Source organism: Giraffa tippelskirchi, chromosome 7 (assembly GCF_054371585.1).
Source record: "Giraffa tippelskirchi isolate mGirTip1 chromosome 7, T2T-mGirTip1v1.2.pri, whole genome shotgun sequence".
Taxonomy (NCBI): domain Eukaryota; kingdom Metazoa; phylum Chordata; class Mammalia; order Artiodactyla; family Giraffidae; genus Giraffa; species Giraffa tippelskirchi.
This window is the reverse complement of record NC_137281.1, coordinates 1,095,184-1,156,096: the sequence shown is the minus strand read 5'-3', so window position 1 is coordinate 1,156,096 and position 60,913 is coordinate 1,095,184. Positions and strand designations below refer to the sequence as shown.

At 45.6% G+C, this 60,913-nt stretch overlaps 3 protein-coding genes and 1 long non-coding RNA gene across 16 annotated transcripts; 2 read left to right on the top strand and 2 right to left on the bottom strand.

Moving 5' to 3' along the window:
* Positions 1–8,114: 8,114 nt before the first annotated feature.
* On the top strand, positions 8,115–17,759 carry LOC145514478 (uncharacterized). Its single transcript, XR_014060174.1, has 3 exons — positions 8,115–8,310; positions 8,426–8,663; positions 9,114–17,759. It is a non-coding gene; the product is annotated as an uncharacterized LOC145514478 (long non-coding RNA).
* On the bottom strand, positions 13,423–35,107 carry LOC145514451 (uncharacterized). 6 transcript variants are annotated; one of them, XM_081512272.1, is made up of 5 exons: positions 34,907–35,107; positions 22,664–22,849; positions 19,253–19,291; positions 18,298–18,424; positions 13,423–15,701 (listed from the first exon to the last, which is right to left on the bottom strand). In XM_081512272.1, exons 2-5 carry the CDS (start codon positions 22,703–22,705, stop codon positions 14,482–14,484), a joined length of 1,428 nt encoding a protein of 475 aa, XP_081368398.1. In that variant the 5' UTR covers positions 22,706–22,849; positions 34,907–35,107; the 3' UTR covers positions 13,423–14,481. The 6 variants fall into 6 exon arrangements, with proteins under 6 accessions (XP_081368398.1, XP_081368399.1, XP_081368400.1 ...); XM_081512273.1 differs by lacking the exons at positions 22,664–22,849; positions 34,907–35,107 and adding an exon at positions 21,971–22,479; XM_081512274.1 differs by lacking the exons at positions 22,664–22,849; positions 34,907–35,107 and adding an exon at positions 22,033–22,479.
* On the bottom strand, positions 30,065–39,676 carry LOC145514457 (zinc finger protein 550-like). Its single transcript, XM_081512292.1, has 4 exons — positions 39,474–39,676; positions 36,561–36,687; positions 35,698–35,793; positions 30,065–31,163 (listed from the first exon to the last, which is right to left on the bottom strand). Exons 1-4 carry the CDS (start codon positions 39,498–39,500, stop codon positions 30,163–30,165), a joined length of 1,251 nt encoding a protein of 416 aa, XP_081368418.1. The 5' UTR covers positions 39,501–39,676; the 3' UTR covers positions 30,065–30,162.
* An 87-nt stretch (positions 39,677–39,763) lies between these two features.
* Positions 39,764–59,685, top strand: LOC145514440 (uncharacterized). 8 transcript variants are annotated; one of them, XM_081512235.1, is made up of 5 exons: positions 51,909–52,211; positions 52,296–52,474; positions 54,295–54,333; positions 55,188–55,314; positions 56,556–59,685. In XM_081512235.1, exons 2-5 carry the CDS (start codon positions 52,400–52,402, stop codon positions 58,028–58,030), a joined length of 1,716 nt encoding a protein of 571 aa, XP_081368361.1. In that variant the 5' UTR covers positions 51,909–52,211; positions 52,296–52,399; the 3' UTR covers positions 58,031–59,685. The 8 variants fall into 8 exon arrangements, with proteins under 8 accessions (XP_081368366.1, XP_081368362.1, XP_081368368.1 ...); XM_081512241.1 differs by lacking the exon at positions 52,296–52,474 and adding an exon at positions 52,547–52,754 and having other exon boundaries at positions 51,936–52,099; XM_081512240.1 differs by lacking the exons at positions 51,909–52,211; positions 52,296–52,474 and adding an exon at positions 39,764–40,983.
* Positions 59,686–60,913: the final 1,228 nt, after the last annotated feature.

The window sequence follows — 60,913 nt, the reverse complement described above, 5'->3', positions numbered from 1 at the left end:
TAAATAAGCAAGGTGACAATATACAGCCTTGACGTACTCCTTTCCTGATTTAGAACCAGTCTGTTGTTCTGTATCCAGTTCTACCTGTTGCTTCCTAACCTGCATACAGATTTCTCAAGAGGCAGGTCAGGAGGTCTGGTATTCCCATCTCTAAGAATTTTCCAGAGTTTATTGTGATCCACACAATCAAAGGCTTTGGCATAGTCAATAAAGAAGTAGATATTTTTCTGGAGCTCTCTTGCTCTTTCAATGATCCAACGGATGTTGGCAATTTGATCTCTGGTTCCTCTGCCTTTTCTAAATCCAGCTTGAACATATAGAAGTTCAGAGTTCACATACTATTGAAGCCTGGCTTGGAGAATTTTGAGCATTACTATACTTGCATGTGAGATGAGTACAATTGTGTGGTAGTTTGTGCATTCTTTGGCATTTCCTTTCTTTGGGACTGGAACGAAAACTGACGTTTTCCAGTCCTGTGGCCACTGCTGAGTTTTCCAAATTTGATGGCATATTGAGTGCAGCACTTTCACAGCATCATCTTTTAGGATTTGAAATAGCTCAACTGGAATTCCATCACCTCCACTAGCTTTGTTTCTACTAATACTCCCTAAGGCCCACTTGACTTCACATTCCAGGATGTCTGGCTCTAGGTGAGTGATCATACCATCGTCATTATCTGGGTCGTGAGGATCTTTTTTGCACAGTTCTTCTGTGTACTCTTGCCACCTCTTCTTAATATCTTCTGCTTCTGTCAGGTCCATACCATTTCTGTCCTTTATTGAGCCCATCTTTGCGTGAAATGTTCCCTTGGTATCTCTAATTTTCTTGAAGGGATCTCTAGTCTTTCCCATTCTATTGTTTTCCTCTATTTCTTTGCACTGATCACTGAGGAAGGCTTTATCTTTCTTGCTATTCTTTGGAACTCTGCATTCAAATGGGTCTATCTTTCCTTTTCTCCTTTGCTTTTCACTTCCCTTCTTTTCACAGTTATTTGTAAGGCCTCCTCAGACAATCATTTTGCTTTTTTGCATTTCTTTTTCTTGGGAATGTTCTTGATTCTTGTCTCCTGTACAATGTCACAAACTTCCGTCCGTAGTTCTTCAGGCACTCTATCAGATCTAATTCCTTGAATCTATTTGTCACTTCCACTGTATAATCATAAGGGATTTGATTTAGGTCATACCTGAATGGCCTAGTGGTTTTCCCTACTTTCTTCATTTAGAGTCTGAATTTGTCAATAAGGAGTTCTTGATCTGAGCCACAGTCTGCTTCCAGTCTTGTTTTTGCTGACTGTATAGAGCTTCTCCATCTTTGGCTGCAAAGAATATAATCAATCTGATTTCGGTATTGACCATCTGGTGATGTCCATGTATAGAGTCTTCTCTTGTGTTGTTGGAAGAGGGTGTTTGCTATGACCAGTGTGTTCTCTTGGCAAAACTCTACTAGCCTTTTCCCTGCTTCATTCTGTACTCCAAGGCCAAATTTGCCTGTTACTCCAGGTGTTTCTTGACTTCCTACTTTTGAATTCTAGTCCCCTATAATGAAAAGGACATCTTTTTAGGGTGTTAGTTCTAGAAGCTCTTGTAGGTCTTCATAGAACTGGTCAACTTTAGCTTCTTCAGCGTTACTGGTCAGGGCATAGACTTGGATTACTGTGCTATTTGAGTGGTTTGCCTTGGAAACGAACAGAGATCATTCTGTCAGTTTTGAGATTGCATCCAAGTACTGATGGGAATACCAGACCATCTGACCTGTCTCTTGAGAAACCTGTATGCAGGTCAGGAAGCAACAGTTAGAACTGGACATGGAACAGACTGGTTCCAAATAGGAAAAGGAGTACGTCAAGGCTGTATATTGTCACCCTGCTTATTTAACTTATATGCAGAGTACATCATGAGAAACCCTGGGCTGGAAGAAACACAAGCTGGAATCAAGATTGCCAGGAGAAATATCAATAAGCTCAGATATGCAGATGACACCACCCTTATGGCAGAGAGTGAAGAAGAACTAAAGAGCCTCTTGATGAAGGTGAAAGAGGAGAGTGAAAAAGTTGGCTTAAAGCTCAACGTTCAGAAAACTAAGATCATGGCATCTGGTCCCATCAATTCATGGGAAATAGATGGGGAAACAGTGGAAACAGTGTCAGACTTTATTTTTTTGGGCTCCAAAATCACTGCTGATGGTGATTGCAGCCATGAAATTAAAAGACGCTTACTCCTTGGAAGGAAGGTTATGGCCAACCTGGATAGCATATTTAAAAGCAGAGACATTACTTTGCCAACAAAAGTCCGTCTAGTTAAGGCTATGGTTTTTCCAGTGGTCATGTATGGATGTGAGAGTTGGATGGTGAAGAAAGCTGAGCGCCGCAGAATAGATGCTTTTGAACTGTGGTGTTGGAGAAGACCCTTGAGAGTCCCTTGGACTGCAAGGAGATCCAATCAATCCATCCTAAAAGAGATCAATCCTGGGTGTTCATTGGAAGGTCTGATGTTGAAGCTGAAACTCCAATACTTTGGGCACCTCACGTGAAAGGTTGACTCATTGGAAAAGACCCTAATGCTTGGTAGGATTGGGGGAGGGAGGAGAAGGGGATGACAGAGGATGAGATGGTTGGATGGCATCACCGACTCAATGGACATGGATTTGGGTAGACTCCAGGAGTTGGTGATGGACAGGGAGGCCTGGCGTGCTGCGATTCATGGGGTCACAAAGAGTCGGACACGACTGAGCGACTGAACTGAACTGAACTGAATAGTGAAAATTCCTTGTACTGGTGGTTACCTTTGTAAGAGGTTGTATGGACTAAGGCGGCTTGCAAGGAGCCTCCTAAGGTCAAGATCTTAACCTGATGGTAGTTATTTGGATTTATTCATGTGTAAAAATTCATCAAGCTAAGCCCTTAAGAGTCATGAACACTGATGTGTGTAAATTACACTTCAGTTTAAAAAAAACAAAAAGAATAAGGGGGACGAATGGAAGTCTAGTGCAGAGCTTTCTTCTATGAACAGCCTCTGAGAAGCTGGTTGTACAGATAGTCACACTGATCAGAGGCCATTCTAGCGCTCAGGGAGCCATTCTAGCGCTCAGGGAGCCGGGGGTGGGGTTGGGGTGGGGAACTAAGAGATGATAAGAACTCCCAAGAAGGTGGGAGATGTTTCTAATGCAGGAATTTGTCATGGGAGGGACAGAGGGAGGTGAGAAGAAAGGCTTCAAGTGGCAATCAGATGCAGATGAGTCTGAAAGGACTGAGTGAAGGGAAAGAGAAGCAAGCAGTCTTTATTTCCAACATGAATTTTCTCATAGGCTGAGGTCCCAGCAGGTGGGAAGTGGTGAGGGTTTGAAGTGAGGTGAGTGGCTGGGAGAGTTGGTGTAGGAGACAGAGCAGAAGTGCGGAGATCATGGGGTGTGCAGCATCATGCAGACAAGAGATGGTGAGAGAGGTGGACCGGGGTGAAGTTCAGGAAGGGATGGCGTCAGGAATGATGTGGGGTATATAAGGGATAGGAACTAGGCACAACTGGGTAAGGGATCAAATGCTTGTTCGTGTATAATGAACAGGACCTGGGCATGGCTGCACAAGGGATCTAATGATTGTTCAAAGCTGATTCTGGCCTTTTCAACTTCTTGGGTGTAACTTGTGTCCCCAGGGAGGTCTCATTATGAAGCTTCCCCAGAATTTCAGAGACAACAGTCCCTCCCAGTCTGCAGTGACCTCCACTGCCTGGATCTTGGCAATCCACCTGAGGAAGTGCTTGGGGAAAGTCCTCTCTTCACCATCCATAGCTCTCGTCCAGGATGCAACAGGCAGCTCACTTCTGGTTTGGAAATGGGATACCCTGTTTGTGGAGATACAGAACAAAGGTGTTTTGTAAAGACTATAAAGACTCTCTCTATAGAGTGTCGTTTTTAGGATAGGGAAGATTTCAGAATAATGGCGCTCCCATGCAAGAAAAAAAATGCTGCCCTGGGTCCTGACACCAAGGCACAAACACCAGCCTTGGGCAATGTCTGCACAACAGCCTACATCCTATAGAATCCAAAACCTGCTCACGTGCAGCCACAGGACCCCTGGAAAAGACACCCGCTCCTCCCACAGCTGTTTTCTGGTTAATCTAAGTCTGTGTGTCTCACCAGGTGATGCCTGATTCTCACCACAGGCCAGTTCAAATCAGGTCTCTGGGATCAGGCCTGGGATCACCTGACCCAACCAGGTTGGGCCAGTCAGATCCCTGTCACAGGAATCTTTTACAGGGGCCCCAGGCTGAGCCCCTGCTGAGTGCTGGGGCAAGAGGTTACTTTCTGTCACAAAAATACCTTCACAGAAAGGCATGACATAGATATGCAGAAAAAAGTAGAGACAAGAAATCTGAGGGTCTCAGAAAGAAGGACTGAGGTGCCCACTCCTACCCAAAGCTGTTGTGAAAAGACAGTGACCCAAGCAGACTCACAGAGAGAAGCCAGGGTGAGACCCAGAGCCAGGGCGTGAGCATGCTTTCCCCCAGGTCCTGGGGACAGGTCCTCAGGACATCCTGCTCCCAGGAGCCCCACTTCCTTCCGCCAGGAGGACCAGGCTTCTTGCTCAACCATCCGTGTTGGAGACAACGGGAGAGCAGGTGGGAGGAGGCGAGCCCAGAACATGGTGGGAAAGATGGGTTGGGGGAGGTGGGGCAGGCGGCTCCACCATCCAGGCCTCAAGAGGACGGAACCCAGAAGGAGGCTGCAGAACTCCCACCCCCACCACCACGGAGGTGAGGACAAACTTACCCAGTGAGACCAGGAGCCTGGAGGCCTCCAGCACCACCTCCTGGTACAGGGTCCTCTGAGTCGGGTCCAGTAATTTCCACTCCTGCTGGGTGAAGGTCACAACCACGTCCTTGAGGGTCACTGGTGCCTGGCAAGTCAAACAGAGTAGCATCATGCGCTTTGGGGCTGTTGGATGGAATCAGGGCCTGCTAATTTCTGGTGTTCGCCTCAGGCCTTCCCAGCCTGCTGTAGTTGGGAACACAGGTTCTGGTGGCGGATGGACAAGGTGTGAGTTTCAACTAACGAGAGCTGTGTGACTCGGTGCAGGTAACAACATTTCTGAACCTCAAGTTTCTCTTCTATAAAGCATTCTGTAAAATAACAGAACCTAACTTTGAGGAGGTGAGGACTGAAGGAGATGAAAGGTAACAAAGGTCCCTCAGAGCAAATCAAGGGCCCCATGAAAGCCAGCCATTACCATTGTTTTTTGTGATTATTTTTCCTCTTTGCCCCTCTAAGGCCCTGGAAAATCTCAACCAGCACACAGCTCTGCACAAAAAAGCCAGATCCCAAGCATATGGGTGCAGGCAGTACTTTAGCTGGAACTAGAAATATCAGGAACTGCCTCAAAGAAGAAGTGGTATTTGAGCAAAGGCCTGAACAACGCACGGGGATGAACTGGAGACCATCCTGGGTGGGGGGGACTGCAACGGCAAAGGCTGGGAACAGGATGGTGCAGCTGGAGGGCAGTGAGCTGGGGAAGGATGGGAGGGGAAGGGGACACACAGTCTGCACAGAGGGAGTCAGAGGGACAGCTGCAGGGGCTGTGCTGGGGTCTGAACTGATTCCAAGTGTCATGACTGCCCACCAGCTCACAAGCAGCTAGTGAGCCTGTTACATATAGGGCCGGCCCTGTTCTAGGCCCAGGGATAAAACAGCAAACAGGGATTCACGGATCCTCAATAAGCAACTGAAAAACTGAGCAAGACAACATCAGCTGACTCTAAGGATTCTGGTGATGAGAGAACAGAGTGCGGGGCAGAGGGGTGGCTTCCCTGATGGCTCAGTGGTAAAAAATCCACCTGCCAATGCGGGAGACACCAGTTTGATCCCTGGTCCAGGAAGATCCCACATGCCTCAGAACAACTAAGCCCATGCGTCACACTCAGTCTGTGCTCTAGAGTCCAGGAGCCGCAACTACTGAGCTCATGTGCTTAAACTACAGAAGTCCCTACGCCTGAAGCCTGGGCTCCGCAACAAGAGAAGACTTTGCAATGAGAAGCCCGTGCACCACAAAAAAGAGTAGCCCCGCCTCACCCCTCACCGCAAGCAGAAAAAAAGCCTGTTCAGCAACAAAGACCCAGAACAGCCCAAAATAAATAAATAAATAAATAAAATTATTTTTAAAAAGAAGACAGAGTGGGAAGATTAGAGAAAGAAAGTGAAAGTGAAAGTCGCTCAGTCGTGTCTGACTCTTTGCAACCCCCTGGACTATACAGTCCATGGATTTCTCCAGGCCAGAATACTAGAGTGGGTAGCCTTTCCCTTCTCCAGGGGATCTTCCCAACCCAGGGATAGAACCCAGGTCTCCCACACTGTGGGCAGATTCTTTACCAGCTGAGTCACAAGGGAAGCCCGAGAATACTGGGGTGGGTAGCCTATCCTTTCTCCAGGGGATCTTCCCAACCCAGGAATCGAACTGGGGTCTCCTGCATCGCAGGCAGATTCTTTACCAACTGAGCTACCAGGGATCAGAGAAGCCCATAGGTTGGGAGCAAATGTGAGAAGCCTTCTCTGATGAGCAGCCACACCAACAAAAAGCAAATACACAAGACAATTCCTGGTGGTGACTGGGGCTATGACAAGAGCAAACAATTGTCACACGCTGGAGAGAATCCTGTGTGTTGACGTTCAAAGGCTCCCACAAGGCACCATCACCCTATCTTTAATCAACTCACTTTTCACATAAAAGGAAATGTCTTTAATAGAAGGATGAATTCGCTGCTGAAAATGGCAAGCTAGTTTTGCATAAACAGATGGCAACTGCCAAGATGAATCCAGTGACCTTCCTGGCTCCCGGCCCGCCCCAGGGTCCTCCTAGCAGAGGAGCAGTGAGGTGGCGCTAGTGGGAAAGAACTTGCCTGCCAATGAAGGAGACGCAAGACGCGAGTTCGAACCCTGGGTCGAGAAGATCCCCTAGAGTAGGAAATGGCACCCCACCCCAGTATTCTTGCCAGGAGAATGCCATGGACAGAGGCGTCTGGCGGCCTGCAGTCCATGGGGACACAGGACTGAACAAGGTCTCACATGACTGAGCATCCTGATTCTAAAAATGCTGCGCACACTGTGCCTCTGTCCCCAGGCTCTCCTTCCTGCAGGCCTCAACTGGACACAGACCTGAGACCAGGGGAACCCCAGGACCCGATTCCCCGGGGGGGGGTCCCTAAGATCATCTCAGGACAAGGGGCTCTGCTCCTGAAGTGTCTTGAGCAATGCTACCTGGCTGGATACTGGGGAACACCTGCTCTGATCGCCTTAAGCCAGGAGAAGGAAATGTTAATATCCTCATTAACCCCACGGGATGGGAGACAAGGGCAGCGATGAGACTTGCTCAAGGTCACAGCCCTGGGAAGGGCACAGACCAACACACATTGAAGTCTCCATACTGTTGCTTGAGCGCTTTCCTCAAAGCGCTCCATTCAGGTGGTCCAGGGACAGAGAGGGTTCTGAGTCAGCCCATTTCTCTCGCACTGCCGTCAGGACCAGCCTAGGGAAAAAGACCTCCTTCAACCTTAGAAATCAGAGTAACCAAGAGCCACCGCTAGCACTTCCTGACCCTCTCTGGGTACCCTGTGCTGCAGTCAGTGGTTTTCACACCCTGCCCTACTCATCTCTCACCAAGACCCCAGGAGGAAGATGCTGGGGTTAACCTCATTTCACAGCACAGGAAACTGTGGAGAGTCAGGACCTAGCAACCTTCCCCATTACTGGGCAGGGGCAGAGCCTGGAGCTGAACCCAGGTTGCCGGCTCTAAAGTTGGTTCTGCACACTCGCAACACACACATGGATGGCACAGAGGGTTCCACGTATGTGTGGGGGTTACAAGGAGCCCTCTCCTTCGCTGGCGACTCCACTCGACATGTAGAGGAAACCTATTAAAATCTGGATCAGCTTCCTTCCCTCCTCGCCTCCAAATCCTCCATGGTGCCCACCAACCTAAGAAGTGGACCCTTTCTTCAGTCTGCCATTCCAGACCTTTCTCAACGGTTTCCAACAGGCTATGAGATTCACAACTCCACGCCGCTCAGCCTCACCTCCAGCATTTTCATCTAGTGGTTCATGTGCTTGGGACACCCCTGCACAGATCAACTGCACTGGGAACCCGTCCGTATCAACCCCGGCCTGGATTCAAGACACTCGGCTGGGACTGACTGACCAGCCTCCACAGTCTCCAGAATTAGGGGAAGCGAAGAGACCCTGGACAACACTTTCCTCTCCATGGGGGCGCTGGGACGGCGTGGCGGGGGGTTCAAAGGGCCTGAGGGGCCATCCACTCACCGGTGCCGGGTAGGTCTGTCCCGCCAGGGCCACCATGGTGCCCTGCGCAGGGTCCCCGGACATGCAAGGTGGGGAACCACGGAGGGTTCTGAGGGCTTAACTGCGCCCCCCCCCCTACTTCTAGGCAGCGTGGGGAGGAAGCCTCTTCCCCACTCGCTCTGCTCCAGCCCCGAGTACGCCGGCGGGCTCAAAGGTGCCTGCGAAGCTAAGCACAGCTCAGGCAGAGCCAACAAGACCCGGACGAGGACGCCGCCGGAAGTCTCGTGCAACGTGGGATCCCGGTCCTGCACAATCATTGGTCCAGAGCTACCACCTCTTGCCGCAGAGCCTCCTGGGTAATATGGCTCCCGCAACCCAGCCTGGTACGTGGAAGGGCGCGATTCTGGGAATTTCTGGTGAGGATTGTAAGTACCCGCGCAAAGGGCTCTGGAAAATGACATCCTCAGGCTCCGGGGGGCGGGTGGGGGGAGGGGAAGAAGCGGCTCTTGGCGTCTTCTTAAATGGCCACCACCCCGTTTCCGTGTAGTATCTTCCGCAGCTAAGGAAAACGCTTAAACATGTTATTTCATGTGCCATAAGGCTAAAATCTCAGAGGGATACGCTGGACCATGATACGCAGATACAAAGCAAATTCAGGGATTTCGCTGGTGGTCCAAAATACTGGGCCACCGTGCTCCCAATGCAAAGGGCTCGGGTGTATCCCTGATCAGGGAACTAAGATCCCATGTGTAGTGCAGCAGAAAAGGAAAAAAAAAAAAAAGTGCATCCACTCAAAGACTCATAAACATTATCTTGCTGCTCTTCAATCACAGGGAGACAGAAGCCTGAGGGTCATTGTGTGAACTCCAACACAGGTGATGGACCACAGTGAAGACTTCATAGATAGGAAGACAGAGATATTAGGTAGCCTTGAATCATGTGGCCAAGATGCTGTCTCTCTTTCCCTCAGAAAACACATTTTTCCTGCCTCTATACTCACAGATTGTATGCCTATCCAACCCACTTGTTATATCAGTATAGTATTTCTCACTGCACATTACAAGGCATGTTTATTTCTTTTAGTGGTGTGACACCTTAGGTCTATTTGAAAACGAGATTTACCAAATTTCATTTTCTGCAAGACATTTCCTGCAGTGGTAGAAATGTGTACAAAGTGGCCTCCTGAACTCAGATAAACATTATGGTTTTTTTAATTTCAATCTGTTTGGTGTAATGGCAATACTATCTACCAAAGGATTTGAAATTATCTCTGAGAAGATTGTGAAAGGTGATTCCCTACCAGTTCCAGTCTGATAGCAAGATTATGCACAATCACTTGATTCTGTACATTTGTCTTCATTCAGTGAAAATTCACTCTAAGATGCCACATGTTTTCATTATATAGTGTCTTTATTACTGAAGATCTGCACATGGTTGTGATTGCACAGCTTCATGTCCTCGGATCAAAATGTGGCTTCTCCACCTCCTAGTCAGCCTCACACTGCAATAAAAAAGATGACTCAAGGTTTCTATCTAAGCTGGAAGGATAGATTTTTCAGTCATTGAGATGGGAAGGGTGGTGGTGGTGTAGATGGAGGAGGTCAGAAGGAAATATTTAAAATTTGCTTTTGAACATATTTTATCTTAGAATCTATCAAACACCCAAGTGATGCAGACTGTAGGCATTTGAATGTAGGACCCGGATACTCTGATTTTTTAAGATGATTTTATTTATTTACTTATTTTTGGCTGTGCTGGGTTTTCACTGCTGTGTGGGCTTTTCTCTAGTTGTGATGAGTAGGGGCTACTCTACAGTTGAGGTGCGCAGGCTTCTCATTGCAGTGGCTTCTCTTGCTGGGGAGCACAGGCCCAACAGTTGTGGTATGGGGTTAGTTGCTCCATGGGCATGTGGAATATTCCCAGATTAGGGATCAAACCCATGTCTCCTTCACTGGCAAGTGGATTCTTTTGGCAGGCAGATTCTTACCATTCCAGAGCCTCCAGGGAAGCCCTGACTTTTTTTTGGCAAAACAAGTGAGATGTTTTATTCTTTGATGTGCTGATTTTTTAAGAATGATCAGAGCTATGCAATCCAGACTCCCCAAGAGAAGAAATTAATGTACAGAAATAATACCAAGTAAAATGTCTCATACCTGGATTCTTGCAGCTACAGGTAAGTCTAATGTTTTAGAAAAAATAAACAGAAAGCAGGATATCTGGGGAATATTAAAGGATTGTCTGGAGTTACAAAAAGATGTTCCTTTTTCTTAAGGTGGAATAAACACGTGGTACCTACCATTTACATTCTGATCTCCAAAAGGTAGATTTCAGATAAGAGATTTCAAATCAGGCTGCACCCTTGCTAGCTCTTTTCCTTTCCTTGTACTCTGTCATTAAACTTCTCATATTAATTTCCCCTAGATAAATTGTATGTCGTTGAACTCTGTGTCAGGTTCTGCTTCTGCAAAACCCAACCTTAGGCAGAACACGTTTGGTCAAAACCTAAGATATCAATCATGTGAATTATGTCAGTGATATTAGGTTTCTCTTCCATAAGAATATAAGCAAAGGCCGGGAAAACTGCCTTAAATGTATAACTGCAGAATCAGACTAAATCTGGCCCTACCCTGTTTTTAACAAGATACTGAGTTGTTTTTCAAAGACAGAACAAAACCACAAGTCATGCAGTCAAACCATGCACTAAGATTTCAACCTCAAACAACACTCAGGATCAAAATTTGTCCCCCATCCCTACTTTTAATTTTCTTTTTCTTTTTTACAGTGTCTTTGACTGGTTTTGGTATCAGGGCAATAATGAATGACATTGTAGAATAAATTTCAGTGTGTTTCATCCTCTTTAGTTTTTTGGGACAGTTTGAGAAGAAGTTGTATTAGCTCTTCTTTATATGTTTAGTAAAACTCCTCTGTGAAGCAGTCCAGTCCTGGACTTGTGTTTCCCGGGATTTTTTTTTTTTTTAAAAGAACCAGAATATGTATTCTTTTCAAGTGTGCATGGAACATTCTCTAGCATAGACTACACACTACCTCTCAAAACAAGCCTCAACAAATTTGAGAGGACAGAAATTTAAAGCATCTTTTCTGAACATGATAGTATAAACTCAGAAAATCAATCACAGAAATAAAAATGAGGGGGAAAAAAAACAAACCAACTACATGGAGACTAAGCAAAATGCTACTAAAAAACCTATGGGTCAATGATGAAATCAGACAGGTGATCAGAAAATATCTCAAGAAAAATGACAATGAAAACACAGCCTTATCTATTGGATTCAGCAAAAGCAGTTCTAAGAAGGAAGTTCATAGTGATTTGGCCTTCCTCCAGAAACAAACAAAACCTCAAAAGATCAACCTAACCAACCACCTAAAACAATTAGAAAAAAAAAAGCAAAACCCAAAGTCAGCAGAAGGAAGAAAATTATAAATGTAAAAGAAATAAACAGGTGTTTTTTTTTTTTTTAAGACAAGATTATAAGACCAGGAGATAATTTTTTGAAAGGAAAAACAAAAATCAAAACCCTCTAGTCAGGCTCACCAAAAAGAAAAGAGAGACAACCCAGATAAACAAAATAAGAAATGAAAGAGAAGTAACAACTGATACTATAGAAAAACAAACAAAAAAATCCTAAGAAAATACTATGAACAGTCATAAGCCAATAAATTCAACAACCTAGAAGAAATGAACAAGTTTCTAGAAACGTACAGGAAAAAGCAGGGTGAGAGTTAGCAAGTATACCCACAGTTGTGCAAATGAACATGAAATGTGTGTTTTCATCTTACTATTTCAAGACATCGATATGTGTTTGTGTTTCAGACATGTTTCTAGGAATTTGGAATGTATTAGTGTACATCATGTAAACACATATTTTCCTACTGGAACTTACTCTGTATTTGTTAGAAAATACAATAAGCAGCTCATCTATGACATTAAGTTGCATAGTATAATGGATGGTGATGGGTCCTAAGGAAGTTAAGAAGGGCAGCAAATGGATGATGAAAAAATTAGGAGTTTATGATGGGCTGAGGCACTAAACTGAGTGTCCGTATTTGGACTTCTAGTGAAGATGGAAACTGAGGGCATATTTTGGGTGGTTTACTTCATCCTTTCCAATTGCTGCAGTCATTATTTTGCCTTACTGAAAGAAACTGGAACTCCAGGATGACACTAGAGCCCACTGTCCTCCTTTTATTCTAACAATGGTTCAAAGGTACAGTCTTTCTAATAGCTTTATGTAGATGTTATTTATTTATAAGATTAAGAAAAATCACTACTAGGGAGTTCCCTGGTTGCCTAATGGTTAGGGCTTTCACTGCTGTGGCCTGGGTTCAATCCCTGGTTGGGGAACTGAGATTTCACAAGCCGTCAAAAAAAAAAAAAAAAAAAAAAACCCAAGGAAAAAACCAAAACACAAAAACAAGAAGGATCACTTCTGTCCTTACGCTGATATCTAAGTGTAATAGATATGAACAATCCACAAATTGAAGATTTTTCCATTCAATATCATCACATGTAGAAAATACCTGGAAATGTTTAAGATCTACAAAGGGAAAACTAAAAAACACTGCTAACAAAAATAAAGATCTAAATAAAAAGATATATCACGTTTATAGATTGGGACACAGTATTTCTTCTATGTGTCTGTGTGCTCAGTTGCTCAGTCATGTTTGACTCTTTGTGACCCCAGGGACTGTAGCCCAAAAGGCTCCTCTGTCTATGGGATTTCCCAGGCAAGAATAGTGGAGAGGGTTGCAATTTCCTACTCCAGGGGATATTCCCAACCCAGGGATGGAACCTGAGTCTCTTAGGTCCCCTGCATTAGCAGGCAGATTCTTTGCCACTGCACCACCATACTGAAGATTAAATGCAATCCCAATCAAAATTCTAGCGGAAATTTTTGTTATGCAGAAATTGAAAAGTGGATTCTAAAACTTCATATGGGGGAATTCCCTGGCGATCCAGTTGTTAGAACTCTGCACTTCCACCTCCAAGGGTACAGGTTCAATTCCTGCTCAGAGAACTAAGATCCCATATGCTGAGTGGTGAAACAAACTTCATATGGAAAGGCAAAGGACCAAGAATGGCCATAATAACTTGGATAAAGAAAGTCCAAGGAGTACACAACCTTGAGAACAAGACATATTATTGTTAAAAATAAATTATTCAACACATGAAAGTACTGGCATAAAGTGGACAAATGCAACTGAAGAGAAAGTCCAGAAATAGACATATACGTACATGATTGACCTTCCATGAAGATACTAAAGCAATTTAAGAATTAAGCTATACTATTTTAAATCAATATCACTACAGCAATTGGGTATCCATATTTTTTAAAAAATAACTTTCCAAATCAACTGAGGATGGCTTATTAATATCATTAAGGAACCTAAATTTAAATGTTACAAAGGAAATATAGGAAAAATTCTGTCTTTAAATTTGGGAAACATTTCTTATTTACAATACCAAAAGAATAATCAGTAAAAGAATAAATGGACAAATTAAAAATACACTAAAATTAAAGTGTCTTGGGAATTCTCAGGTGGTACAGTGGTTAGCACTCTGTGCTCCCACTGCTGGAGGCACAGGTTTGATCCTTGGTTGGGGAACTAAGATCCCTCGTGCCCAACAGCATGGCCAAACAAAAACAAAACGCTTTCTTTGGAAACATGACTGAACTGAGATGACCAAATCTGGAGGAATACTGGTAAATATTTCCAGCACAGTACCTTAATCAATAATCCAAGAAGAAACATCAAGTCATTAATTAAGAGGGCAAATCATATGAACAGCAATTTCAGTAATGATGTATGGGTGGAAATTAACACATGGAAAATGACTCAGCATTATGTCATTAGGAAAATGCTACTTCAAATCACTGGATACAGCTATGACATCACAGAAATGAGAAAGCCCAAACACACCAAGTGTTGGCAAGAATGGAAAGAACAAAAACTCGGATTTTAGTGCTTCTGGTGAGACCGTAAAAAGATTTAACCACTTTAGAAAAGGATGAGTGACCCCACAAAAGTTGTACATCCACCTACTCTGACACAGGAGTTGTGCTACCAGATGTTAACTCGAATGAAGGCAAGCCTAAGTTCAGAAGGGCACTTCCCAAGTGTGAACTTTCCTGTTTTTTATGAACTTGGAGCTGCCTACAAAGAACTATGTTCATTAGGCTTTCATCTGGTATGGATTCTCTGGTGGACAACAAGACTTGTTTTGTAAGTGAAGGGCTTCCCACATTCACTGCATTTAAAAGGCTTTACTCCGGTGTGGGCTTTTTGGCGCTGAACAAGTGTAGCCTTGCGCATGAAGCCTTTCTCACATTTGCTGCACTTACAGGGTCTTTCTCCAGTGTGGGTTCTCTGGTGCTCATCGCGTTTAACTTTGCCATTGAGAGTTTTCCCACATTCAGTGCACTGGTAATGCCTTTGTGCAGTGTGAATGTTCTCATGTCTGTTGAGGGCGAAGCTGGTTGTAAATAATTTTCCACATTTGTTACACCCATAAGCCTTCTCCAAAGTATGAATTCTCTTATGTACAACAAGACTTCCTTTGTAGACATAGGCTTTCCCACATTCACTGCACATAAAAGGTTTTTCTCCAGTGTGGACTCGCTGGTGATAAAGCAGCCTTATTTTGAAGATGAAAGACTTACCACATTTGCTACACCCATAAGGCTTTTCTCCACTATGGATCCTCTGGTGAGCAAGAAGGTTATTTCTGTACAGGAAGCACTTCCCACACTCACTGCACTTATGAGGATTCTCTCCAGTGTGGATTTTTTGATGCTGGACAAGTGAATCCTTGCGGGCAAAGGCTTTCCCACATTCATTACACTCATAGGGTCTTTTTCCAGTGTGGGTTCTCTGATGTTCAAAAAGTTTATATTTATGGACAAAGACTTTCCCACAGTTAGAGCACTTGTAAGGCCTTTCTCCTGTGTGAACTTTCCGATGGTGAATAAGACTGGAGCTCTGTCTAAAGAACTTCCCGCAGTCACTGCACAAATAAGGTTTTTCTCCAGTGTGAACTCTCCAGTGCTCCGTGAATTTGTACTTCTTACTGAAGGCTTTGCCACATTCGCTACACCTGTAATGTCCTTGCCCAGACTGAGAGACCTCTCTCCTCTGCCTGCTTCTGCATGGATGCTCTCCACTGTGGGAAGAAAGGTGCTGGAGAAAGCCCAGGCTGCCAAGGAAAGTCTTCTCAATCTCTCCGTACCTGAACACAGTGTCAGCCAGGTACAGAACGTCTTTCTCCACCAGGGCACACATACTGGAAGCGAGAGTCTTCAAGATAGAAGGGTCTGGCTGTGGGTTCCTGTCTCGTGTCACTTGCTCTACAGAAACACACTGTTTAAAAACGGCCTTCGCAGCTTCTCCTCCCTGCCAACAACCTGAAAGGAGAACAGAAAGTACTGATAAAGTGTGCGGAGACTTCTGTGGGACAGGAACCCATTTCAGATGTCGGTATGGCACATCAGAGACTAAGTCCATGGCAAACGAGTCAAACAAGGGAGGCGGACGGGTGTGAATACTAGGCCTCTGTGATCAGAGAATAGGGAAAAAGACAGGACGCCGGGATATGGTGCTGTGCTAAGAGGAGAGGCCTGGAACTACCCACTCTTCGGCTAGTGGTGGTCAGCAGGATTTTGGGGTGGTGACAAGTGTACTAGGTAGAATGTGTCCCATTTCAGGAAAATGCATTCACACCTGACTACTCAGTGTTCGAGGACCATATAAGTACTTGCACCTCCCAAGATACATTAAGAATGGACTACTGGTACTGTCTTTCTAGATTTCAAATATATATATATATACACATTAATATGATATTTGTTTGTCTCTTTCTGACTTATTTCACTCTGTGTAATAGGCTCCAGGTTGATCCACCTCATTAGAACTAATTCAAACATGTTTCTTTTCATAGGGTGAGTAGTATTCCATTGTATGTATGTACCACACCTTCCTTATCCATTCATCTGCCAGCTTGCATCTAGGTTGTTCCACATGCTAGCTATTGTAAACAGTGCAGGGCAGCAAAAGAGACAGAGACATAAACAGCGGACATTCAGAAACAGTGGAAGAAGGAGAGAGTGGATGACTTGAGAGAATAGCATTGAAACATATACATCACCACATGTAAAATAGATAGCCAATGGCAGTTTGCTGTATCACACAGGGAACCCAAAGCCAGTGCTCTGTGACAACCTGGAGGGATGGGGTGGGGAGGAAGGTGGGAGGGGGGTTCAGGAAGGAGGGTGTCGGGAGCCGCGATAGGCATTACTGACAAAATGGAGGCACGGCCCCAACCCCCTCTCCTCATCCCGCAGGCACGGTCCCGGGGTGAAGGAGTTAGGTCTTGTGATTCTGACTTGTCCTTTCCTTCCTCCGGTTGAGTTGGCTGGAAAGAATGTTGTAATCCATAAAGTTAACTATTGACATTTGTTCAAGGATCTTTACAAAGAATGCTCCAGGATGAGCACATAGGCTGCAGCTTGAGACCATGGGAAACATTGTTATCTGAAACCTGCCTGTAAGGGGAATGTTTATGGCAAAAGAAGTTTGCTGAGTTTAGGGGTTAGGAATAATTAAGAATAGTTAGAAGCTAAAAGTTTAAGGTATGTTGTAGTGTTGGCATATTTTACTATAGCTTGTGGAAACTAGTAATTTTAGAGATACTAATAGCTAAAAGCCTTTTTAGGAGATGATGAGCTTAAGTTACTAGGGGATAACAAGATTTAAAGAGATAAGAAATAAACTGAGGAATGTAATATACAGCCCAGAGACAAACTTTAGTTACAATATTATCACAAGGACACTTAAGAAGGAACTCTGAAGGACAACAATGATTTATGGAGACAGTAAATATGGGTGAGAGGAAACTGAAGATGTCATACCTCTGACCTAATGCTTTTGTAAAAGTATAAAAGAAAACCTGATGCTTAAAATAAACATGCAGCCCAGTGCTTTGAGCGAGAGACTGCATCATTTTCCCCGCCGAGATGCAGTCCAAATGAGTGATAGGCTGCATCATTCGCTGACCCCGTTCATCCCTTCAGGGCGACTCTCTGGCTGCCGGAGCTGGACTCCGGCAGGAGGGGACATATGCATGCCTATTGCCGATTCATGTTGATGTATGGCAGAGGCCATCACAATATTGTAAAGTAATATCTTCCAATTAAAATTAAAAAAGAATCAACTACTGGGACTTCCCCAATGATCGAGTGGTAAAGAATCCACCATCCAATGCTGGAGTCGGGGGGTTCTATCCCTGGTTGGGGAACTAAGATCCCACATGCCACCAGTGTGGCAAAAACAAGCGAACAAACAAAAAAACTAGCAAGAAAGAACAGACTGCTATTGGAGAAGACTGCAGGGAGAGAGGAAAAGGAGAGATGTAGAAAAGGACAGGGGTATGAACTCATAGTAGAAATAGACAAAAGGGGGAAGTGTCAAAATGGGGAAGAAGATAGAAACGAGGTACAGCCAGGATAAGCTAAAGACTAACACAGTCATGGAGGAAGGGCCTGTCCCTGCAGGATTAGAACTCATCAGTGACATCACGCCTTCCTACAGCTCCTGCTCACCAGGCCCTGGATCCTGTCAACCCTCTTCCTATGACCAGACAGGTATCTACCTCGTCAGGCACCCAGGGCTGCCTCTGCCCCTCAGCTCAGGATGGGTGAGGGTGGAACCTACCAGATCAAAGGCCTGAGGGCAAACTGGGCAGTCAAAGACACCAGCGCAGAGTGACCCAAACAATGACAGACTTCAGGAAAAATATTTGTTATTAGAAGAACCTTGAGGAGAGTCTTGAGCTTCAGAGCATGTGACACAGACTGAACACCCACGAGTAGGGGACGCAGCTCAAATGCCAAGAAGCCAGGGAAGGAAGCAGTGTCCATGGCCCAGGCTGGGAAGGCTGGAGTGAGCCATGCAGAGAGAAGGGCCGAGCCCAGCACCGGCAGTGTGTGCGGATGCAGTTCTTACCCAGGGAGGCTATCAGGGACAGGTTCTCCAGCATGACGTCATAGTACAGGAGTCTCTGAGCCTCGCCGAGGAGCCCCCACTCCTCCTGGGAGAAGGACACCGCCACGTCCTCAAAGGTCACATGGCCCTGTCAGGAGGGGGACACGTGAGTTCACAGCGGCCTCTGTAGCCAAAACACCCTCCCCACCCCCCAGGCTTCATGGCACAGCACAGTGAGCCGAGGGCCTGGAATCTGACCCTGCTGTCCACCTGCTCAGGAGTATCTTCACACCTGGACCCCGCCCCCACCTGATCTCCAGATGTGTGTCTAGTTGTACACCTGACACCTCCCATGAGACACCCCTGCCACATCTCAGACTCAGCACGAGGATACATAATTCTGGACAATCCTCCTGCTCATCACTCCTACTTTTTGTTGGCTGCACCAGCTCTAATTTGTGGCATGTGGGATCTAGTTCCCTGACCAGGGGTCGAACTCTTACCCCCTGGACCACCAAGGAAGTCCCATCACTCCTACTTCTCACTTCCCATCTCAGACACAGTGTCCCTACCCTCACCTAAAGGCAAACGTCGTGGTGTCATGTCAGACGACTGTCTTACACCCTGCACAGCAGACAATCATCCAGCTCCTCAGGCTTCCACCCCAGGAAAGGCTCTGCCCTGTCTTGATCCGCCCACGTCCTGGGTCCTGCCGGTTCCTGGACACGCCCCGCTTGTTCTCACCTCCAGGCACACAGACAGGCTGGCTCCTGTCCCAGGAACATCTCACCACCTCACCTTCTCCACTGGACACATGAGACCACCTCGGTACCACTTCATGGGTCCTGTGCCTGAGGTGACCCCAGGGCCAGAACTAAGGCCCAACAACCCCAGGACAACTGTGTCTCCTGTATCTGTGTGTCAGGACCAGGGGTGGGATGACGTTGGGAGAGGTACTAGGGCTTCTTCCACTTACCTGTCCAGGGACCATAAAGGTTGCTGCTACCATGGGAACCTGTGAAAAAAGAGGGAGGATCTGAGATCAAGGTCATCTTGGTGAGGATGGAAAGGCGGAACTGTGTTCTCCCTATCCTTCCCCGGAGGTGAGTCACCTCAGGCTGACCTCTGACCTCAGAGCTATAACCTGACAACTCAGATAGCCTTTGACAAAGACTCAAGGTCCTTGCGTCTCAGTGTCTTCAGGTGTAGAAGGGCAACATTTTTCATGCCTATCTCATGATGCTACTGTAGGCATCAAATGCATTATTAGTGTATGTCTGGTGCTATCACTGAGCTATTACAGAACACAGGATTAACATGTCCATAAATGTTTTTGAAAATATACTTCTTACATGTGTTTTAACTCATTATATAAATGTGACATTTAGTCAACAGCTTGAAGTTTCTGTGATTCCTCCTATGATTTCCCATCTGACACCAAATATATGATATCTTTTCTACCACCGACGATCAGATTCTGTGATACCAACTGGCTGCCCTACATTAATCGTATTCTGGCATCCAGAGGCTAGGGACAAAATTTAGAAGTTTAAGGGCTCAGTCCCACAGGACTATCCCTTTTTAGAGAGGCCAGTTCTGACCTCTGGTTCCCAGGCTACCAGTACCTCTGTCCCACTTGCCTACAAATTCAGGGATTCCCATGAACCCCTCCTCAGTTTTGATAATTTGATAAAATGACCCATGAAAGTAAAGAAAACACTTTTCTTTCTTCTGGTTCATTGTAATGGATACAACTTGGAAACAGCGTAATGGAAGAGATGACTAGGTGGGGAGGCGGGCGGTGAGGGGAAGCAGTGGGTTCCCGGTCCTTTCAGTACACACTCCATCCTAGGGCTCCCAGCATTTCCATGTGCTCACCAACCTGAAGGCAACTTCATCCTTCAGCAGCTTTTACACCTAACCTAGTCTCCTTCTGACCCTTGGGAGGCCCCAGGGTGGGGGTGGGGGCTTAAACTAATTGCTTGGGTTTTCTGGTTACCAGTACCATGCTGAGGCTACCTAGAAGACCCACCCTAAGTCATCTCATCATAAAAACTCCTGTGTGAAAAGGGGACTACTTGCGAATAACAAAAAAAGTCTTAACTCCTAGGAAATTACAAGGGGTTCAGAGATCTATGTGAAGAGCCCAAGACAAAAACTACATTAAATATATATGTAAGATTATACACAGACATAGATCTCATTTTCAGCAGTTATTACTTGCTTACACAAGATTAACTTGTTAGATCTATACATTTTTAACCTTGTGGTTTCCTGGAAGACCTAAGGCATCTGTACTTTGACTGAACCTGAGCTTCACTCACTGGTCCATATGGCCCAATCTTTATGGCTCCACAAGGAATAGACGGTTGGCTGAGTGTTCACAGCAGTCACTGTACACAACCTCCCCGCTCCTTCTCCATCTCCACCCAGTCACGGCTGCTTACTGCGTATACCCTTGCTTCCCCCAGAAAGCTCTGGAGCCACAGGACCCTCCCATCAGGCAGCCTCAGAAAGTCCCACTCTCTCTGCTCTCCAGCCCCAGCTCTCTCCTTTCATCTCAGGTCCCCTTTCACAGAAAAGTGACAAGACTCTCCCTCCTAAATTTGAGATCCAGACGCAGCTGGAGTCCAGGACTTAGGCTGTCACTACATGAACACCCTTCAGCCAGTGACCCCCTCCCTTATCCCTAAACTATAAATTTCAGCAACCCCTATGTTACCTCAAATTTAGAATCTAAGAAACAGCACATCCCTAATTCAACTTTTACTATCTCCCTAAAACTGACTTCTCACATCAGTGTGGTCTCAGGTCTTACAGATGCTCAGCCAAAAGAAAACCCTTACTGTCCTTTACTCAGAGCCACATTTATTGCACCAGGAAATCCTGCCAATTATCTTTAAGGTTTTATAATACAATTATTTATATTCATTTATAAATATATAATATAATCCTATAATATAGGAATTTTAATAATTCCTATATTATAAACAATAAACATTAATATCCCTATTATTTAATTCATTTATTAAAAATTAATAAACACACAACATTGTTAATTGTTTATATCTCAATACAAAATAAAAAGTTTAAAGTTTGAAAAAAATTAATAAACAGAAACCTCAATTAGGGTTGGCCCGCTGGAGGCGGGGGGGGCCCTCACTGACCTGAGATAATAATGGTATTCAAAAGAAAGAAGACTCTCTTTTTTGCTGGAAAGAACTCAGCCAATGAAAAGCCATGGGCTCATTGGTGGCTACAGCCCATCTAACTTCCTTCTTTAATCTCCATAAAGTGTTAGCTCAGGACGGTTGTATTGCCCTTGAATTTAAAGTTCTTTGTTCACAGCGAAAAGAATTTGGAGACAAAGTAGAGAGGTTAAGAAATAAAGCGAGAGTCTACTTAAGCAAGGTTATGCTCTCAGCGGGAGAGGAGAGACAAGTGAAAAGCTGCCGTCCCAGGTTTGTCTGGCAAGGCAGTTATGAGCGGCAGAGAAATGAAGAGGTGGAATGCTCACGAGGAAGAAGCCTGGGGGTCAGATTCCTTGATTTTAATCCAACTCCATTTTCCAAGAGGAGAAGGGATTTTTGTCTTTACTTAGCTTCGATAAGTGTTATGATGTCCCTGCCTGATGGGTACTTCTTATCTGTCTGGCTAATCTCACTGTATTGAGGACATTATGTGCAAAAGTTACCTTTGGACTCAGGAGATTCCCACCTTTCTCCTCCTTTCTTTGTCTGCTACCCGGACACTTACCACCCAAGACCTGTGATTTCCTATCAGTCTGGAGGTTCCTGCTTTCCTTTGCCTTTGGATCCCTGCTATTCACAAGACGCAGGCGCCCTTGCCCCCATTTCTCCTGAGGGGGTAGACATCCTTACAAAAGAAATGGAGGCAGTCGAATTGTTTCAGGTCGGCAACTTCCAAAGTTATTAGTGTCGTCCAGAAACCACCCGACTCTCTGGAGTCGAACGCAGAAGCCTCTCCCAGGTCTCCCTGTCTCCACCTCATCACCCTCTCCCCAGTCAGTTCTCCTCTGAAATACTTGAAAACTCGAGCATCTTCCTCACTTGTTCACAGCCCTCCATGGCTCCCAGAATGCTGACTATTGGCCCAGCTGACCCAGACGGTTGACTCCGTCTTAATGCCCTGTCCCTGCAGAGAGGACTCCAACCCAACTTTCCCTAATGCTCTGGCTCGTGTGCGCCTCCAAGGAGCGGCACGTGCCGGGCCCACGGCCTTTAACACTCCACACTTAAGCACACAGCGTGTCACAAAGGGGACTGCCACACACGCACGCCTGAAGTTCTGCAGACGCGCCCTAAGCCGCGGCGCCGTGAGCAGGAGACCCTCATGGGGGCTTGAGGATCCGGGGACGGACTGTCACCTGGGCCGGGTCCTGCAGCGCGTCGGTTGCCATAGAACCCATTCGGGGCAGCAGGGAAAACCTGGACCGAAAATCCCAGAAGCGGTTCCGCAACCCGCTCACTCCTGTGCAAGGTGAACGGCGCCCCTCGGGATCTTTCCAGTTTCTTTAAGCTCGGCTCCACGCAGTGATTTAGAGCCCCGGGTCCTGCAGACAGCAGCAAAAACGGTCAAACGACCATCAGAAAGACGCCAGAAGTCCCGCCTCCTCCTATTTCACATTCCCGGAAAAGCCCCAGTTTGGGGGCGTCATTGGTGCGGAGTAAAGGCCGCGCACAGACTTCTGGATAATGTAGTTCCCCTGCGTCCAGGGATTGCTGTGCGGACCAGACCCTCCCCCAACCTGCAGGCCACTAATGGGCCAAGTCTACAGGAAGAACCACTTAAAACACACATCGAAATAGACCCAGCAAAGCCTGTATGTATAATCTTTTAAAAATTCTGATCTAACTCTCATTTCTCAACATAAAATGATACAAGATTAGAAAAAATGCATTCCAGTTGTGTAAAGACTGAGTAGCCAGAGTCGTTGTTTTTGCTTTTTGAAGATCTTGGAAGTATTTGAAAGTAAGGAAATAAGATTTTGGAATAAAAAAGGCAATTCTGTATTATTGTCTAAAAAAAAATACATGAAACTAGATAACAGAACTCTATAGTGGATACTGTCTGCCAAATAAGCCTAAGACACAATAATCAACCACAACACATTTACTTGGGATCAAAGAATTGCAATTCTGTGCACACATTAAAGTATCAGGGCTTCCCAGGTGGCGCAGTGGTAAAGAATCTGCCTGCCAGTGAAGGAGATGCAAGAGACTCGGGTTTGATCCCTGGGTCAGGAAGATTCCTTGGAGGAGGAAACGGCCACCGACTCCAGCGTTCTTGTCTGGGAAACCCCATGGAAAAAGGAGCCTGGCGGTCTACATACAGCCCCCGGGGTCCCAAAGAGTGGAGGGGACTGAGCATGCAGGCACATTAAAGTATCAATAGCGATTAAAAAAAAAGGTGCGGTCTAGGGAATGAAAGGGGCTTTTAAAGACAAAAAGAGGTTCGCATTCCAAAGGATTTTAATTGGAGTTGGAGGCAGAAGCTAGTCTTGGAAGAACAGGATTGAGTGCTATGGCTATCACCAGAGGGAGGTAACCAGTGTGACAAGTTGCAGACGTTCTTGCAGTCCTGGCAATATTCGCAGGTTGATCCAGATCAAAAGTTCATGGTTTCACAAGATGCGGAGGTGCAGGAGACCCACAATTAAAAGTCTCTTGTGGAGAAGGAAATGGCAACCCACCCCAGTATTCTTGCCTGGAAAAGTCCATGGACAGAGGAGCCTGGCGGGCTGCAGTCCATGGGGTCACATGACTGAGAACACACGCATGAGGGTGGAGGGAGGTGGGTTGGTAGCAAGAAACTAGTAGAACCGGAAAAAAAAAAAAAAGAGTCTCCTAACTCCAGGTTAAAATCCCTTGACATAAATGACTCCACTTTATTTCACATTTCCGAACATTACTGATTTGTCATGCCTTACAGGAGTTCTCAAAGCAAATATAAATGTTTTCACAGTATATACACAAACTGTATGAAAATAGCAGGCTTCTTTTTTTAAAAAAAAAACATAAAAATTGAAACAAGAAAATGCTTAAGAAGATACTGAGTTATCTATAAATTTTTAAAGTTAATATATAAATAATAAGTAAATTCAATAAGTACTACAAATTAATGAGGAAGATTGAAAATCTTCAGAAGGCAAAATTCTTGTATGCCACTTGAGATCAGAATTACAAAACGCATGAACATTATCTAATGTTGGTAACACTAGAGAAATTAATAAATATCATAAACCTTCATTAGGTATCTGTTAAAAATTATTTTGCAAAAGCATTTGGTACTACATAGCTCAGGTGGTAAAGAACCCGCCTGCGATGCAGGAGACCCCGGTTCGATTTCTGGGTCGGGAAGATCCACTGGAGAAGGGATAGTCTACCAACTCCAGTATTCTTAGGCTTCCCTTGTGGCTCAGCGGGTAAAGAATCCGTCCGCAATGCAGGGAACCTGGGTTTGATCCCTGGGTTGGAAATGGCTACCTATTCCAGTATTCTGGCCTGGAAAATTTCGCGGACTGTATAGTCCATGAGGTCTCAAAGAGTCAGACGCGACTTCCACTTTCACTACACTGTTCCTTTAAACATTTGTTCCTTTGTGCAAAAACTTCTATTGATATATGCACCGCATAAACCAGTTTATCAATCAGAAAACATGTCAGATATTTCTAAGCAGCATTGCTATACCTGTCAAAACTATGAAAAAAGCAAAGAAAAAAAAATTTCAGGAATCGAATGTAAAATTGAAGTTTGAAAATTCAGACCATATAAATCTATACAAATAGATTCCTTGCAGGGAAAGGAAATTTGCAGGATAAAACTCTTAATATCTTTTGTACCACAGCTAAGTGCACAAAATATTGACATGAAAATGGGACAAACCAGCCAGCATGAAGGAAACCCCAATGGACTTAAATCTGGGAAATTTTGCATTTCAAAACAAATGACAGTGCTGGACTTTACCCTGCTTACTAATGACTTAAATATTTAAAAATCCACTGATATTGATACAAATTAATGGGCAACTCACTTGGGAAGCTGAATTTCAAAGTAGAATGCCAACTAATGTGGAAAATTGAAGGAAGACTTCCCTGGTGATACAGTGGTTAGTACTCTGCGCTCCCAATGCGGGGTGTCTGGGTTCAATCCCTGGTCAAGGAACTAGATTCCATATGCTGCATGCCACAACTAAGACCCAGTGCAGTCAAATAAATAAGCAAAGTGATGAAATCTGAAAATCATCAGTGGTGGCTAAAACTAAAGGATGAAATATTGATATGGATCAGTATATTTACACAGTTTCAAAATATCCTGAGTATTTACTGGAAACAAAATCAGTAATTCTAAAGTCAAGAACAGAAACTTAAATAAGTGCCTAAAATGAATATCAACATTGAGAAGCGTCGACATCACATGCCTCCTGATAAGAAGTACTGTGAAATATAAAATATCACTCCTGCGGTTTCTCTGTTAAATAATGCAGAGGTTCCCTAATACAACCATTAGGGAACATCAGAAAAACAAAAGGAAATTTTACAAAATAAGTGACCTGTATTTGCCCAGATAGTTGAGTCTAAGGAACTCAATGAAATAGTGATGAACTGTTTCATTAAAGGAGTGCAGAGGATAATGATAACCAAACGTAACATGCAATTTTGAATTTGGTCACGGACCAGGAAAAATGCCAAGGGACAATATTGGGATGAATGATAACATTTGAATATGGACTATGGATTAAATAATAGTATTGGAAGTCCCTGGTGGTCCAGTGGTTAGGACTCTGTGACTCCACTGCAGGGGGCACAGGTTCGAGCCCTGGTAGGGTAACTAGGATCCTGCAAGCCATGTAACATGGCCAAAATTTTTTTTAAAAAATAGTATTTTACCAATATTGAACTTCCTGATTATGATACTACTCTAACATAAAACGTGCTCTTAGGGATAACATATACTGAAGTATTCACTTGTACAGAGGCAAAATACTTCCAAATTAAACTCAAATTGCTCAGAAATACACAATAGTATGTATGTGGAGACAATGATCAAGAAAAAGGTACAAAACAGACAATTGTTTAACCTGGGTAAAATTTATGCAAGAATGTCTTTTGCTATTCTTGCAACTTTTCTGTAAGTTTGAAGCTATATGAAAAATTTAAAAACACAAAAATATCATATAATGAACTCAAAAGATGCATAAAGTATAATTTGATGCTAATTCACCCATTTTTTTAAGCAAAGTATAGAATGGATTTCCTTAAATATCTATAAAAAAATTCTATAACATATACCATATATATGATGTTATATATCTCCTAAGATCAGGGACTAAAGAAATATAATTGGTATCTTCTCTGTCCTTCAGCAGTACTCCACAGGAACTATTTAATTCTATATGAGAAAAAAAAATATGTATATACATATGTGCATTAGAAAGGAAGAAATAAACTGTCTTCTGTCACCTTGAAATACGTGCTAGAATGTTACCATCCATCTCAGTCCTAATGTGAAGAGTCTACTGATGTTGGAAGTTGTCTGTGCCCTGTGCAGTGGAAGCACAGAACCTTAACCACTGGGCCGCCAGGGAAGTCCCTGTATGGCTCATTTTTTAAGTTAATACTGATTAAAAAAATACTTCAGGACAAATATTAAGCACTCACATCCAATGCCAGAGCAAAGGAGTAAATCCACGGTTGCAACTGTGAAACCCACATAAACATACCTACATGTTTACATCTGGACTCACCTAACATCCCCGGCACTGTATTCTATTAAAAGACAAAACAAAAACTTCACGCAACAGGACCGGACAAGGAGTCTCCTCCCCCTTTACAGACATCTTAACTCAGATGTGTTCTATTTTACTGAATGGCTCAGATGGTAAAGAATCTGCCTGCAGCGCAGGAGACTCGGATTCGATCCCTGGTTCAAGAACATTCCCCTGGAAAAGGGAATGGCTACCCACTCCAGTATTCTTGCCTGGAGAATTCCATGGACAGAGGAGCCTGGTGGGCTACAGTCCATGGGGTCGCATAGAGTCAGACATGACTGAGCGACTAACTCTTTCACTTCACTTTTTCCAACCCCTAGAAAGCTGCAGAGGAGGGGCCAGGAAATGTCCGGTCCTCTCCCCAGGATCAGAGAGCCTGAAACAGCAGAAAGAGGAAAACACTAGTACTCACCTCATAAGGCCCCGCCTGTACAGGATGATCACCTTGCTGTCCAGAGATAATAAAGAAAACAAACCCGCCAACAAACCACATTCAATACATCAGCCGGTGTGGCCCTTCAAAGATGTCTCAGGTGAAGCCATTCCTGTTTCAAACCCTGCAATGTCTCCCCACTTCATTTAGAGTCAAAGCCAAGACCCTCATCGTGTTATCCAGCATCTGCCTGCAAACAGAACCCCAATCCTCTCTGAAATAAGCTCCTGGTATTCCCTCTTCATCACTGACTCAGCTCCATGACCTCCTTGATATGCCTCAAACATTCCAGGATATATTCCAGCCATAAAGCCCTTGAACTGGACATTCCCTTTATTTAGAGAGAATTTCTCCTGATACCACAGAGCCAGTGCCTTCTCTTCCAAGTCTCTGTATAAAAGCCAGCTTCTTGAAGAGGTCCCAACTTTATTTGATTTACAATTATGACCTGTCCTTAGCCCCTCATAGCTTGGTGTGTATGATTCAATTTACCCTACTCCAGTTTTCCCTTCAGTAATACTTATGATCACCTAGTTTTTTATACAATTTATTTATTATGCTGTTTATGTTAACTCTGCAGGGCAAGATTTTTTTCTTTTTTCAACTCTTGTTCAATGATGCTTTTCAAGTGCCCAGAACAGTGATTCTGGTATCTAAGTGAAAAATGAATGATTAAAAAAAAAAAAACACCTAAGAATGGAATCAAGAAAGAGTGATGAGGTAGGAAGTGGGAGGGAGGTTCAAGAGGGAGGGGACATATGTATACCCATGCTAATTCATGTGGATGTATGCAGAAACAAACACAATACTGTAAAGCAATTATCCTCCAATTAAAAATAAATACATACATTTTTTTTAAAAAAAGAGTGAGAGTTGGGGGAGGGAAGATAAATTGGGAGATTAGGATTAAGATACACAAACTACTATGTATAAAATAGATTAATGAAGAACGACGTATTGTATAGCATAAGGAGCCATATTCAATATTTTGTAATAACCTGCAAGGGAAAATAATCTGAAAAAGAATGAATGTATGTATATGAATAACTAAATCACTTTGCTGTACATCTGAAACACAACATTGTAAATCAACTACACTCCAATAAAAATAAAGCCTCTAAGTGACATGGATAGATTTATCTCCCATATTGCTAAACATCTTTAAAAAGACCCTGTTGAAGATTGAAAATGCAGTCAATTAATAGCCTCAAGTAACTGATTTGCATACAACTTCTTTTCACTGAAGTTTGTTGAATTTTGGAGTGAATTTCCCTAAATATCCTAACTGTTGCTATTTTTGCAAAATGTGTGCATATGTTAATAAACGTACTTCTTTTTAAACTTAAAAAAAAGAAGAACAGTGAGAGTATTGGACATTTAAAACCAAACAAGTTTACTTATTAAAAAGGAATCAAGAGCCTTTGTGCTGCAGATTTTAATGTGGTGATCCTTATGTGGACCATTCTCTCCTTAAATATAAAATATAAATACTGTGTAATGTTATTTTTAGTATTCCAATTTCTTACTAGTTCAAGTAGCTCGTGACTCAAGCCTTCATATTTCTCACAAATAATTAAGCTCCTAATGGCTGGGGACAGCAGTGAACATATAAAAATAAAGGGCTTCAATTTTTTCTCTCAAATACTGCCCCTCAAAACTAGAACTGATGAAAAACAGCAGCAGCCTTGGCAGGAGAAAGAGCTTGCAAAAGCATTTTTGCTATTTATGTGTTTGTGCTTCCCTAGTGGCTCAAACGGGAAAGAATCTGCCTGCAATGCAGGAGATTTGGGTTGAATCCCTGGGTCAGGAAGATCCCCTGGAGAAGGGAATGGCTACCTACTCCAGTATTCTTGTCTGGAGAATTCTATGGACATAGAAGCCTGGCAGGCTAAGGTCCATGGGGTCACAAAGAGTCTGACACGAGTAAGTGACGAACACTTTCACTTTTCATGTTTATAGTCTTCATCTTCATCCCTTCCACCTCCTTGCTATTTTTCTTTTTGGCCACATTGAGAGGCTTGCAGGATCTTAGTTCCCTGACCAGTGATTGAACCCAGGCCCTGAGCAGTGAGAGCACAGAATCCTAACCCCTGGGCCACATGGGAGTTCCCTTGTTATTTTCCTTTTAAACATAATGCTGAGATGGTCTCTTAAGCGCAAACCCAAGGGAGCCCCATGGCGGGAGGTTGCTGTACGTGAACACGCCCCTGAGTTTGTCCCCTCTATGCTTCTTCTCAGGAAAAGCCTGAGCTCCGTGAGGTTCTGATGTGGCTCTAGTGTGACAAGTGGTGGATGACCTGACACAGGGTTTTCTCAAGACGATCATCACGTGCTTCCTCCTCACTACGCCATCTCAGGTGGCAGGAGAGCCTTCCCTTTTAGCTAAGGTTATCTGCAGGCTGTCTCCCCCCGGTGTGTGCCCTGAAGTTGACAGAGGTGGACCCACGGGTGACGCGGCTTCTCACTGAGTTTCTCTACAGCCTGACTCCTCCCCTGACGGGGGGTGAGGCCTCCCGACATTTACTGCATTCACAGGCATCTGTCCCATGAAGAGGGGACCAAAAAAGCCTTCCCCAGCTTTGTTTGCCGGGAAGAACATTTCCCCTCCAGCCTGGATCTCCTCCTGAAAGACCAAGTGCGAGCAGCGGGTGAAGGCCGCTGCCTCAAGTGTGAACCCGCTGGTGCTGCAAGAGGTGTGACCTGCGCTTGAAGGCCTTGCCGCACTGGGAGCACTTGAACGGCGCCTCCGCGGTGTGGATGACGGAGTGCTGCAGGAGGTAGGTGCTCCGGTGGAAGGCCTTCCCGCACTGGGTACAGGCGTAGGGCTTCTCGCCTGTGTGGACCCGCTGGTGCTGCAGCAGCTCCGAGCTGCAGCGGAAGGCCTTGGCGCACTCCGCACACTCGTAGGGCTTCTCCCCGGTGTGGATGACGTAGTGCTGGATGAGGTGCGCTCGGTTGCTGAACGACTTCTCACACTCTTTGCATTCGAAAGGTTTTTCGCCGGAGTGGGTCCGATGGTGGCGGATGAAGGTGGAGCGGTGGGTGAAGGCCTTGCGACACTGGCTGCACTCGTAGGGCTTCTCCCCAGTGTGCACCGGCTGGTGCTGCAGGAGGTAGGACCTGCGCTTGAAGGCCTTGCCGCACTCGGCGCACTTGTACGGCTTCTCCCCGGTGTGGATGAGGTAGTGGCGGATCAGCGTGGAGCTCTGGCTGAAGGCTTTCCCACAAGCGTTGCACTCGTAGGGCTTCATCCCCGTGTGAATCCGCTGGTGGCGCACCAGGTACCACTTCCTGTTGAAAGCCTTCCCGCACTGCTTGCACTTGTAGAGGTGATGAATGGGGGGGCCTTTTCCGGGTCGCTGTGGGTCACGTTCGTGGAGAACATGCCCCCGAGCGATTCTCTCCTGGAACGCCCCTGAGCGCAGACCATCACCGGCCCCTAAACCGTCCTCCTCAAGGCTCGTCTTCCCAGGATGGGCCTCCTTGCCAGCGTCCATCTCTGGCCTCTCTGGACTTCTCCCCATTTCCAAGAGCCCTTGTGGAGCCCCGGCTCGCCCGAACCTGGAGTCCCAGGAAGATCCCAGGCTTCCTCGGAGTAAAGCTTCCTCAGATAAAACCGGCTGAGAATTGCTTGGCTCTCTGGTCTGACATTTCGGTCTGCCACCTGGAAAGAAGCCGATACACGAAGGGGGATTTTTAGTGATGCAACAGGGCAGGAACCAAAGCAACACTTCCGTGGGCAAACGAGGATGAGAGCGGCGCCTCTGACGCCTGCTGTGGCTTCACACCAACATAACCTAGATTTCCAAGTACTTTTTATGATCCTTGTACCCCGAGAGCACGAAAGGGGTGATCCGAGGGCAAGCTGGGCCGGGAGACATGGGACCTGGAGCAGGGGCGAGAGGACAGCTGCAATAATACTGTCTGGAGAGTATCTGCCCCGAGGATTGACGTCTTGGTTCTGTGAGAGTGCAGGAATGTGCCATTTTGCGACACTGGGAAGAAATAGCCCATCATCCCTGAGATGTGTCCTGTGTGTGTGTGTGTGTGTGCGCGCGTGTGTGAGTGCTTGGTCACGGCCGACTCTTTATGACCCCATGGACTGTAGCCCGCCAGGCTCCTCTGTCCATGGGATTTCCCATGCAAGAATACTGAAGTGAGTTGCCATTTCCTTCTCCAGGGGATCTTCCTGACTCAGGGATCGAACCTACATCTCCCGTGTCTCCTATATCGGCAGGCAGATTCTTTACCACTGTGCCACCTGGGAAGCCCACAAGCTGGGTCCTAATGCAGACACTGGAGTTGCCAGAAAGCAGGACGGGGTACTGGGTTGAAATAGAAGAGTAAGCATGAGTAGATTCACCCCTGGAGACTGCTTAAGAATTGTAAGAAAATGGAATGTTACTCAGTCATAAAAAAGAATAAAACCATTTACAGCAACATGGATGAACCTAGAGATAATCATACCAAGTGAAGTAAGTCAGACAGACAGAGATAAATATCACATCACTTACATATGGAATCTAAAAAAAAAAAAAAGACACAAATTCAACTTATTTACAAAACAGAAACAAACTTATGGTTACCAATGGGGAAAGGGTGAGGAAGGAAAGATAAATAAGAGTTTGGGATTACTTGATACACACTATCATATATGAAATAGATAAATGACAAAGACCTCCTTATAACACAGGGATTATACTCAATGTCTTGCAATAACCAATACAGGAAAAGAATCTGAAAAGGACTACATACATGTGTGTATAACTGAACCACTTTGCTGTGCATCTGAAACTAACATAACCCTGTGAATCAACTCTACTCCACTTTTTGAAAAAAGGTGCCTAGAAGATGACCTGGGAGGTAATAAGTGTTATCTAAGTGGTTGATGCTTCCCTGGTGGCTCAGTGGTAAAGAATCCATCTGCCAATGGAAGAGAAACGGGTTCGATCCTGGTAGGAAAGATCCCCTGGAGAAGCAAATGGAAACCCACTCCAGTATTCTTGCCTGGAGAATCCCATGGACAGAGGAGCCCAGCGGGCTACAGTCCATGGGGTTGTCAAGAGTCAGACATGACTTATCGAGTTAACAAAAACTAAAACAGCAAGTGGTTGATAGACAAAACACTGAAAATAGTGCCTAAAAAAAAGAGAGAAAGAATTCCCTGGCACTCCAGTGATTAGGACTCCACGTCCTCACTGCTGAGGACTGGGTTCAATCTCTGGAGATCCCGCAAGCCTTTGTGAGGAAAAAAAGAGTTAGAAAAAGAAAACAGCACGAGAAGACTGGTGAAGGCAATACTACAGGGGCTGCTACAGGAAAGAGACAGTGAAAACCTCAGAGGAGAAGGGGCAGAGGGACACACCCGGCCAAACGGTAGGAAACACGAGCTTCTGCTGCTGACGGGCATTAATGTGGTGTCAGCAGGAAGGGCTGAATGTGTCAGAATGCCTCAGTTCCAGGCGTGGTTTGTGGGATCTTAGTTCCCTGACCAGGGATCAAACCCTCGCCCCCTGCAGTGGAAGCACGCAGCCCTCACCACTGGCCCACCAGGGAAGTCCCTTCTTTCTTCTCTAAGTCGTAATTTCCTCACCTGAGAGACGAGAAGACTGTTTCTCCAGCTGTCATGAGGGTTAAATGAGAAAATGCCTGCAAAGCTCTTGGCACAGTTCTTGGCGCTGTGTGAGCGTTTGCGGTGGTTAATTTTGTACATCAAGTTGGCTTGGCGCTTGTGCCGAGCTCTTTGTCCAAATACCATTCGGCGTGCTGCTGTGAAGGTACTTTTCAGGTACTACTGACAGTAAAATTCTCAGACTTTGAGAAAAGCAGGTTCCCCTTTTTTTGGATTTGTTGGGCCAAATCCAATCAATTAGTAGCCTTAAGAGCAAAGACTGAGGGGTGGGAGGTGGGAGGGAAGGCCAAGAGGGAGGGGACGTATGTATGCCAATGGCTGATACATGTTAGTGTATGGCAGAAAGCAATACAACATTGTAAAGCAATTATCCTCCAATTAAAAATACATAAATTTTTTTAAAAAGAGAGAGAAAAGACTGAGGGTCCTTCCCTAGGAGGGAAGGAATTTTTGAAGGCTGCAAGCATCTATTCTCCCAGCTTACTGGCCTGCCCTGCAGATTGCAAAATCTCTCAGCCCTCACAATCACACGAAGCCAGATCAACAGAATAGATCTCAATGGACACATATCTCTTTTGGCTCTGACTCTCTGAAGCAGTCTAACGTTAGTATCCTCATTGCTTTAGGGGGCAGTTAGGATGACAGCAACGCCACCATCCAGGACAAGCCATCTTGTTCTACATGCCAAAGAAAGAGGCCTCAGAAGAAACCAACCATGGTGACACCCAGCCTTGAGAACTGAAACTGCTGTTCAAGGCACTCAATCCCATCCTCAGAAAGAAAAAAGGAAAATCTATCCACAATGACAGAGTGTCAACAGTGGGGACCGCTATAGGAGCAGCTACTGACAAGGATGGGGCACCAGAACCCGCCACAGTCCTGGAAATAGTCTAACTTTTAGGTGGGGTAAAGGATACTTCAGTTTACATGTATATTAAACAGTGAAGCTGAAAAAGAAAAGTGAAGTTGAAATCCCACCCCTGGGCATACATCCAGACAAAACTCTCATTTGAAAAGACACGCACAAGTCAATTTCTAGGTGGGCTGATAAGAACTCTGGGGTCCCCGAGGAGGAGATGGGGGTCTGGAGTTCTCAAGGAGGAGAAAAGGACAAACTTTTTTTCCCTACATTTCTTAGTCTTAGTCACATAAAATGTTTTTTTCTTTAACACAACAAAACAACTCAGCTTAAACTCTGTACTAAGGATTATATAACAACAGTGTATTCTGCTTGAGGATGGTTTCTTCTTCTTGAAAACCTTCTGACTAATCTTGTTATCTTAAAATATATATTATGGGACTGGGTCTGGTAACATCTTTCTATTGTCAGTTCTAATCCTGTCATCTTAAAATGTAACTTGTGGGAGTGGGTCTAGTAAGATCTTTACAACAGAGACATTGTTTTGCAGATCTTTCTCTTCTCTTGTATTTCTCACCATATAAAAGTCCCTTTAACATTTGTTGTAAAGCTGGTTTGGTGGCACTGAATTCTAACTGTTGCTTCTCTGAAAAGCTTTTGATTTCTCCACCAATTTTGGATGAGATGAGACATTCTTTTGATTCACTGTAATAACCAATTAAAAAAGTATATAGCTCTCTTGCTAAGACTAGCAAATGGGCACTCACCATCCCCCTTCTGATGTCTATGTCAGAAGCTTTCTCTGTCCGTTTTTCATTTTAATAAAACTCTGCTACACAAAAGCTTTTGAGTGATCAAGCCTGGTCCCTGGTCCTGAAACTAAATCTCTGGAGATCATGAATCTGACATCACTCACCGTAAGCTATCAGACACAGGCACCCTCACGTTCACAGCAGCACTAATCATAACAGCCAAGACACGGAAGCAACCTCAATGTCCATCGACGAGTGAATGGATGAAGACGTGGTGCTTGTATACAGTGGAATATTACTCAGCCATAAAAAAGAATGAAATTATGCCATTTGCAGCAACACAGCTGGAACTAGAGGATATTATGCTTTACTGAAATAAGTCAGACAGAGAAAAACAAATGCCATATGGTATAACTTATATGTGAAATCTAACTATAGACACGAAAGAACTTATCTATGAAATAGAAACAGATTCACAGACGTGGAGAACGGACTCGTTGTTGCCAAGTGGGGCAGTGCCGAGGGGGAAGGACTGGGAGTTTGGGATCAGCAGATGCAAACTATTACATATAGGATGGGTGAGCAACAAGGCCTCCTGTAGCACCAGGAACTATATCCGATGTTCTGGGATCAGCCACAGTGGAAAACAGTATAAAGAAAGAATAGACACATGTGTGTAAATGAGTCACTGTGCTGTACAGCATAACCAGCACAACACTGGAAATCAACTGTACTTCAACTTAATAGAGAAAATTTAAAAAAACAAAAAACAAGGAGGAGGTGCCTGGATCTCTAAACAATGGTGTGGTCCTGAGCGGGACAGCTGACGCACACTCGATGCGAGAGCAACCTCCAGACCCCACGAAGGGCTTCACATGGCAGCTCAGAGGCGCCGGTCCCCGCACGTTCTGAAGGCTGCCATGAGCCCACCTGGCCAGCAGCTCCCAGTTCCTACCTGGGCCGGTACCACGCGGGAGGCCTCTGGCTCCTGTCCACAGCTTCTGCCCGTGCTCCAGCAGGTGGGTCAGCTCTGGTTTGGGAACTGGATGGCCTGTGGACAGAGCAAGAAACAGGATACAGGTGTTTGATGAGAAGAATGAAACTCTTCCACCCAGTCTGAGACTCTGTGACAGGAAGAGGAAGACCATGAATGGAGCTGTTCCCAACATAAAGAAAGTGTTGATTTTGTAACCTGGAACCCAGGGACCACACACCACTCCAGGGAGGGTGGGGTCGTCTGTCTGCACAACACCCTTGCCCTTGAACGTCATCACTGGAAGCTGGCCCCGTGCAGGGCCACAGCGACAGGACCCTGGGAAGGGGACCCTTCTTCCAGAACGTGTTTGATGATTCCTCTAAGTCACCTTGTGCTTCAGAACCATCCAAGGATGCCAACCTCAAACCAAAAGAAACGAAATTGCTCAGGGTCACATTGAGGCATCAACAGTTCTCAAGTCCTTGGTGGCACTGATGACAAATGCTATGGATGGCCTGCCTGACTCACCTTCTCTTCAGAGAACAGCCCTGCCAACTGGCTGTGGGGACGTGTGACGCCACCAGGTTGGGCCAGTCAGCTTCCCGGCAGAGGAGTCAAGAACAGGGACCTCAGACTGACGGCCAAGGGTGCTGGGCGCCGGGATGAGGGCTGGTGTTCAGAAGGACACTGTTTCTATCCCAGACACAGACCAGGCAGAGGGAGGAGGGACCAGAAAACTGCAGGGCCCCGGGGGAGCAGGAAAGGTGACTCCCATGACTTTCTGATCAGCCAGAAACCAGGAGGAGGCTGGGTCCCCACAGGTCTAAGAGCTGAGAGCATACCCAGGGAGACCAGGAGCCCGCAGGTCTCCAGCATCACCTCCCGGAACAGGGTCCTCTGGTCCAGGTCAAGTTGTCCCCATTCCTCCTGGGTAAAGGTCACGGCCACATCCTTGAAGGTCACCACCACCTGGAGAGTCAAACACAGGCAGCGGCGTTGGTGCTGTGCACTTGGGTGGGATCAAGCCAGTCACTGTTGGGGGGTGAGATGCAGAGAGACCCAGGCCTGAATCAGGAGGCCTGCTGATGGCGAAGTTCTGTGCTGGGTTCAAGGGGGAAGCAGCTACAGCCTTGGGACATAAAGTAATTGTGGCTGAGAGGAAAGCCTCGGGTGAAGGAGGCCATGGGAGATGACACAGACAGTGGTGTTCCATGAGGTCTGGGGGGGCAGAGGTAAGCGATCTGGGAAAAACGCTCATGACAGTAATTCCAACAGTGGCCACAGCAGCGACAGCACCTGAGCTGCCCTCACCCTGTCTGAGCACCTGCCCAGGCTGAGGGCTTCACAAGCTGACGTTCAAGTGACTGCAGATCCCTTGCTCTGGGCCAGAGATCTGGGGTTCAAATAAAGAGTCTGAAGTCTGACACTTGCTGGCAGTGTGACCGTGGGCACATCTCATCATTTCTCCAAGCATCAGTGTCAACATGAACACTACGCTCATTCCCACTGTGCCATGATTCTGAGAACTAAAGAAAAAATAACATGTTCACACACTAGATGCAGGAGGGCTGGCACAGTGAAGTGCTCCATGTCCTTTGTAGCTTTTACTAATCCCCCCACAGCCTTCGAGGGAAAGGTCATCATCGCCTCCGTGTCTCAGCCAGAGCTCTAGGTCCAGGGAGCCCTAGAAAGTCACCCATAACCTCAGATTTAAGTTACAGAAGTAGGGAAATGCCCTGGTGTCCAGGGGTTAGGACTCCATGCTTTCACTGCCAAAGCCGAGGGTTCAATTGTTGATTGCGGAACTAAGATCCCACAAGCCATGTAGCATGGCCAAAAAAAAAAAAAAAAAAGGAACAGAACTGGGAAGTGAACATCCATCTAGCAAAAGACAGCAGAGAGTTTCCAGAAGATGGGCAGGTGGGAGCCAGGGGTACCTCAGCCAGAAGGAAAACGGCCAGGAAAAGACTATCCTAAGAGGAGACACTGAGGCACAAGGAGAGGGGGCAGAGACAGCCCTGCAGAGATCCGGGATCAGGGCCCCAGACAAAGGGAAATGCAAGGGCAAAAGCTGCACACCGGGCAGGAATGAGTGCAGTGAGCAAGGGAAGAATGGAAGGGGGAGAAGTGTGGAGAAACTCACAGGGCAGATCCAGTACAGCCCTGTGGGCCACCGTGCAGGAGCCTGTATTTACTGTAGGTGTGATGAGAGCACCCGAGTGGGAGGCTCATTCATTCCACCATTTCCTGTGCACCTTTTACAAGCCCAGGCCATCCCAGGTCTTGGCAGAGAGCACCACAGGCGCTCAAGTTCTAGGGCTGGAAACAGATGTTAAATGAACAACTAAATAAATGAACACAACAATGTCAGAGGGACCAAAAGGTTCCAAACTCAAGAAAAAAGAGTCAGAAGGCTGAGGAGGTGACTGTCTGCTTGTGACTGGGCACCAGGGAAAGCCTCTCTCAGGACAGCGCGTGGGAGTGAGTCTGAGATGAAGTGAGGAAGGGAGCCAAGTGGGTGGGAAAGTAACAAATAAGACAAGTCCTGGCAGCGATCAGGACAGTGACGAGGGCACTCAGGGCGATGGCTATGCAGTTACCCAGGACCTCTTGTGTTTTTGTGTCCAAAGGGACATGACATTCCTGTACACCATCATACCTGACCATTTGAATGGACTCACTCTGGCTGTAAATCAACCAAAACCCAGCTGCCACTTTTGAAGTGTGTGTGTGCTAAGCCTGACTTAGCACGATTCTGTGCGACCTGGTGGACTGTAGCCTGCCAGGCTCCTCTGTCCATGGGATTCTCCAGGCAAGAATACTGGAGTGGGTTGCCATGGCCTCTTCCAAGGGATCTTCCCGACCCAGGGATTGAACCTACGTCCCTTACACCTCCTGCTTTAGCAGGCAGGTTCTTTAAAACTAGAGCCATCCGGGAAACTGAAAGGTAAAGTCCTTGGCCTTTTGCGCTCCCGGCTGGTCCTGACACCTTCTCTGTCCTAGCAGAGCGGCAATCCCCAAACTGCTGCAGGCTCCTGCTGCCTCTTCCCCACCCCAGCCCTTATCTTCACGGAGGAAGCCAAGGATCGTATTCCCCCAGGGATGAGTCTCTACCATCAACATGGGCCCAGGAGGCATCTCCGTGAAAACAGAGCCGGAGTGATGCTCCCAGGACCATGCTGCACACTTGGTAATACATGTCATCCATGTGCCTTTTCTAGTTCCCAAACCCAGGTGGAGGAACTTTAATATCAAAGCCAAGCACAGGAACTATCCTGGCGGGTCAGTGGTAACAATCCCCTATTCAGGGGACACCGGTTCAATCCCTGCTCGAGGAACTAGGATCTCACATGCCTCACGACTCAGACAAAAAAAAAAAAATTCAAGGGTAGCACTGAAAGTTACTCAAGGTCCTAGACTCGGGGAGGGGCGCGGCCGCAACACGCAGAAAGGTCTCGGGACTGTGCGGCCTGCGCTCCGCCCTGCGGGTCCTTCCACGCCACTGGTGTGGGCTTCGGGGGAGGAATTCTCGAAGGCACTTCTCTCCCTTTTACACGGCGCCCCAAAGACTGACAGAAATAGGATCCACCGAACGGAGCCCCTAACCTGGACTCCCACACGGAGCACAAACGACCCCCTCCCGAGGCAGTGTCCTGCGGAGGACAAGGCGACGAGCCACAGGACGCCGCCGTCCAGCACCGCAGTGCGCCGAGGCCACACGGGTAGGTCCGAGCGGGCGCACATCGTCCACTCACCTGCGCCGGGGTCAAGAGCGCGGCCATCGCACCGCGGGGAGTGCAGGATCACCCGACGACGCCGGCGAGCGGCGGGTCCGGAGGTCGCACAGAGGCGTACGTGGGCCTGCCTTGCTGTCCTAGCCGCTCTGTCCCCAAACCCCGGCAAACAGTCACTAAAGACAGACAAAACCTCCCCGTCAGCAACCAGCAGCCTCCAGGGCGACGCAGGAAGTCCCGCCCCTGAAAACGCGACTGGCAACGCCCCCTCCTGTGACGCTTCATCCCGTCCCTCCCTGCACCCGTAGAGCATAGCCTTCTGGGTAATGTAGTCCTGCGTCCGTCTGGGACGGGGAATCCGCTTCTTCTGGGAGCCAATGGCCCAGAAGCCTGGAGACTGAAGCCGGCAAAGGGCCTACAGAGGCTCCAACCAAGGAGACGAGGCGTTGCATGTTTCTAAGCAAGTGGACGAACTGTATTGTAAATTTTTTAAACTTTGTGTTCAGCTGCCTCACCATCCCCACAGTCTGCCAGCACCCCGCTCAGGTGATGACTGAGCTCAGGGTAAACCCTCAGGGCACACCATCAGTCAGGGTACACCAGAGTGATGAGGCGGTGGCTCCCGGCACTAGCTTCCCTTCTTGTCCTCTCTTCTGACCTAGTGACATTCCAGTGCATCGCTGAAGTCCCCTGATGACATTTGCCTGTAGCCTTCTGGGTACAACAATAATGGTGGTTGTCCAGAGGCCCTCTTTGTCTCTGGGCTTTCCTCCTGCTAACTTGAGCGGGCTCCCAGGATATCATGTGTGTGAGAGCTCAGTTGCTTCAGCCATGTCTGACTCTTTTGTGACCCCATGGACTGTAGCCCATCAGGCTCCTCTGTCCATGGAATTTTCCAGACAGAATACTGGAGTGGGTTGCTGTCTTTCTCCAGAAGATCTTCCACACTCAGGGTTCCAACCTGAGTCTCCTGTTGTCTCCTAAATTGCAGGCAGATTCTTTACCCACTGAGCCATCAGTCAAGTTCACTTCAGTTGCTCAGTCGTGTCCGACTCTTTGCGACCCCATGAACCGCAGCACGCCAGGCCTCCCTGTCAATCGCCAACCCCCGGAGTCCATCCTAAAGGGAAATCAGTCTTGCATATTCATTGGAAGGACTGATGCTGAAGCTGAAACTCCAATATTTTGGCCACTGATGAGAAGAACTGACTCATTGGAAAAGACCCTGGTGCTGGGAAAGACTGAAGGCAGGAGAAGGGGACAACAGAGGATGAGATGGTTGTGAATCTGTTTACCTCAGATTGGGACTTGAACCCATGTGCTGAGACTTGAACCCAGCCAAAACCCAGTTTGGGACTTGAACCCACGTGGCTGGGATTCAAACCCAGCCAAAACCTTGCTTGAGATTCAAACCCATGTGGCTGGGACTCAAATCCAACTAAAACCCACAGTACCTGGTTTCAGGACTTAATGAAGCTCAGGTTCTTGATGTCTCATCACAGAAAGAAATCAGTGAGAGACAAAGTGATAGGTAAGAAGTGGATTTATTCAGATTCAGAGAGCAGCACACTCCACAGAGTGTGGGCCATTGCAGAGGGCTAGTGTGGCCCTGAAATGTGGCGTAGTTAGTTTTTATAGGCTTGATAATTTCATATGCTAATGAGTAGGAGGATTATTCCAACCATTTTGGGGAAGGGGTAGGGATTTCCAGGATTTGGGCCAGCAGTCACTCCTTGGTCTTTTGACAGTGCCTTGGAACTGTCAGGGCACCTCTGGGTGTGTCATTTCGCTTGCTGATTGAGGATCAAGGTCTAGTCTTGTCTGCAATCTTGGTCCCATTTGATTCTAATCGGTTTATGTTGTGTCCTCGGGCTATGTTATTCTTTAAAAATTTGTGCCCTGCCTGCACCTTTTCCTCTTTTTATAGTTGGATGGCATCACCGACTCAATGGACATGGGTTTGAGCAAGCTCCTGGAGTTGATGCTGGACAGGGAAGCCTGGCATGCTGCAGTCCATGGGGTCGCAAAGAATCACACATGACTGAGTGACTGAATTGAACTGAACTGAACTGAACTGAACTGAGACTGTAGCCCGCCAGGCTCCTCTCTCCATGGAATTCTCCAGGCAAGAATACTGGAGTGGGTTGTCATTTCCTTCTCCAGGGGATCTTCCCTGCCCAGGGATTAAACTGGGTCTCCTGCATTGCAAGCAGATTCTTTACTATCTGAATCACCAGGGAAGGCAGATGGCAAATTCATTTGTTGTTGTTGTTCCATCGCTGGCAAATGCTCTTGGCAAGTGCCAATTTGTAGTTGACATCAGCCAGGAATGAGCAAAAAGGTGCAGCCAAGGAGAGAGCTTTGGGTTGTCCACATGGCATAGAGGTTCTTACCAAATAAGACGAGGAGTTTAGAGTCTTTCATTACAACCCAGTCATGTTCTTTAAGGTCATCAATGGCTTGAGAGCCAGAGACAGCCAGTTGATCTTGAGGTTTTATATAAGATTGAAATCTACTGCTACCCCACCCTCAAGGTCAGGGGCGGCGGCGGAGAGGAGCTACCCCACGTCCAAGGAGCGGCGGCTGCATGGGTGCAGGAGGGCCAAGAGCAGGTACTCCAGGTTCAAGGTCAGGAGGGGCGACTGTGAGGAGATACCCCTCATCCAAGGAAAGGAGAGGCAGCTGCACTTTGCTGGAGCAGCCGTGAAGAGCTACCCCATGTCCAAGGTAAAGAAACCCAAGTAAGATGGTAGATGTTCCAAGAGGGCATCAGAGGGCAGACACACTGAAACCATAATCAGAGAAAACTAGCTAATTTGATCACATGGACCACAGCCTTGTTTAACACAATGAAAATAAGCCATGCCATGTGGGGCCACCCAAGAAGGATGGCTCATGGTGGAGAGGTCTGACAGAATGTGGTCCACTGGAGAAGGGCATGGCAAACCACTTCAGTATTCTTGTCTTGAGAACCCCATGAACAGTATGAAAAGGCAAAAAGATAGGATACTGAAAGATGAACTCCTCAGGTCGGTAGGTGCCCAATATGCTACTGGAGATCAGGGGAGAAATAATTCCAGAAAGAATGAAGTGATGGAGCCAAAGCAAAAACAATACCCAGCTGTGGATGTGACTGGTGATAGAAGCAAGGTTCGATGTTGTAAAGAGCAATATTGGATAGGAACCTGGAATGTTAGGCCCATGAATCAAGGCAAATTGGAAGTGGTCGGAGAGGAGATGGCAAGAGTGGACGTCGACATTCTAGGAATCAGAAAACTAAAACGGACTGGAATGGGGGGATTTAACTCTGATGACCATTATATCTACTATTGTGGGCAGGAATCCCTTAGAAGAAATAGACTAGCCATCATGGTCAACAAAAGAGTCTGAAATGCAGTACTTGGATGCAATCTCAAAAAAGACAAAATGATCTCTGTTCATTTCCGAGGTAAACCATTCAATATCACAGTAATCCAAGCCTATGCCCCAAGCAGTAATGCTAAAGAAGTTGAAGTTGAATGGTTCTATGAAGACTTACAAGACCTTTTAAAACTAACACCCAAAAAGATGTCCTTTTCATTGTAGGGGACTGGAATGCAAAATTAGGAAGTCAAGAAACACCTGGTGTAACAGGTAAATTTGGCCTTGGAGTACAGAATGAAGCAGGGCAAAGGCTAATAGAGTTTTGCCAAGAGAACGCACTGGTGATAGCAAACACCCTCTTCCAACAACACAGGAAAAGACTCTACACATGGACGTCACCAGATGGTCAACACCAAAATCAGATTGATTATATTCCTTGCAGCCAAAGATGGAAGACGCTCTATACAGTCAGCAAAAGCAAGACCGGGAGCTGACTGTGGTTCAGATCATGAGCTCCTTATTGCCAAATTCCGACTTAAATTGAAGAAAATAGGGAAAACCACTAAACCATACAGTTCAGTTCAGTTCAGTCGCTCAGTCGTGTCCGACTCTTTGCGACCCCATGAATTGCAGCACGCCAGGCCTCTCTGTCCATTACCAACTCCCGGAGTCTACACAAACCCATGTTCATCGAGTCGGTGATGCCATCCAACCATCTCATCCTCTGTCGTCCCCTTCTCCTCCCGCCCCCAATCATACCCAGCATTAGGGTCTTTTCCAATGGGTCAACACTTCGCATGAGGTGGCCAAAGTATTGGAGTTTCAGCTTCAACATCAGACCTTCCAATGAACACCCAGGATTGATCTCTTTTAGGATGGATTGATTGGATCTCGTTGCAGTCCAAGGGACTCTCAAGAGTCTTCTCTAACACCACAGTTCAAAAGCATCAATTCTTTGGCACTCAGCTTTCTTCACTGTCCAAATCTCACATCCATACATGACCACTGGAAAAACCATAGCCTTGACTAGACGGACTTTTGTTGGCAAAGTAATGTCTCTGCTTTTAAATATGCTGTCTAGGTTGGCCATAACCTTCCTTCCAAGGAGTAAGCGTCTTTTAATTTCATGGCTGCAATCACCATCTGCAGTGATTTTGGAGCCCCCAAAAATAAAGTCTGACACTGATTACACTGTTTCCCCATCTATTTTTGATGAAGTGATGGGACCAGATGCCATGATCTTAGTTTTCTGGAAGTTGAGCTTTAAGCCGACTTTTTCACTCTCCTCTTTCACTTTCATCAAGAGGCTCTTTAGTTCTTCTTCACTTTCTGCCATAAGGGTGGTGTCATCCGCATCTCTGAGGTTATTGATATTTCTCCCGGTAATCTTGATTCCAGCTTGTGTTTCTTCCAGCCCAGGGTTTCTCATGATGTACTCTGCATATAAGTTAAATAAGCAGGGTGACAATATACAGCCTTGACGTACTCCTTTCCCGATTTGGAACCAGTCTGTTGTTCTATATCCAGTTCTAACTGTTGCTTCTGACTTGCATACAGGTTTCTCAAGAGACAGGTCAGATGGTCTGGTCTTCCCATCTCTTTCAGAATTGTCCACAGTTTACTGTGATCCACACAGTCAAAGGCTTTGGCATAGTCAATAAAGCAGAAATAGATGTTTTTCTGGAACTCTCTTGCTTTTTTGATGATCCAGTGGATACTGGCAATTTGATCTCTGGTTCCGCTGCCTTTTCTAAAAGCAGCTTGAACATCTGGAAGTTCACACTTCATGTATTGCTGAAGCCTGGCTTGGAGAATTCTGAGCATTACTTTATTAGCATGTGAGATGAGTGCAATTCTGTGGTAGTTTGAGCATTCTTTGGCATTGCCTTTCTTTGGGATTGGAACGAAAACTGACCTTTTCCAGTCCTGTGGCCACTGCTGAGTTTTCAAATTGCTGGCATATCGAGTGCAGCACTTTCACAGCATCACCTTTGAGGATTTGAAATAGCTCAACTGGAATTCCAGCACCTCCACTAGCTTTGTTCGTAGTGATGCTTTCTAAGGCCCACTTGACTTCACATTCCAGGATGTCTGGCTCTAGGTGAGTGATCACACCATCGTGATTATCTGTGTCATGAAGATCTTTTTTGTATAGTTCTTCTGTGTATTCTTGCCACCTCTTCTTAATATCTTCTGCTTCTGTTAGGTCCATACCATTTCTGTGCTTTATCGAGCCTATCTTTGCATGAAATGTTCCTTTGGTATCTCTAATTTTCTTGAAGAGATTTCTAGTCTTTCCCATTCTGTTGTTTTCCTCTATTTCTTCGCATTGATCACTGAGGAAGGTTTCTTATCTCTCCTTGCTATTCTTCGGAACTCTGCATTCAGATGGGAATATCTTTCCTTTTCTCCTTTGCTTTTCGCTTCTCTTCTCTTCCCAGCTCTCTGTAAGGCCTCCTCAGACAGCCATTTTGCTTTTTTGCATTTCTTTTCCATGGGAATTGTCTTGATCCCTGTCTCCTGTACAATGTAATGAACCTCTGTCCATTGTTCATCAGGCATTCTGTCTACCAGATCTAGTCCCTTAAATCTATTTCTCACTTCCACTGTGTAGTCATAAGGGATTTGATCTAGATCATACCTGAATGCACTAGTGGTTTTCCCTATTTTCTTCAATTTAAGTCTGAATTTGGCAATAAGCAGTTCATGATCTGAGCCACAGTCTGCTCCCGGTCTTGTTTTTGCTGACTGTATAGAGCTTCTCCATCTTTGGCTGCAAAGAATATAATCAATCTGATTTCGGTATTGACCATCTAGTGATGTCCACGTGTAGAGTCTTTCTCTTGTGTTGTTGGAAGAGGGTGTTTTCTATGACCAGTGTGTTCTCTTGGCAAAACTCTATTAGCCTTTGCCCTGCTTCATTCTGTACTCCAAGGCCAAATTTGCCTGTTATGCCAGGTGTTTCTTGACTTCCTACTTTTGCATTCCAGTCCCCTATAATGAAAAGGACATCATTTTTGGGTGTTAGTTCTAGAAGGTCTTGTAGGTCTTCATATAACCGTTCAACTTCAGCTTCTTCGGCGTTACTGGTCGGGGCACAGACTTGGATTACTGTGATATTGAATGGTTTGCCTTGGAAATGAACAGAGATGATTCTATCGTTTTTGAGATTGCATCCAAGTACTGCTTTTCGGACTCTTTTGTTGACCATGATGGCTACTCCATTTCTTCTAAGGGATTCTTGCCCACATTAGTAGATATAATGGTCATCTGAGTTAAATTCACACATTCCAGTCCATCTTAGTTCACTGATTCCTAGAATGTCGATGTTCACTCTTGCCATCTCCTGTTTGACTACTTCCAATTTGCCTTGATTTGTGGACCTAACACTCCAGGTTCCTATGCAATATTGCTCTTTACAGCATCGGACTTCGCATCTATCACCAGTCACATCCACAGCTGGGTATCGTTTTTGCTTTGGCTCCATCCCATAATTCTTTCTGAAGTTATTCCTCCACTGATCTCCATTAGTATATTGGGCACCTACTGACCTGGGGAGTTCATCTTTCAGTGTCCTATCTCTTTGCCTTTTCATACTGTTCATGTGGTTCTCAAGGCAAGAATAGTGAAGTGGTTTGCCATGCCCTTTTCCAGTGGACCACATTCTGTCAGACCTCTCCACCATGACCCATCCGTCTTGGGTGGCCCTACACGGCATGGCTTAGTTTCATTGAGATAGACAAGGCTGTGGTCCGTGTGATCAGATTATCTAGTTTTCTGTAATTTTAGTTTCAGTGTGTCTGCCCTCTGTGCCTAGACCATTCAGGTATGACCTAAATCATATCCCTTATGATTATACATTGGAAGTGAGAAATAGATTAAAGGGACTAGATCTGATAAACAGAGTGCCTGATGAACTATGGATGGAGGTTGGTGACACTGTACAGGAGACAGGCATCAAGAACATCCCCATGGAAAAGAAATGCAAAAAAGCAAAATGGCTGTCTGAGGAGGCCTTACAAATAGCTGTGAAAAGAAGAGAAGCGAAAAGCAAAGGAGAAAAGGAAAGATATTCCCATCTGAATGCAGAGTTCCGAAGAATAGCAAGGAGAGATAAGAAACCTTCCTCAGTGATCAATGCGAAGAAATAGAGGAAAACAACAGAATGGGAAAGACTAGAAATCTCTTCAAGAAAATTAGAGATACCAAAGGAACATTTCATGCAAAGATGGGCTCGATAAAGGACAGAAATGGTATGGACCTAACAGAAGCAGAAGATATTAAGAAGAGGTGGCAAGAATACACAGAAGAACTATACAAAAAAGATCTTCACGACCCAGATAATCACGATGGTGTGATCACTCACCTAGAGCCAGACATCCTGGAATGTGAAGTCAAGTGGGCCTTAGAAAGCATCACTACGAACAAAGCTAGTGGAGGTGCTGGAATTCCAGTTGAGCTATTTCAAATCCTGAAAGAGGATGCTGTGAAAGTGCTGCACTCAGTATGCCAGCAAATTTGGGAAACTCAGCAGTGGCCACAGATTTCATTCCAATCCCAAAGAAAGACAATGCCAAATAATGCTCAAACGGCCGCACAATTGCGCTCATCTCACACGCTAGCAAAGTAATGCTCAAAATTCTCCAAGCCAGGCTTCAGCAATATGTGAACCATGAACTTCCAGATGTTCAAGCTGGATTTAGAAAAGGCAGAGGAACAAGAGTTCAAATTGCCAACATCCAATGGATCATCGAAAAAGCAAGAGAGTTCCAGAAAAACATCTATTTCTGCTCTATTGACAAGAATAAACTGTGGAGAATTTTGAAAGAGATGGGAATACCAGACCACCTGACCTGCCTCTTGAGAAACCTGTATGCAGGTCAGGAAGCAACAGCTAGAATTGGAGATGGAACAACAGACCCGTTCCAAATCGGGAAAGGAGTACGTCTAGGCTGTGTATTGTCACTCTGCTTATTTAACTTATATGCAGAGTACATCATGAGAAATGCTGGGCTGGAGGAAGCACAAGCTGGAATCAAGATTGCTGGGAGAAATATCAATAACCTCAGATATGCAGATGACACCACCCTTATGGCAGAAAGTGAAGAAGAACTAAAGAGCCTCTTCATGAAAGTGAGAGAAGAGAGTGAAAAAGTCAGCTTAAAGCTCCACATTCAGAAAACTAAGATCATGGCATCTGGTCTCATCTCTTCATGGGAAATAGATGGGGAAACAGTGGAAACAGTGTCAGATTTTATTTTGGGGGGCTCCAAAATCACTGCAGATGGTGATTGCAGCCATGAAATTAAAAGACGCTTATTCCTTGGAAGGAAAGTTATGACCAAACTAGATAGCATATTTAACGGAGAGACATTACTTTGCCAACAAATTTCCTTCTAGTCAAGGCTATGGTTTTTCCAATAGTCATGTATGGATGTGAGAGTTGGACTGTGAAGAAAGCTGAGCGCCGAAGAATTGATGCTTTTGAACTGGGGTGTTGGAGAAGACTCTTGAGAGTCCCTTGGACTGCAAGGAGATCCAAGCAGTCCATTCTAAAGGAGATCAGTCCTGGGTGTTCATTGTAAGGACTGATCTTGAAGCTGAAACTCCAATACTTTGGCCACCTCATGCGAAGAGCTGACTCATTGGAAAAGACCCTGATGCTGGGAAGGATTGGGGGCAGGAGGAGAAGGGGACGACAGAGGATGAGGTGGTTGGATGGCATCACCGACTCGATGGACGTGAGTTTGGGTAAACTCCGGGAGTTGGTGATGGACATGGAGGCCTGGCGTGCTGCCGTTCATGGGGTTGCAAAGAGTGGGACAGGAGTGAGCCACTGAACTGAACTGAAATCTATTGCTCACTGGGAAAGGTGGAGAGAGTCCCAGTCTTGAATCACTGAGGCTTCCTGAGGGATGAATTCTATGCTGCCTTCCAGAAGTAGGGCTCTGTGGCCTCTCAACCTAATCGAATCTAGTTGATAGAGGTCTTTGACTTGACATCCATTTGGAAGTGAATTTAAAGTATAATATGTGAAACAATGCAACCAAATACAGCAGTCAAGCATATCTTTTATCTGGGATTTCCTTGTTTATACAGTGGTTAAGACTCCATGCTCCCAGTACAGAGGGCAAGGGTTTGATCCTTGGTTGGGGAGCTAGGATCCTGCATACAGGGCAATTAGGCAAAACAAAAGGGGATGGGGAGATTAACATGGAGCCCCCTGGAGTAGGGCATGGCAACCCACTCCAGTATTCTTGCCTGGAGAATCCCATGGACAGAGGAGCATGGCAGGCTACTGTCCATGGTGTCGCAAAGAGTCAGACACGACTGAGTTACTAACACTAACATGGAGCTGGTTAGTTAACTAATTAACTAACATGTTAATTTCACAGTTTATTGTAATCCACACAGTCAAAGGCTTTGGCATAGTCAATAAAGCAGAAGTGGATGTTTTTCTGGAACTGTCTTGCTTTTTCGATGACCCAGCAGATGTTGGCAATTTGATCTCTGGTTCCTCTGCCTTTTCTAAATCCAGCTCAAATATCTGGAAGTCCACGGTTCACATACTGTTGAAGCCTGGCTTGGAGAACTTTGAGCATTACTTTGTTAGCTTGTGAGAGGAGTGCAATTGTGCAGTATATTGAGCAATCTTTGGCTTTGCCTTTCTTTGGGATTGGAATGAAAACTGATCTTTTCCAGTCCTGTGGCCACTGCTTTATTCTTGAACTCTGCTTTATTGACTATGCTAAAGCCTTTGAGTATGGAGATTACAACATACTGTGGAAAATTCTTAAAGAGATGAGAATACCAGACCACCTGACCTGCCTCCTGCGAAACCTGTATGCAGGTCAAGAAGCACGTGTTAGAACTGGACGTGGAACAACAGACTGGTTCCAAATCGGGAAAGGAGTACGTCAAGGCTGTATATTGTCACCTTGCTTATTTAACTTATATGCAGAGTATATCATAAGAAATGCTGGACTGGATGAAGCACAAGCTGGAATCAAGATTGCCGGGGAAATATCAATAACCTCAGATATGCAGATGACACCACCCTTATGGCAGAAAGTGAAGAAGAACTAAAGAGCCTCTTGATGAAAGTGAAAGAGGAGAGTGAAAAAGTTGGCTTAAAACTCAATGTTCAGAAAACCAAGATCATGGCATCTGGTCCCATCACTCTATGGCATATAGATGGGGAAACAGTGGCAGACTTCATTTTGGGGGGCTCCAAGAATCACTGCAGATGGTGACTGCTGCATGAAATTAGAAGACGCTTGCTCCTTGGAAGGAAAGTTATGACCAATCTATACAGCATATTAAAAAGCAAAGACAGTATTTTGCCAATAAAGGTCCGTCTAGTCAAGGCTATGGTTTTTCCAGTAGTCATGCATGGATGTGAGAGCTGGACTATATAGAAAGCTGAGCGCCAAAGAATTGATGCTTTTGTACTGTGGTGTTGAAGAAGACTCTTGAGAGTCCCTTGGACTGCAAGGAGATCCAACCTGTCCATCCTAAAGGAAATCAGTCCTGAATATTCATTGGAAGGACTGATGCTGAGGCTGAAGCTTCAATACTTTGGCCACCTGATGCAAAGAGCTGACTCATTGGAAAAGACCTTGATGCTGGGAAAGATTGAAGGCAGGAGGAGAAGGAGACAACAGAGGATGAGATGGTTGGATGGCATCACCGACTCGATGGACATGGGTTTGAGCAAGCTCTGGGAGTTAGTGATGGACAGGGAAGCCTGGTGTGCTGCAGTCCATGGGGTTGCAAAGAATTGGACACGACTGAGCGACTGAACTGAACTGAACATGTTAATTAGTGCACCTCTTGCACATCCCCACCAGAACTTTGACCTGGTCCAAAGGGCAAAGATTCCACGGACTTGGAAAGAATGCCTAAAACTTGCCACAATAAAGGGCTTACATCTTCCTCTATTGATGGCTTTGGCACTCAACCCTGTTCTACCATGTTCAGGCTATAGTACTCTAGCTTCTGAGTCCATCTGAAATTAAAATTCTTTGTGATACAAACCTCTCTTTGCCTTTAAAAGCTCCTGAAGTTGATTCCCTTGCAGGACACCTTTAGTGTGGCTATTTGAATGTGTGTCCGCAGTTGTAACTCTTTGATCCTATGTAAACATGTCGGGCAAGATTATTGCCTCTGGGGTTTATTTAGGTCCACAGCACCAACAACAGACTTTATTATCTGACTATATGCTTTTTCTGTTAGCCAATAATGAAAAACACCGAGATATTTTGTTGCATATAATTACCTTTAATTTTTTTTTCCTCCAAATCATACTGACTTGATTTTTGTTACTTGAAAATTTCTCCAAGATTTTCATAAAAAGCAAAAACAACTAAGGACTGTGGCTACTCTCAGTCTTTTCACGAGGGAAACGCTTGTTTGCTAAATCTGTATTAACTTTTATGCTGAGAAATGGTAGTTAAATCAGAATTTTGTAAAGATTATACATACAGGCTTTCTTGGGTCTACTTTTTAATCTGTACTTCCCTCAGGAACACGGTACGGCGAACCCCAGAGGGTTTTGTAACACAAACCAGAAGCGAAGGAACTACATTACCCAGAAGACCACGCGCCAGCCCGCTTTCTTCTCCGCACCAATGAAGCCCCCAAACTCGGGCTCTTCCGCGATTGTGAAATAGAAGGGGGTGGGACTTCCGGCGTCTTTCTGATGGCGGTCGTTTGACGGCTTTTGCTGTCGACTGCAGAACCTGAGGCTAAATAACTGGGTGCAGCCTGCCTTAGAGAAACTGGAAAGAACTCGAGAGGCGCCGTCCACAGTGCATAGGAGTGAGCGGCCTTCGGGACACTTCCAGGATTTTCGGCCCAGGTCTCCGCCATTATCTCTCGCGTCTGCTGGCACCACTGCGCCCACAGGGTCCTATGGCAACCGACGCGCTGCAGGACCCGGCCCAGGTGACAGTTCCGTCCCCGGATCCTCAAGCCCCCATGAGGGTCTCCTGCTCACGGCGCCGCGGCTTAGGCCCGTCAGCAGAACTTCAGGCGTGCGTGTGTGGCGGTCCCCTTTGTGACACGCTGTGTGCTGAAGTGTGGAGTGTTAAAGGCCTTGGGCCCGGCACGTGCCGCTGCTTGGAGGCGCACGCGAGCCAGAGCATTAGGGAAAGTTGGGTTGGAGTCCTCTCTGCAGGGACAGGGCATTAGGACGGAGTCAACCGTCTGGATCAGCTGGGCCGAGAGCATTCTGGGAGCCATGGAGGGCGGTGAACAAGTCAGGAAGATGCTCGAGTTTTAAAGTATTTCAGAGGAGAACTGACTGGGGAGAGGGTGATGAGGTGGAGACAGGGAGACTTGGGAGAGGCTTCTGAGTTAGACTCCGAAGAGTAAGGTGTTTTCTGGACGAGAGTGGTGGGTATGGAATTTGCTGACATGAAACAAATAGGCTGCCCTGTATTTCGCACAGAAAAATGGGCTTAAAAATTTTTTTTTCAGGATCATTCGGGGAATTGCAACTGGGGTGTGTGACTATGGGGGAGCTAACACTTTTATAGACATTACAAAGGGAAGTTAAAAGGGCTCTAGTCACCAAAGAGCCCATGGCTTTTCATTGGCTGAGTCCTTTCCAGGAAAGAGGAGACTCTTCTTCCTTTGGAATACCATTATTTTCTCAGGTCAGTGAGGGCTTCGCCTTCTGGTGTGCCAACTCTAATTGAGGTTTCTGTTTATTAATTTTTTTTCCAAAGGAATGTAACAGATAATATTCCTAATAAGCCTTACGGGTAATTGGCAAGATTTCCTGGTGAAGTAAATGTGGCTCTGAGCTAAAGACAGAGTAAAGGACAATAAAGGTTTTCTTTATGACCTGAGACCACACTGATGTGAGAAATTAGTTTTAGGGAGAGAAGAAAAGTTGGATTTGAGACATGCTGTTTCTGAGATTCCAAAATTGAGGTAATGTAGGGGCTGCTACAATCTATAGTCTGGAATTGAGGGAGGAGGTCACTGGCTCAAGGATGTCTGTGTGTTGACACCTAAGTCTGGATCTCAAATTTAGGTGGGAAGATCTTTTCACTTTTTTGTGAAAGGGGACCTGAGATGAAAGAAGAGAGATGGGGCTGGAGGGCAGAGTGGGTGGGACTTTCAGATGCTGCCTGAAGATGGGAGGGTCCTGAGGCTCCAGAGCTTTCTAAGAAAGCAAGGGTATAAGGAGTAATGAGCTTTGGCTGGGAAGGAGGTGGAATAGGATGGGTGAGGTTGTGTACACTGACTGCTATGAATACTCAGCCAGCTGACTGTTCCTTTTGGCGGCACAAAATTGGGCGATGCTGACCAGTTAATCTTAGGTTCAGTCAAGGGCACACGTGCCTCAGCTCTTCCAGGAAACTATAAGGTTAAAAAGGTATAGATTTAACAAGTTAATCTTGTATAAGCAAGTACTAACTGTTTAAAATGAGAATGAATATCTGTGCTATAATAATATACATATGTTTACGTTTTATCTTGGGCTCCTTGGAATTTCCAAGCTTTAGGACTGTTCTTTGTTACAACTTGCCCCTGTTTCACACAGGGGTTTATTTATAATTGAGGTGACTTAGGATTGGACTGGTCACCAGGAAATGAGAATAGAAGGTTAAATTCTCAGCCCTTGTGGAAGTTCCCAAGAATCAGAGGGGAACTGGAGATTATGTATAAAGATTGCTGAGGAATGAAATTCAAGGAATTTCAAGATTGCTGAACACATTGAAACGATGGACGTCCTGGGAGGGTGGCATGTACTGAAAGGGCCTGAAACCCCCTCCTACCCTCTACCCCCACTACCTAGACCTAGACATCCCATCTATTGGGCTGTACTAAGTTGTATCCATTACAGTAAGCCAGAAGTAAGAAAAGTGTTTTCCTAACTTTCATAGGTTATTTTATCAAATTATTATTAAGGAGTCTCTGAATTTGTAGCCAGTGGGACAGAAGTAGTGGTAGCCTGGGGGTCAGGGATGGGAACTGGCTTCTCAGAAGAGGGCAATTTATGGGACTGAGCTCTTAAACCTATGGTCATGAATTTCAGGGAGTGTAATAATAGGAGTGAATTCTGTCATGAAATCAAATAATTGGTGGTGGAAAAGAGATACTTTGTCTCAGAAAGCCTTGAAAAACATGTAAGGAAATCCTAATTTAAAACGAAACATTTATAGAAATCTTAATCCTGTGTTATGTCATAGTGAATCTTAGCCTGCGAGAGGTTAATAATGCATTTGACATTTATACAACATTAGGAGATAGACATCTTAAGTGTTGCCCTTCTACACCTGAAGACACTGGGACTCAAGGACCTTGAGTCTTTGTCAAAGGCTATCTGAGTTGTCAGGTTATAGCTCTGAGGTCAGAGGTCAGCCTGAGGTGACTCACCTCCGGGGAAGGATAGGGAGAACACAGCTCCGCCTTTCCATCCTCACCAAGATGACCTTGATCTCAGATCCTCCCTCTTTTTTCACAGGTTCCCATGGTAGCAGCAACCTTTATGGTCCCTGGACGGGTAAGTGGAAGAAGCCCTAGTACCTCTCCCAACGTCATCCCACCCCTGGTCCTGACACACAGATACAGGAGACACAGTTGTCCTGGGGTTGTTGGGCCTTAGTTCTGGCCCTGGGGTCACCTCAGGCACAGGACCCATGAAGTGGTACCGAGGTGGTCTCATGTGTCCAGTGGAGAAGGTGAGGTGGTGAGATGTTCCTGGGACAGGAGCCAGCCTGTCTGTGTGCCTGGAGGTGAGAACAAGCGGGGCGTGTCCAGGAAACTGCAGGACCCAGGACATGGGCAGATAAAGACAGAGCAGAGCCTTTCCTGGGGTGGAAGCCTGAGGAGCTGGATGATTGTCTGCTGTGCAGGGTGAGAGACAGTCGTCTGACATGACACCACGACGTTTGCCTTTAGGTGAGGGTAGGGACACTGTGTCTGAGATGGGAAGTGAGAAGTAGGAGTGATGGGACTTCCTTGGTGGTCCAGGGGCTAAGACTCTGCGCTCCCCGTGTAGGGGGCCCAGGGTTCAATCCTTGGTCAGGGAACTAGATCCCACATGCCACAAATTAGAGCTGGTGCAGCCAACAACAAGTAGGAGTGATGAGCAGGATTGTCCAGAATTACGTATCCTCATGCTGAGTCTGAGATGTGGCAGGGGTGTCTCATGGGAGGTGTCAGGTGTACAACTAGACACACATCTGGAGATCAGGTGGGGGCGGGGTCCAGGTGTGAAGATACTCCTGAGCAGGTGGACAGCAGGGTCAGATTCCAGGCCCTCGGCTCACTGTGCTGTGCCATGAAGCCTGGGGGGTGGGGAGGGTGTTTTGGTTACAGAGGCCACTGTGAACTCACATGTCCCCCTCCTGACAGGGCCATGTGACCTTTGAGGACGTGGCGGTGTCCTTCTCCCAGGAGGAGTGGGGGCTCCTCGGCGAGGCTCAGAGACTCCTGTACTATGACGTCATGCTGGAGAACCTGTCCCTGATAGCCTCCCTGGGTAAGAACTGCATCCGCACACACTGCCGGTGCTGGGCTCGGCCCTTCTCTCTGCATGGCTCACTCCAGCCTTCCCAGCCTGGGCCACGGACACTGCTTCCTTCCCTGGCTTCCTGGCATTTGAGCTTTGTGCTCCCACCCGTACGTGTCTAGTCCTGTATCACATCCCCTAATGCCTTTCACAGAAAGCTTGTTAACTGTCTGTGCACTTCCGGTTTGCTTTGCCATCGCTTGTGTGTTGACTGCTCCGCTGGGTGGAAGATCTCTGTCACAGGTTTTAACGCTTTTTGTGTGCACTGCCTGTCTTAGGAATTAGAGACATGTGGTCAGCATTTATGGTCAACACTAGGTTATTTTTGGAAGACTACTTAACGTTCTTCTAGTACTATATATTTTTTTAATGAAGTCTCTCATTGGTTGATTGACCTGGGTCAGTGTCTTTCTCATAATGGCCCCATTTTCTCCTCAGGCCTTTGATCTAGTAAGTTCCACAGTCACCCAACCTGACCTGGGGGTGGAGGTGGCCCTGGGTGCCTGACAAGGTAGACACTTCTGTAGTCACTGGAAGAGGATTACTGGATCCTGGGCCTGGTGAGCAGGGGCTGTAGGAATGCACATCATAGTTCATTTCTAATCCTACAGGGAAATGTCCTTTGCTCACTAGTGTTTTAGTGCCCAGATTCATCATGGTCATACTCTTCTTTCTTTTCCTCCCTGTTTTGACATTGGCCCACTTTTCCTTTCACTGTGACTTCTCACCTCTCTCTGTCTTCTACCTCAGTGTCCTCACATATCCCTTTTCCCTCTCTCTTTGAAACGTTCTCCAATATTACGTGTTTAGTATATCATATATGTTTATGTTTAATGTATTTTTAGAGGTGCATGTTTACTTGTATGGTATCTGGACACCAGACAGACAGGTATAATTGCATTTTCCTGGATTAGGACACACGTTCTGCAGAGCTGACACTTGTCTCCACCAGAAAACCCTGCTGACTGCCACTGGCCAAGGACTGAGTTGTTCCAGGGTCTCCTCCTGGCACAGCTCCATATCTCGTGTTCTCCTTGGTTTGAAACATTTCTATTTTTGTGACCACCAGGGGCCGAGTAATGCATGGTATCCCCTTCTACCACTTGACCCTTCCTCCCTTGTTTTGAACACAAACCCATGGGCTCATTCCTACATGTGTCCTTCCCCACCAGAGTCTCCATACACTTTATCAGCATTTTTTGTGGTTTCAGGGTGTTGGCGTGGAGGAGATACTGAAGAGGCTGGTTCTGAACAATGTGTTTCTGCAGAACAAGTGACACGAGACAGGAATCCACAGGTGGACCCATCTATCCTGAAGGCTGTCACTTCCACTGACATGTGTGCCCTGGTGGAGAAAACCCTGCCCTCTTCTGGGACTTCTGGGAAAATGCTCACTTCTCACTTGCAGCAGCGCCAGACACAGCTCAGTGGAGAGAAACGTCTCAGGAGGGACGAGAACGGGGCCTTGCTCGTGACGAGCTGCAAGATCTTTGTACCTGACACTGTGTTCACGTGTGGAGAGGTTGAGGAGGATTTCCTCGGTAGCCTGGGCTTTCTCCAGCACCAGCCTTCCCACGATGGAGAGCATCCACACAGAAGCAGGCAGAGCAGGGGGGGCTCTCACCCTGGGCAAGGGCATTACAAGTGCAGCGAATGTGGCAAAGCCTTCAGTAAGAAGTACAAATTCACAGAGCACCTGAGAGTTCACACTGGAGAAAAACCATATAAGTGCAATGACTGCGGGAAATTCTTTAGACTCCGGGGGGGTCTCTCTCATCATCGGAGAGTTCACACAGGAGAAAAGCCTTTCGATTGCAGTAAATGTGGGAAAGTCTTCATCTACAAATGTAAGCTTGTTCAGCACCAAAGAGTCCACACTGGAGAAAGACCCTATGAGTGTCAGGAATGTGGGAAAGCCTATGCCCGCAAGGATTCACTTGTCCAGCACCAAAAAGTCCACACTGGAGAGAAACCTCATAAGTGCAGTGAATGTGGGAAGCTCTTCCTGTACAGAAATAAACTCCTTGTGCACCAGAGAATCCACACTGGAGAAAAGCCTTTTAAGTGCACTGAATGTGGGAAGTCCTTTAGTTACAAAACAAGTCTTATCATCCACCAGAGAACTCACACTGGAGAAAGGCCTTATATGTGTGGTGAGTGTGGGAAAGCCTATGTCAACAAAAAGAGTCTTATTGTCCACCAGAGAATCCACAGTGGAGAAAAAGTTTATGCCTGTAAGAAATGTGGGAATTTGTTTATGAGCAGCTTCGCTCTCAACAAACACCAGAATGTTCATACCTCACAGAGGCGTTATGAGTGCAGTGAATGTGGGAAAGGGTTCAAGAGGAAAATCACACTTGATGAGCACCAGAGAATCCACACTGGAGAAAGACCCTATGTGTGCAATGAATGTGGGAAAGCCTTCAAGCTGAAGAACACACTAATTAGCCACCAAAATGTCCACACTAGAGCAAAGCCTTTCCAGTGCAGTGAATGTGGGAAGCCCTACAGTAACAAAACAAGTCTTATTGTCCATCAGAGGATCCACACTGGAGTGAAGCCTTTTCAGTGCAATGAGTGTGGGAAGCCTTACAGTTACAAAACAAGTCTAATTGTCCACCAGAGAACCCACAGTGGAGAAAGGCCTTATGCCTGTAGTTCTTTGTACACAGCTCCTAGGTCATGATCTAATTGTGTGTGTGTGTGTGTGTGTGTGTGTGTGTGTGTGTGTGCAGTCATTCTATCGTGTCCAACTCTTTGCAACCCTGTGAACTATAGCCTGCCAGGCTCCTCTGTCCATGGGACTCTCCAGGCAAGACTATTGGATTGGGTTGCCATTTCCTACTCCAGGGGATCTTCCCACCCAAGGGATCGAACCCATGTCTCTTGCATTGGCAGGCGGACTCTTTACCACTGCGCCACCAATGTTCACACTGGAGAAATGCCTTCTGGACTCATGCTTTCCTTCACTTGAGTTAATATCTAGTAGCACAACTCCTCGTCAGAGTAAGTGAATGTTAAACTCATGTAGAGTCAGTCCAACTCTTCTGAAAGTGGTGGTGTCCTTTTATAGTCTCATCAGAAGCACCACAAACCAAGTTCCCGTCCTTCACATTCTTTCTTGGTATGTTCAGGCTTTCCAATTTTAGTGACACCATAGTTGTATAGTGGGACCAAGTGATTTTAATTTGCATTTCTCTAATGATATGATGCTGAGTGGTCTTCCATGTGTTGATTTTCAACCACATGTCATTCTTGAAATTTCTATTCATATAACTTGTTCTAATTACTGAGTTTTGACATTTTGTCATTGCTTACTGATTAAGGTACTCTAATGGAAATACTTAGCAATACAATCTTCCAGAATTGGTTTTGTCTTTTCAATCACTTATCCAGAAAAAAAGGTTTTAATTTTATTGTAGTCTAATTTGTTCATTTATTCTCTTTACTTTTTCCCTTGTTTCCTCCTGTAACTTTTATGGTTTGGGGTTTTTACTGATGTTAAGTGAATTATTTTCAGTTAATTGTGGACATTATTTTTTAAAATATGGACACCCAATTCCTGCCATGATAGTGATTTAAAGATTATACCTTTCCCCCTGAATTGCTTTAGTACTTCATCGAAGGTCAATCATTTATGTATGTTTATTTTTGGAATTTCTATTCTGTTGCATTTACCTACTTTATTTATGCCAGTATTTTCATGTATTGACTAATTTGTTTTCATAATATGTCTTGAAATCAAAGTTGTGTACTCCTTTGACTTCCTTTTTTTTTTTTCTTCAAAATCATCGTAGCCATTCTTGGATCTTTACTTTTCATATGAAGTTTAGAATCCACCTTCTAGTTTATTCAGTACAAAAATCCTACTAGGAGTTTGACTGGGATTGCATTGGTTTGTTTTTATTTTTGATTTTTGGCCATGCTGTGTGGCTTGCAGGATCTACAGTCCCTCAACCCAGGCCATGGCAGTGAAAACACAAGAGTTCTAATCAGTGGACCAACAGGACATTTCCTTAATTTTCAATTTAGGAAGAAATACTGAGTGTCCCAATCCATAAATATGATACATTTCCTTTTATTTAGATCTTAATTTTTGTTAAGTGTTTTTAGATTTCTTTTTATTGGTCTTGCATATGTGTTTTCTACATCTGGTAAGACTGTGAATGGGAATTAAATTTTTTTTCCTTTGTGAATTGTTCAGTGCTAGTACACCGAGAGAGACATCAAACTGAAGACAGAAGCAATCCTTCTTAATCATTTTATAAATAACATCTACAAAAAGTTATTATAAATACTGTATTTTTGAACCATTATTAAAATATTGCTATTAGCATAAAAGGACAGCTGCTCATTGTTCTCAATTCAGCATTATTCTGGAGTTCCAATTTCATTATAAGGCAAAATAATAAATATGAAGCAATTGGAAAGGAGGAAATAAACCATCTATAGTATGTCCTCAGTTTTCATCTTCACTAGTAGTCCAAATATGGACACTCAATTTAATGAGTGGACTCATTATAAACTCTTTTTTTTTTAATCACACATTTGCTGCCCTTACTTCCTTAGGAACCATCACCTTCTATGACACTATATGCAACTTAAAGAGAAGAGCTGCTTATTGTATTTTTCTATCAAATCCTAAGTTCCAGCAGGGAAATATGTGTTTAAATGTTGTGCACTGACATATTGCATATTCCTAGAAACATGTCTGAAACTCCTAGGATATATATTAATGTCTTGAAATATAGAACAAAATGAAAATACACACTAAACATGCATTTGCACAACTGTGGATAAACTTTCTAACTCTCCTCACCCTGCTTTTTCCTTCAGTTTCACTCCCCTCTGCTCTGAGTTATGGAAAGAAATCATGTTTTGCAAAAAGCCTTTAAATCAATTAAAAAAAAAACCCAATAGGCATTTTCCTTCCCTCACTTATTAGAACTCAGGGTTTTTTTTCCCCCATACATTCCAGTGGGATTTTGATTATTTCAAAAACCAGTTTTCCACCGTCAATTTCTCCCACTCCTGACAGATACCTATCCCATGAAGCACTTTCGGTAGCTCTTGGTACTCAGACAGCCCCAAACGTTTTTCAGAGTTTGTCTTCACGCCCTACACAGCTGTTGGTGCACTTACAGGTGACGTGGTGACCACTTTGCCAGGGCAGGCGACATCGTGGGGGTCTAAACCTTTATCTCAGGCTTATGTGTCCTCACTGCAGACGCACAGGTTGCCACGGCAGACCTTGTCCTGGGAGCAAATACACATTTGGTAAGTATCTCTTCATTTCAGGTATCTGATTCTTAGAAAATATTTATCTCAGGAAACCCAAGATTAACTGTTCTTTAAATTTTACTTACTGAGCTTAGGACAATAAAAAAGGAAACACCTTAGACAGATCATATCTGTGGATACATATAGATACAGACAGACAAGAACAAACCCATAAAAACAGGAAAGGCATTCACTGAGGAAACCAGAGGCAAGTTGCCCCTCATCAATGTGCTTCAGGAGTGCCTGACACCTCCCCCCTCCCCTCAGCTGTATTGTTTTGAACTTGCCC

Bases quoted from the DNA above. Each gene is read 5' to 3' on its own strand.
- LOC145514457 (XM_081512292.1), bottom strand. From the start codon at position 39,500: ATGGCCGCGCTCTTGACCCCGGCGCAG. The intron at 36,688-39,473 runs GTGAGTGGACGA...TTGACTCTCCAG, and splicing joins CGCTCTTGACCCCGGCGCAG to GTGGTGGTGACCTTCAAGGA. The intron at 31,164-35,697 runs GTAGGAACTGGG...GCTTCTTTCCAG, and splicing joins CCCGCGTGGTACCGGCCCAG to GTGGCAGACCGAAATGTCAG.
- LOC145514451 (XM_081512272.1), bottom strand. From the start codon at position 22,705: ATGGGTTCTATGGCAACCGACGCGCTGCAGGACCCGGCCCAG. The intron at 18,425-19,252 runs GTAAGTGGAAGA...CCCTCCTGACAG, and splicing joins CCTTTATGGTCCCTGGACAG to GGCCATGTGACCTTTGAGGA. The intron at 15,702-18,297 runs GTAAGAACTGCA...TTCTCCTTTCAG, and splicing joins GTCCCTGATAGCCTCCCTGG to GTTGTTGGCAGGGAGGAGAA.
- LOC145514440 (XM_081512235.1), top strand. From the start codon at position 52,400: ATGGCTTTTCATTGGCTGAGTCCTTTCCAGGAAAGAGGAGACTCTTCT. The intron at 52,475-54,294 runs GTCAGTGAGGGC...CTTTTTTCACAG, and splicing joins GAATACCATTATTTTCTCAG to GTTCCCATGGTAGCAGCAAC. The intron at 55,315-56,555 runs GTAAGAACTGCA...TTGTGGTTTCAG, and splicing joins GTCCCTGATAGCCTCCCTGG to GGTGTTGGCGTGGAGGAGAT.